Genomic DNA, 72,089 nt, shown 5'->3' with positions numbered 1-72,089 from the left:
TGATGTGGAAGCATGGTATTGGTCACGGGTCCATACATTTTGTTAAAAAACTTGAACCTTTAATCTTCACAATTTTATAATAGATGACTTTGCTTTTGGAGGGAAAGTAAAGTCTTGTAACTTTTCAACTTTTTCCAACTCAAAAAGATGAGGCTTAACTTTACTAGTTCCACAATACAGGGCTCCTTGTTGTAAGGAAAAATGGTTGTTAAATCAAGAAAGTGATGTTGGCAAGTCTTCTCACAAACAACTTTACAACTTTATCTTGCAACCTTTTTGGATCTATTTTAATCTTTATAGTGGTCAAGTTATGAGATGAGGAGAAGATCTAGATGAACTCAACAACAATACTTTAAGAACACAACCACAATTCACCAACAACAGCCCACTTTAAACTTCAAGCAACAACAACACACAACTCGGCCTACTTCAAGTTCATCATACTACCACTTCAAGTCCACAATAGCAATGTCAATATGTTAAGCTCAACTTAGCTTTATACACCTTTTGTGTTGATGAGAAAAAAATCAACACAAGAAACAAATTAGACAAACTAAATAATATCTAGATCTAAACACACAAACACCGATCTCGGCCAAGAAAACAACACAACACAATTTTCTCGGCCAAGAACAAGATGGACAGATTTCTCTTTTTTTGGAATTTTCAGATTTTAATAATTTCTTTTTTTGTATTTTTTCAACTACCAAGTTCAAGATTGATTTTGTTGTAACAAAATCAAACACAAGCTTTTATACAAAATGATGCAAAGCTAAGTGTATATCAAGAGATTTCAACCAACTCAAGAACAACAAGATGAACAACAAGTTTCTAGTGAATCGAAATAGGCCTCACACGGATTCACTAAACTTTGAGTTTGTGTTTTGAACAAGAAAATGAGATGAATAACAAGGCAACAATGCTAGTGCATCAAAATAGCCCCACACGGCTTCACTAGACTTTAGATTCAGCAACACAAAGTTAACAAGATTACAAAAGAGATAGAAACTTGACATACAACATTCAAAGATCTAAGAACCCTAACAATGAGAAAGGACTGTAAGAGTAGTGAATATCCATACAGAGTTCTTACTTGGACCAAGAGGAACTCAAGAACCCAAAGATCCTAGTTCCTAGTTTCCAGCCAAGAGACCACACTAGTATCACTCTACTAGTGAGCTTTTAAAATTGGGGCTTCTCCAATAGAAGAGAGAAGTTCCAAAATATTACAAGTGTTTTGTTGTCTTTCAAAATATGAATGAACTAACTAAAAGACTAGCCCTAATAAATGGCTTATATAGTCAATTACAAAGGAGGGACAAAAAAACAAAATACCCTTGACATTAAGTGGGTGGGTTTGGGGTGTTTTGTTGGGCCTCTTCACAATTTAATAAGTATAGGCCCTTAGATGGGCTCACAAGGGCCTCACACATGGCCAAGGATATGATCAAGGCTTGGAGTCATTGTAACTCACGTGCTTGACTTTGTGTGAAAGGTCTTGAGCTAGGAATTCCCGCATCATCCTCTACATCTTGAAGAGAATTTGTCCTCAAATTCAGATCATTGTCATCCTCTACCGTTTCCACCTATGAGAGGTCACACACGTTGAAAGTGTTGTGCACTTGATATTCCAGGGGTAGATCAATCTTGTTGGCATTGTCGTTGATTATTTATAATACTTAGAACGGTCCATCACCCTGCGACATCAACTTACCATTCCTTTTAGACAGGAATTGATCCAGGTGCAACCGCACCCAATCTCCCAGTTCAAGAATGAGCTTTCTTCTTCTTTCGTTGGTTCGCCTTGGAACTTCTTGGTTTTTATTCTCCAAGTACAACCTCACCTTCTTATTTATCTTCTTCATGGCCTCAGCTCGTTTGCTTCCATCTAAGCTTATCACTAGATCACTTGGCAAAGGGGTTAAATCCAAAAGGATGAGGGGGTTGGTATCGTATACACACTCAAAGGGTGTCTTCCCCGTGCTTGAGTGTATAACATGATTATAATCAAACTCAATCAATGGACGGTAGGATAGACCCTAAGGTCCTATTTACTACCTCTTTTTGGCCATCGATTTGTGGATAGCATGAGGTCAAAAACATTAACTTTATACCGAGCCTACCCCACTTGGACTTCTAAAAATGGCTTAGGAATTTAGAATCCCTATCACTCACTTAACAACATTATAAACAAACAAAGAGGCTACACTAGGCCCATCATCATATTTAGAACAAGGAATAAAGTGCGCCATCATGGAAAACTGATCCACCGTGACAAAAATACTATCCCGCCCCTTCTAGTTCTCGGCAATCCCAACACAACGTCCATTGATATGTTAAGCCAAGGGTGAAAAGGGTTAGACAATGGGTTGTACAACCCATGGGGTTGGAGCCGTGACTTGTCTCCTTTGCACTCAACACATTGGCCGCACATCTGGGCCATATCCTTGTGCATTCTAGGCCAATAAAATTGTTCTTTCGAAATTCCGAGGGTCTTCTCGACCTCAAAATGGCCCATTAGACCAAAATTGTATGCTTCCCTCACAAACAATTCTCTCCACAAACTTTAGGGAACACACAATTGTCTACCCTTAAATAAGTATCTATCAAAGTTGGTATAGGGATGGGAACCCCTATTCGTAACCCACCTATCCCTATCCAACTATTCACTTTCCCTATAGATAGGAGCAAAGTGACGGTCCTCGGGATATAAAAATATGAGGCTTTCAAACCCCCATCAACTTAGACGACAAAGTAGACACAAGCATATGTTTTTGGGATAAGCCATCGACTACCACATTTTCTTTACCATTCTTGTAATGAATAACATAAGGAAAAGTTTCAAGAAATTCAATGCATTTGGAACGCCACTGGTTAAGCTTGTCTTATGCTCGTAGAAGCTTCAAGGATTCATGATCCGCTCGGATCACAAATTCTTTAGGCCACAAATAATGTTGCCAAGTAGCCAAGGCTCTAATCAAGGCATACAACTCTAAATCAAATGTAGAGTAGTTTAGAGTTTCTCCTTTGAGCTTTTCGCTAAAGTAGGCAATATGCTTCAGTTCTTGCATTAAAACTGCGCCTATGCCAACTTTTCTAGCATCATATTCAACCTAAAAAGTCTTGTCAACATTTGGCAATTATAGCAAAGAGGTCGAGATGAGCATATCTTTCAAGTCCTCAAAGGTCTTAGCTTGCTCATCTCCCCACTTGAAAGATCGATTCTTTTTAATCCTTCGGTCAAGGGGCGGCAATGGTGCAAAATCCTTTGACAAAAAACTATAAAAACTAGCCAACCCATGGAAGCTTCTCACTTTATCTAAGGTTTTGGGAGCTGGCCAATTTTTAATGGCGTCAATCTTAGATTCATCGACTTAGACCCCTCTTAAGCTCACCACAAACCCAAGAAATACAACTTCATGGACACCAAAAGAACACTTTTCTAGATTAGCATATAACTTCTCCTTTCGGAGGCATCAAACACACATTGTAAATTGTTTACATGCTCATCTAAGGATTTACTATACACCAACACATCATCAAAGTAAACAACAATAAACTTTCCGATAAATGGATTCATCATATAATTCATTAGGCTCATGAAAGTACTTGGAGGATTTGTTAGGCCAAATGGCATGACCATCCATTCATAGAGACCAAATTTGGTCCTGAAGGTGGTTTACCATTCATCACACGATTGCATATAGATTTGGTGATAGCCACTCCTCAAATAAATTTTAGAAAACAAACACGAACCACTCAATTCATCAAGCATATCATCTATCCTAGGAATAGGGTGATGAAATTTTACCGTTATCTTGTTGGTGGCTCGGCAATCAACGCACATATGCAAAGTCCTATCTTTGTTGGGAACTAGTTGCACCGGAACCATACGAGGGCTCACACTCTCCTTGATGTACCCTTTGTTGAGAAGTTCCTCAACTTGGCATTGCAATTCCTTGGTATCCGTCGGGTTTCTTTTATAAGCTAGTTTGTTAGGCAATTGTGAGCCCAGCATAAAATCAATTTAGTGCTCAATGCCCCAAAGTGGAAGCAATCTTTTCAGAAATTCCTTTGGGAAGACATCCTCATAATCCTGCAAAACATGAGAAATAGGAGGAGAAATGAAAATGTTAGCGGGGTTAGTATTAAAACAATGAGCTAAGAGAAGCACTGGAGTATCCTCATCATGATTCACAAATTGTTCCTTCCTCTTAGCCAACATCACTATGCTCCCATGCCCCTTAGAATTTAGGGGCACCTCAGCTTCCCCTATCCCCTCACTCTCAGATTCTCCCCTTTTTCCCTCACTCCCGACCTTCTTTCCCTTTTCCTTCAATTCCCACATCTTTTGGTGTAATTCATTCACTTGGGAAGGCAATAATGGATGAAGAGCGACCTTTCAGTGATCCTTCTCAAGTGTATACCAATAGTGTATCATGTCACAAAGCACCTCATCATGGTAGTTGGCTACCTTAAAACTTTTCACACATTTCCTTGTGACCTTTAACTCGCTGCATTCATTCAACCATTGCAACTTGTAAGGACTAGTGTGAGGTGTAGTCGATAATTTTAAGAAGTTCACCATTGCATCACTAACCAAATTCGTACAACTTCCACTATCTATCACCATGGTGCACAAACTTCCTTTCACAAGGCATTTAGTATGGAATAGATACTCCCGTTGGCTAAGATCATCTATCGCCTTACTAATCATGGAATGCCTCACTAGAAAGGTTGGAACCACGCACTCTCCTTCTTGCAGATAAGCATCCTCACAATTATCAGCATCATCATGTGGCTCCCTCTCGGCCGTCTTTCCATATTGAGGCTTTGCCTCACTCTCATCACCCTCAATACCTACTTCTTCACCAAATAAATACAATCTACCTTCCCTTAGGATTACACTGAGATGGTTAGGGAATTCATTGGCTTTATGCCCCCAACCTTAGCACTTGAAGCATTGGAACCCTTTAGGATTATGATACTTGTGAACATCTTGCCTTAGAGGGATTTTGTGGACTGTTTTGGGCTTAGGCAGCCTAGTAGTGGCGGGTTGGTCCTTGTTCTTAAGCCAAATCAAAGATTATTGAACCATATCCTTGCCCCTCACCAACTCGAGGTTGATTGTCCCTTTGCTTTGAATGATGACCTCTCTTTAAGTTCCCTTTCAATCTCAAGAGCCGCTTTGAAAATACCTTCGATGGAATCAAACTTGTGAAGTGTCAAATAAGTGGAGATCTCTTTGTTCAACCCACAATTGAACCGAATGGTGTCATAACTAATTTGTTCTCCACGATTATCAAGTTTCAACATGAGTTGTTGAAACACATCATAATATGCCATAACACTTTGATTCCTTTGCCGCAAGTTGAACAAGATAGCAAGAAACTCATAACAATAGCTTTCGAGAAGATACCATTGCCTCATTAGGTACCTTAACCAAAACCATCGTGGTGGTTGCCCCTCTACAAACTCGTTGCCAGAACGCTTGATGTATTTCCACCAAGTGTTAGCATAGCCTTTAAAATAAGCAATAGCATAATAACTCTTCTTCTCTTCCGAGATATCATTCACTTAAAACACTTTATCACACACTGACTCCAAAGCAAGATATACCTCAGGGCCACTTTCACCCTTAAAGATAGGTAGGATCAATTTGATGGTATTAATGTCTATGTCTCTTTCTTGGTATCAGTTTCCCCTTTCTCCATACCCTAGGTATCTTCTTGGATCCATATGCCCCCCTCTCATCTCCTTCTCTTTTATATAAGCATCGTTAAAGGATCCATACCCTTCATAATCCTCTCTACCATATTCCTCAAAGTGGACGGGATGGTTTTGGATGTTTGGAAACTTGATTTGGAGGGATTGGGTTTTGTGGAGGTGGTGGTCTTTGGTTTAGTGGGGCTCAGAAGGTTGGGTTTGGATTTAGTGGAGGTATTGGACGCCCAAGTCCCTCTTATGGAACTTGAGGAGTTTAGGAATGGGTTGGGCTATTGGATTCTTGGTTTAGGGGGTTATGAGTGGTTTGGCTTGCGGCATTTAGTGGAGCTAGTGAAGGATTTGGCAATTGTGGCCATGTTTTGGGAGTAACGGTGGCGGAGAAATTTCTATCATGTCCACTTGATGAAACATGTCGAGGAGTACATGGGTGAGAGTTCGTTTGACTCTCTACTTTTTCTAACCTCCTATTAACAGTAGTCACTTCTCCCCTTATGGCTCCTACTTCCGTACTCACCCTTTTAAGAGCTCAGGTCATAGTCTTAAGAGTGACCCTCATATTCTCAATTTCATTAGAATCCACGATTTGAGACATGGTTCCCTCCATTGTCAAGGTATCACCTACACAAGCAACAAATAAGTTAGTTTAAAACCACTCTCATCACTCATACTCTCTTGGTTCACTTACACTCAAGGTCCATAAGTGTTGTAGATTGGCTAGTAACCAGTGAATCCTTAAGGTATGAATATGCTCTTGTACGAAATGGATTCTCGTTTAAAACTCAAAGAATTACCGTCGGACTAGATTCAAGGAGTTACAACATATTCAAACAACAAAAGCACACAAACAAATGATGACACGAATACTAGGCTTCAAAGGACTAATTGACAACCTAGTAGGAATGTACTAGCTTGCTAATTAGTTCTTGAGTCAATTAGAAGAAACTAAGAATTAATTATTAGAAAATAGAATATACAAATTGAGCTTAATTAATGATGTGAACAGTGATTAAGGTGACATGGCAGCATAGTATTGGTCACGAGTCCATACATTTTGTTCAACAACTTGAAGCTTTAATCTTAACAATTTTGTAATGGATTACTTCAATTTTGGAGGGAAAGTAAGTCTTGTAACTTTTCAACTTCTTCCATCTCAAAAAGATGAGGCTTGAATTTACTAGTTCCACAAGACAAGGCTCCTTGTTTTAAGGAAAAATGGTTGATAAATCAAGGAAGTGATGTTGTCAAGTCTTCTCACAAACAACTTTACAACTTTGTCTTGCAACCTTTTTGGATCTATTTTAGTCTTTATAGTGGTCAAGATATGAGATGAGGAGAAGATCAAGATTAAAACAACAACAATACTTCAAGAAAAAAACCACAATTCACCAACAACATCCCACTTTAAACGTCAAGCAACAACAATACACAACTCGTCCTACTTCAAGTTCATCATACTACCACGTTAAGTCTAAAATAGCAATGTCAATATGTTAAGCTCAACTTAGCTTTAGACACCTTTTGTGTTGATGATAAAAAAATCAACACAATAAATAAACTATACAAACAAAAGAACATCTAGATCAAAACACACAAACACCAATATCGGCCAAGACAATAACACAACATAATTTTCTCGGCCAAGAACAAGATGGACAGATTTCTTTTTTTTCTGGAATTTTTAGATTTCAATAATTTTTATTTTTTTTGTATTTTTGAACTACCAAGCCCAAGATTGATTTTGTTGGAACAAAATCAACCACAAGCTTTGATACCAAATGATACAAAGCTAAGTGTATATCAAGAGATTTCAACCAACTCAAGAACAACAAGATGAACAACAAGTTGCTAGTGAATCGAAATAGGCCTCACACAGCTTCACTAGACTTTGAGTTTGTGTTTTGAACAAGAAAATGAGATGAATAAAAAGGAAACAATGCTCGTGAATTGAAAAAGCCCCACACGGATTCACTAGACTTTAGATTCAACAACACAAAGTTAACAAGATTACAAAAGAGATATAAACTTGACATACAATATTCAAAGATCTAAGAACCCAAACAATGAGAAAGGACCGTAAGAGTAGTGAATATCCATACAGAGTTCTTACTTGGACCAAGAGGAACTCAAGAACCCAAAGATCCTAGTTCCTAGTTTCCAGCCAAGAGACCACACTAGTATCACTCTACTAGTGAGCTTTTAAAATTGGGGCTTCTCCAATAGAAGAGAGAAGTTCCAAAATATTACAAGTGTTTTGTTGTATTCCAAAATATGAATGAACTACCTAAAAGACTAGCCCTAATAAATGTCTTAATTAGTCAATTAAAAAGGAGGGACAAAAGACCAAAATGCCCTTGACATTAAGTGAGTCCGTTTGGGATGTTTTGTTGGGCCTCTTCACACTTTAATAAGTACAGGACCTTAGATGGGCTCACAAGGGCCTCACACACAGCCAAAGATGTGAACAAGGCTTAGATTCGTTGCAACTTACACGCTTGACTTCGTGTGAAAGGTCTCGAGCTAGGAATTCCCATATCAAATCTAGACACTAAAACATTTAAGGTTACTATTTTCAACATATAATACATTATTGCCTCATATTTCATGCATAATTGTGTTGTTACATCATTATCTTGGTGTTTTTGTATTTATTATAAGTTTTATGTGTAGGAAATGCATTAGATGAACACAATCAAACTAAAGTGATTTTGGCTTGTTTTGAAGCAAAAGAAAAAGAAGGATGGCTAGACTCATCTAAGGACCCTATAAAGTGTGATAGACAGAAGAGCCAAGAAACAAGAGAAAGCTTAGAGCTAACCAGGCTCGTCTGCAATCCCCGCAAAGCTTGATCTTAGATGAGTCAGAAAAAATTGATCCTGGAAATTTTAATGGGCTTATTGAATTCCCACACATCTTAGGTCATAACACGTTAGAAAACATATTGAGGAGGTTGGCCATATAAAATGAAAAAGATTCTTTGGGAGGTCTCCCCGTCGTACTATTGATCAGAATGCACAGACAGATGAGGTCCGTCCCACTCATGGGATGAGGACCCGAAATAGAGCTCAGACTCCAGAGATTGATGCTACTTCGAGAGTCCCACCTACTCAGACCAGCCCACTTAGGTTACCCAGAGCTTCTTGGGGACCAAACATACTCAGCCTTGCGAGAGAGAGGTATTTAATGTAGAATTCAGATAGTCCATTCACATGCTTTCCCAGTTGGTAGCCACATAAACTCAACGGTCAGAAGATATTGGGTCTGCATTTGTTATGTCTGAGGCTACAAAAGTAGGTCAGTTCATGAAGATGAACCCACCCAAGTTTACTGGTACCAAGGTAGAAGAGGATCCACAAGAGTTCGTGGATGAGATGGAAAAGATTTTTAAGGTGATGCATATAGATGAGGTAGAGGGGGTTGAGTTAGCGTCTTACCAGCTTATGGATGTAGCGAACCAATGGTATAATGAGTTGGAAGATTCAAAGAGTGAGCATACTGAGCCCACAGTTTGGGCCGAGTTCGTAGAAGCCTTCCTTGATCAATTCTTTCCTCTCGAGTTGAGGAAGTCCAAAGCCAAAGAGTTTATAAATCTAAAGTAGGGTAAGATGAGTGTCTAGGAGTACACTCTGAGGTTTAACCAACTAGTCCATTATGCTCCAGAGATGACTAGTAATATGACAGCCCGAATGAGGAAATTTACATCCGGCCTTTCAAATGACTTAGTTCTTAAATGTCAGGGAGCAATGTTGAACCGAGACATGGATTTTGCCAAGCTATCAGTCCACATGCAGCAATTTAAGGAAAAGAAAAAAATTACTGAATTGAGAGAGAAGGATAGATAGGCAAAGTGAGCCAAAATAGTAGACTAGAGGTACAGTCAATAGCAGAGTGGGAATTGGGGTAACAATTGGAGAAGAAGAAAAATTAGGATAATGCACAGTCTGTAGCTAATGCCTCGGTGACCAGACCCCAGCCTGACAGCATACTCAGGATTTTCAGTATAGGCAAAGGCAAAGGATGTAGGTTTCATAGTTTTAAGAAAGTGTAGCTCAGACCTCTCAGACATACCCACGCTATGAAAAATATGGGAGAAATTATCTAGAGAGATGTCAGTTTGGCGCTATGGTGTGTTATTCATACAGCCAGCCAGGCCATATCCAGAGAGAATGTCTGATAGCAAAGGGTAATATTGGTGGATTCAACTCACAGGCTAATTCTTCTGCACCACCACCGCCCATAAGGGTACCACTTCAGCTGTCGAAAATGGCCGCAACTGGTTGTACGCCTTGACCAACTGCCAAGAGATAGAGGCCTCACCGAATGTAGTTACTAGTATGTTGTAAATATTTTCCCGTGATGTTTATGTGTTACTTAATACCGGGTCTACCCTATCTTACGTGACCCCTTATGTGGCTATTGGTTTTGGGTTTGAGCCCGATGTAATTGCTAAACCTTTTTCTATTTCCACTCTGGTGGGAGACTCTGTTATGGCTAGATGGTTGTATAGAAATTATGTGGTGACTGTTTGTGGGTGGGATATTGCAGTAGACCTCGTAGACTTAGACATGGTTGATTTTGATGCTATCTCAGGGATGGATTGGATTCATTCGTGCTATGCCACACTAAATTGTAGAACCCGAAAGGTTACTTTCTCTTTTCCAAATGAACCAGCAATAGAATGGGAGGGACATTCTTTAGCACCTAGAGGGAAGTTCATCTCTTGTCTCAGAGCCCGTAAACTCATTTCTAAGGATTGCTTGTATCATCTTATTCGAGTTAAAGATTCGAATATTGAAAGCCTTTCTCTTCAGTCTGTCTCTGTGGTGAATGAGTTCCCAAAAGTTTTTCTAGATGATCTCCCAGGAATACCACCTGATAGGGAGATAGATTTTGGTATTGATTTATTGCCAGATACTTATCCCATCTCTATTTCTCCATATAGAATGGCTCCTGGAGAATTGAAAGAGTTGAAAGAGCAGCTAGCAGACATTCTAGATAAAGGTTTTTTTCGTCCTAGTATTTCTCCCTGGGGTGCACCTGTACTCTTCATGCGAATGAAAGATGGTTCCCTTCGTATGAATATAGATTACCATCAACTGAATAAGGTCACTGTTAAAAATAAATATCCACTTTCTAGAATTGATGATCTTTTTTACCAGCTTCAGGGTGCTAATTGTTTTTCAAAAATAGACCTTTATTTAGGATACCATCAGTTGAAGGTTAGAGAGTTAGATATTCCCAAAATAGCTTTTCAAACCCGATACGGTCATTATGAATTATTAGTCATATCCTTTGGGTTGACTAACGCCCCTGCAACTTTCATGGACCTTATGGATAGGGTGTTCCGTCAATTTCTAGATTTGTTTGTTATAGTTTTCATTGATGATATTTTGATTTATTCCAAGAGTGAGGAGGACCATGCCAATCACCTCTGAATCATCCTTCAAACTCTCAAAGATCATGAGTTGTATGCAAAATTTTCCAATTGTGAATTCTGGCTTAATGCTATTGCTTTCTTGGGGCATATCGTGTCTAGTGATGGGATTAAGGTTGATCCCCAGAAGATTGAGGCAGTGAGAAAATGGCCCAGACCCATGACTTCAACCAATATTCGGAGCTTCTTGGGTTTGGAAGGGTATTATAGAAGATTTGTAGAGATTTTTTCTTCCATGGCTGCACCACTTACTAAGTTAACTCAGAAAAAGGTAAAGTTTGTGTGGTCTGACTCCTGTGAGAATAGTTTTGAGAATTTAAAAGATAAGTTGATAATTGATCCTATTTTGACATTTCCAAAAGGTACGGAAGGGTTTGTTGTGTACTGTGATGCATCCCGTGTAGGACTTGGATTTGTACTTATGCAGCAAGGTAAAGTGGTGGCTTATGCATCCAGGCAGTTAAAAGTGCATAAGCGAAATTACCCCACCCATGACTTGGAGTTAGTCGTTGTGGTATTTGAGCTCAAAATCTGGTGGCATTATCTCTATGGGGTACATATTGATATATTTACTGACCACAAGAGTTTGCAGTATGTTTTCTCGTGGAAAGAATTGAACCTCAGGCAACGACATTTTTTGGAACTTTTAAAAGATTATGACATGAGCCTGAACTACCATCCGAGTAAGGAAAATATGGTAGCCGACGCCCTCAGTAGGCTATCTACAGGTAGTCTTTTGCATGTTGAAAAAGGAAAGAGGGAGATGGTGAAGGATATTCACCGACTTGCAAATCTAGGAGTGCGACTCTTGAATTCCAAAGATGGGGGAGTGGTTGTTTATGAGGTAGCTAAATCTTCCCTTTGTGCTGAAGTTAAAGAGAAGCAGGTTAACGATCCCATCTTAATGCATATCAAGAAAGATATGGGTCAACAGAAGGTGATGTCTTTTGAAATTAGTGGTGATGGAGTTTTGAGATATCAGTCAGATGTAGATGGGTTACGAAAAAGGATCCTTGATGAAGCTCACTTCGAGGTATGTTGTTCACCCAGGATCTACTAAGATCTATCATGATCTGAAAGCTATTTACTAGTGGAATAACATAAAGCGTGATATGGCTAATTTTGTTGCCAAATGTTTCAATTGTCAATAAGTGAAAGTAGAGCATATGAGACCAGGTGGTACTTCTAGGAGATAGCCTTGCCTTTGGGGAAATGGAAGATGATCAATATGGACTTCATCATGGGACTTTCGAGGTCCCGAAGCCAGTATGATTCAATTTGGGTGATTGTTGATTGACTGACCAAGTCAGCCCACTTTCTGCCCGTCAGAACTAACTATTTGGGAGATGACTATGTCAAGCTGTACATTGAGGAGATAGTCCGTTTGCATGGAGCACCTATATCCATCATATCTGACCGAGGTACGTAATTCTCTTCGCAGTTTTAAAGGTCTTTTCAGAGGGTTTTAGGTACCTAAGTGAACCTAAGTACTGCATTCCACCCTCAGACTGATGGGCAAGCTGAGCGCACCATTCAGACTCTTGAGGTTATGTTAAGGTCCTGCATAATTGACTTTAAGGGAAGTTGGGTGGATCACTTGCCATTGATAGAGTTCATATATAATAATAGTTACCGTTCTAGTATTAAGATGGCTCCTTTTAAGGAATTGTATGGAAGATGTAGGTCGCCAAAAGGATGGGATGAAGTGGGTGAGCTCAGTTGTTTGGGCCTGATCTTGTTCATCAAGCAATAGAGGATGTGAAAATTATTAGAGAATGACTTAAGATAGCCCATAGTCGATAGAAGTCCTACGCCGATGTTAGGAGAAGAGACTTAGAGTTTGAGGTTAGTGATTGGGTATTTCTCAAAGTTTCTCCTATAAAGGGAGTCATGTGTTTTGGGAAGAGAGGTAAGCTGAGTCGTCGCTATATAGGGCCATACCAGATTTTGAGAAGGATAGGGAAAGTTGCTTATGAGTTAGAGTTGCCTCCAATTTTGGGCTCTATTCATCCGGTGATCCACATATCCATGCTAAAGAAATGTATTGGAGACCATTCCGTAGTGTTTCCTATAGAGGAGATCAAGGTGACAAACTCATTAGCATATGAAGAGGAACCTATTGCAATCTTAGCTCGCCAAATTCAGAAGTTGAGGAGCAAAGGATAGTGTCGGTTAAGGTGTTGTGGAGAAATCAAAAAGTTGAGGAAGCAACTTGGGAATCAGAAAATGACATGAGAGATAGATACTTAGACTTGTTTGATCTGGTGGATGACGAAATGGAAGGTACAATCCTTGTCTTATTCTTTTATGGACTTAGCATACTTTAAATCATCCTTTTCTGTATTCCACGTCATTATTCGAGGATGAATGATCCCAAGGGGGGATAATGTAACACCCCAGAAAAATCGTCCATGCGTTAGGTCATGGTAATATGCTCTTAGAGTTAAATGACTCGAATTGTGTCAAAGAAGCTTAGTCTTATTTTTGACTTCCAAAGTGAGTAAAGTTTAAACCAAATATAATTTCCCTAAATTTGAATTTTTATCATGTGGGAAATTGAATAAGCTTTCCGTCGATATAACATTCGCCCAAATCCGATACCCGGGCAAAAAGTTATGGCTAATTTAAGTTCTAGTCGTAAAATACCATCATTTTGGTGCTTGACGCCGGAGGGGGCTTATTTAGAAATTTTGAAATTCCAGTAGCATAGTGCGATTATGGCGCATCGCGCTGAAGTTTCAGGTCCCAACCAGTGGGACAACGCGATGGCTCCGCATCGTGGTGACCTTAAGAATCCCACTCATCAATTTCCAGTGAGCTAGCGCGATTGTGGCGCGTCGCGGTGGCCCATGAAATCGGGCTCCCAGTTATATTTTTAGTCCATCTCATTAAGAGTATATTGGGTATTTTCCACCCCCTTATCAGGCTAAACACGGGATTTAATCCCAAATGACCTCATTATTGATATTTTCATCAAAAACCATCAAGAACACTCCTTAGGGTTTTAAACAAGAAAATTCAAATAACTCAACATTTAACCGTGGGTTTTCAAGATTGATTGAAGATTTAGAATTCCCAAATCATAGGCTTCAAGAATCATCCATCAAATTTCTAAATTGAGGTACGTGGGGTTTATCCTAAAAACTACATGGGCTTGTAAACACTAGAACATGATTTAAAGATTATCAGGCATGAATTTAAAAAGGGGGTTTTGAAATACATGATTTATTATGCATTATGAATGTTTAATTGTATTGTTGATTTGGTCTTTAGGCCTTTCCCCCTTAAGTTTATTTACATGTATATGTATATGTATGAAAATTTAGATTTAAGATTTTTTGAGAGCACAACTTATGAAATCCCTCTCTTGTGATGACTTTAAGTTTATGATCTTAATGTGAAGGATTTGAAATGCATGATTTATGGATTGAAATTTGTTTACTCAAATACCATAGTATTTTGAGCATGATTTCGAGATTTAAGAGAGGGAGTTTCTTGATGTAAATATATTTTGTTAAAAGAGAAAGATTTGCATGAGATTAAGAGATTTGACATGACCACCTTGCATCATTGAAAGTTTGACAAGGAGAGTTGTATACATGTGTTTACATGAGTTTTACAGAAAGAGTTCTTTGAAATGATTTATTGATATGGTGGTCCCTAATTTATGTTTTGAAAATAGAGATTATAATATGCTAATAATGGCTCAGAGATGGGACTTGCAAGTCAATGGTATGACGATACCATAAGTATGTATGTCATAACAGAGTATGTTTTCAGAGTTTGCTTTTAGAGAATGCATATTTTAAAGAGTTAAAACTGAATTTAAAGAGGGTTAGGTGGTTATCCGAAGAAGGTTTGAGTTTAAGTAACTATTAGCCTAAAACCATGATTTGCCGATCCGGGTATATTATTTTTACGCTGGCGATGGCCGTGTGGTGTAGCAGAGTCAGAGACTCCAACCCTTGCAGCACACTTGGTTTGGAGGCTTCCCCGCTGAGCCAATGGCAGATTTCATATAGCCTGTGGAATTTCAGAGTTGTAGGGTATACCACATAGCGCAAAAGTAAAACAAAGAATGTCTTAGAGTTCAGATAATTTCCTTTCAGAGTCTTTCAGAAATGCCCATGAGATTTCTTACTATATGATATGTTTATGAACTGTTTTAAATTGATCTCATATATGTTGAATATAAATTATTATTTTGGATTTGCTCTGCGTACCAGTACATCTGTATTGACCCCCTACCTCCCAGGTTCGGAGGCTCAGTCTAAGGGTCTAGAGTATTTCAGAGAGAAGTAATTCATGCAGTGGTGAGACTTCTTTGTTCCGGAAGGCCTATTATTTCAAATTATGTTATTCCATTGTTTTGGTCTACTGGGGCCTTGTCTCAGTTTTCAAAACAGTTTTGAGATGTAGTAGAGATTTCGCAGACTGAGTCAGATCTTATTCAGATTTTTGAATTGCAGTTTTCTTTTTTATGTCTTGAAACCCAGAGTTAATGACTATGTTTCCGTATCAGATTATATTTCCGCATTTTCTTTTATGATACGAATGTTGTGCATGATTACCAGATCAGATAGAGTAGGACGTCCGAGCTTTCATGGTTCTAGATGTCCATCACGGCCAGGCCCTAGTTCGGATCGTGACAATTAGTTCACTATTGAATTAGACTCCATTCTTAAAATCAAATTGTATTTACAACTATGACTTGACCTTTTCAGGACGAGGTTTTGGCGTAATTAATATACAACAAATATCCCCCCCCCCCCCCGAAAAAAAAAATAGTTGACTTTTGACCATGTTTCATTGTGGAAAATAGAAAAAAATAGTTTTTATTTTCAAAGTGAACCATGATATTTAAAAATTAAAGTTGTGCTTGGCAATGGAATAAAATTGAGTCGTTTTTAAATTTTTGGGGGTAATTTGGAGTAAAAAAGTGACAACTTCTTTGTTGTTTTTGGAATTTTGAAAATTCTCGCAAAAATAAAAATAGAATTTTCAAAATTTTATGACCAAATATGTTTTCTAAAGTTCAATTCAGGAAAACGAGAAAAAATATTATGATGAAACGGGTCCTTAAATGATATTTATATTTTTTATTAATTACACTAATAAATGACTTATGCAGTAGAATACTCCTTATTAATGTAATCTGATTTTGGTTAATTTCTCTTTTGCAAAACTGTGCTTACCTGTCTATACTCTATATTTTTCAAAGAAACAACACTACTGAAGTATCAACAGCAAAGTTGAATAAAGCAACAAAGCAAGAAGCCAAAACACCAACCTGTTCTCTCTTTCACTCAACAAAAATGGTATCGCCAAAATGACCGACCTCATCGTTGTCTGATGATGTACCTCCATTTTCGAAGCATTCAGAGGTTCACATAAATTTTCACTTCATTCATTTTTTTTGTTTTAGTTTTTGTGGAATGTAAGTTTAATGACGTAAGGCGAGAGAATGAGGTAGTGGTGAGGCTAGAAGCGCAGGAGGTAAAGAAAAGGGATAAGTTCAAGTACCTCGGGTCCGTGATCCAGAGTAACGGTGAGATTGACGAGGATGTCTCGCACCGTATCGGGGCGGGATGGATGAAGTGGAAACTTGCATCGGGGGTGCTGTGTGATAAGAAGGTGCCGCCCAAGCTTAAAGGTAAATTCTATAGGGTGGTAGTCCGTCCGGCCTTGCTGTATGGAGCGGAGTGTTGGCCAGTTAAGAACTCCCACACCCAAAGAATGAAGGTGGCAGAAATGCGGATGTTGCGCTGGATGTGTGGACTGACCCGAGGGGATAGAGTTCGGAATGAGACTATCCGGGAGAAGGTTGGTGTGACTTCAGTGGAGTGCAAGATGCGGGAAGCACGATTGAGATGGTTCGGACACGTGAAGAGGAGGGGCATGGATGCCCCGGTCCGTAGGTGTGAGAGGCTAGCGTTGGATGGTTTTAGACGGGGTAGGGGTAGACCGAAGAAGTACTGGGGTGAGGTGATTAGGCGGGACATGGAACAGTTACAGCTTACCGAGGACATGACCCTAGATAGGAAGGTCTGGAAGACGCGAATTACGGCAGAGGATTAGGGCCTGTTCGGGTCGCTAATGTAGGGAGGTAATTGGTGGGGGTGTATTCCTGGTATGATTCCGTATTCAATGTTCTGTTCCGTGTTCCGTGTTCTATGTTTGTTACGAATCTGTGTGCTTTCCTCTGCTTTATATTCCTGCATTCCTGCTTTACTCTGTTTTATATTCCTTATGGCTGCAGTATCTATGTTATGTCATCTGCTTCTGTGCTGTACTATGTGTTTGTTTGATATCTCGTAACTTGAGCCGGGGGTCTTTCGGAAACAGCCTTTCTACTTCATCAGAGGTAGAGGTATGGACTGCGTACATCTTACCCCCCCCAGACCCCACAAAGTGGGAATACACTGGGTTTGTTGTTGTTGTTGTTGTTGTTGTTGTTTTTGGTTAAACATTCATGAGTGAACTGATTCTTTTTTTTTCTTCCTTGATTGTATCAAATTCATTTTTTTAGGTGGATGATGCACCTCCTTCTGTGAAACGTCCACAGGTGACTCAAATTTCTACTTCATTCATTTTTTGTTTTTTGTTAAGCGTTTGGTTAGTAAATTAATTTTTTTAGGTAGATGATATACCTCATTTACTGAAGCGTCAAAAGGTTCACTCAAAGTTATACTTTATCTTTCTTTCTTTTTTCTTTTTAATTTTTTTGTTAAGCGTCGGGTGAGTAAATTGATTCTTTTTGGTTCTTTTTGATTGGTGTGAATTGATTTATTAGAGAGATGGCAATGGGGATGCTTTGGACAAAAAATTGGTGCCGTCATTGGAAAATCCAAAGGAGTTATGCTCAACTGATCAACCAGAATTTGGAGTTGGCAGCATGGCTGACCAAAAAGTTAACGACACTGCTGACAAAAATGTTGAGGCTGCAGCTGATGGAAAAGTTGATGCTGTGGTGGACGGAAAAGGTGACACTACGGTGGAGGGTGAAGTTATCATACCTGTCCCAGTAAGCAAGTGTTTTTTTTTGTTTTTTACTTAGTCCATCCACTTTAGTCACACCATACAGAAGGCAATGTATACTAAAAATATAACGTCAACTTTTTACTATGTAGTTATTGAATTTATTAATTTCAAAAAGGTGATATACTAAAATTGTCTTTGATGTCAAGTCAATAATGGACAAGTAAAAAATGAACGTAGGAAATGCTTTATTATTTATCTTTTCTATTTTCTTAGGAAGTTCTTTTCTTTTTTGCTACTGTTCTTGTCTTTGATCATATTCAATGGGTGTCATTCAAGTTTTTTATCGGACAAGCCTTGGTGCCGACTCATATCAGAGTATCCGGAGGTTTTATTTTGGTAGTATTTGTTTTTCTTTAACTATTTTTCTGTTGAATTTTGGTTTATAGATTTGATATCTAATAAAATGTATATACTGCAGAACCCAACAGTAGAGGTTAATAAGAGTTTTTTGGCAGTTGGTGCAAACAAAGAAGCTCCTGCTGCTGCGATGATGTGCTTTATAAGGCTTGTAAATGTAGTGCTCTAAGTTTGGACTGCCTTGACTTTCCCCTTTGTTCAACAGTTTAAGTCTGTTTACCATAATGTAAAAATATGTTGTCTACTAGTGATAATTTTAGTATGAAGATGCTACTCGAAACAAAAGAAATCACACATATTTTCTCGATTGGAAATATCTGTGGTATCTTCAAGAATTCTCTTTGACCACAGCTATATTCCTTGGAATCTCTTCAGGCAGTTGGAGCAAACTATCTTTCGGTACTCTTCTTCCTGAGAGATTGCCATATAATTTAAATATGAACATGTCGCATATCGAAGGACTACATTAGTTGACATTTGTTTGACTATTTTCTAAGGTTGTGAACTTCATAATGTATATAGATTACTCATTGTTTGTGGACATGATCAGCATCAAGGCAAGTGGGTGGCTTTGCTTGATAGAAAAGGAAGCAGCCATGTGCAAGTCAATGGAAAGACCAGAAAATATTCTTTTTGCTTTCTCAATTCAGGCGATGAAGTTATCTTAAGTCAAGCAGAAAATAATGCTTACGTATCCTCTACATGTTGCTGTAGGAGCTATTGTGATTCCATTTTTATTTGCTCAATCCTTACGGTTTTTGTGATTCTTTACTATTTCTCATCTATATGATTGAATATCCTTGACATTGTTCTATATAGATTGTTCAGTTACTATTGGAGTCACCTTCAGATGTTGGGACCAGTGCCGGAAAAGGAAAACTGTTGAATATCAAAAACCAGGTAGAAGATGCTTTAGCTATTTCTCGTGCTTTTGATTTGTCAGTATTTTCAAACCCATGTCGAGATTTATTTTCTTTGAAATCGACATCTCAGGTAAGTGGTAAAAAACACTCAAGAAATGAGCTGCATGCCTCCTTCCCTTGTTATTCATGATATTCTGATTTTGAATTATCCATTCGTACAAGCTTGATGGCCTTGAATTAGATTCAGCTGCAAATATCGGCAGCAATAATGCTGCTGATTTTGAATTATCCATTGGTACATGCAATGCTTAGTCATTAGCTAAACCATTTATTTTGGCCTTCTTGATATGAGCTCGCAGACTAATCCATGCATAACTAAAAAATGTATTTATTAACAGATGTTGGAGGAAAGACGGGGGATTATAGAATCAATGCCTGCTTCAACTTCAGAGATGTCTTTAAAATCTGCTGCAGTTATGGAAAAACTTTATGCTGCAATCATTGACGGACAAAATATAGAAGTGTCATTTGAAGACTTTCCATATTACTTAAGGTGGGAAATTAGTCAATAAGATCACATAGCATAATCCAGTTACCATTGTATATCTGAAGTTCTACTTAGTTTCCTTTAATGTTTTTAGTCATTTTTTGCTCTTGAGTTCTTTGGTCTTTTAGGCATTTCCTGGCATTTCTTATATTCTAGCTAAGAAATAAGAAATATTTTCTTTTCATCATAAAAATATTTTCACAATATGTTCTTTTGGCGATGGGTTTTAATTTTGTTTATGTTAATTTATCAGTGAATTAATTAATTTTACAAAAAATAAAAGTTGGTATGCAATATTTGTGTTAGAAAAAAATTTGAAACCTTTGAGCTGATGCAGATCAATTTAAATAGTGACTTCGTAAAAAGGAAAAGATTATCTAAGCCAATCTTGATTACTTCTATCTTTTGTGAATGTGGAAAGGTCTCTAATCCTGGCCCATTGATTACTTCTATGTTTTTATCTAAGCCAATCTTGGTTCTTGTTTCTGTATGATATGTGTAATTCGCAAAAAAGCAAAGAGATTGGTTTTTAGGGTATTACTTTCTTTCTATACTTAGGTAGACTTGTTTTTAGGGTATTACGTACTTCCTTTCTATACTTAGATCACATATTTGAGCCTCGTGCCATGCGGACTAAGCCACATATTGGTATTTACATAGAGAAGGGTAGAGACATGGACCCATTATTCTTAAATTTCAAAGCTACGATCAGTTTCAGGATTGGCCCTAGATGAATTTCTCGGTCATTAAAAAAATAACTAATTGTTGGTTAAAAACCGTTAAAGGGAATAACGCAGGAATTCAATTCAAAAGTTAGCCGCTAAAACAGAGATATATGGAGTTTGAATAAGAGAATATGCAAAGAGACAAATTATTTTCTTGTTAAAAGGCCGTCTTTAATTGATCATCAACTTAGCAACTTAAATAGTTGCTATTACAACTAAAAATAGGATAAAGAAACAACCTATTTCTATCAAAATTAAAATAACTAATTAGTTTCCTACCAAAATAGGACTCTTAATTTAACTAGGATTGTACGTAAAAAAAAATTGGAGAGAAAAAACTAAATAAAGACGTGCATTCCTAAAGCAACTCTCAACACTCCTCCTTGCTTTATGAAATGCAAACTCCAATTTGCTATCTGAGAAGCTCGAATTTGTTGACAGGTAAAGGCTTAGTGAATATATCAACCCATTGTTCTTCCATCTTGCAGTAGACAAGAATCACATCTCCATCTTTTTAAACTTCTCTCAGGAAGACAAACTTGATATTAAAGTGCTTAGATTTTTCATGAAACACAGGATTATGAGAATAGCTATTGCTGCTTGGTTGTCCACGAACACTTCAATGCTTCCTGTTGGTTCCATATGCAAATCAATCAGAATTTTCTTCAGCCACAATGCTTGATTTACCGCTATTGTAGCTGCCACAAACTCAGCTCCGATAGTAGATTGAACCACAATGTCCTATTTCTTACAACTCCATGAAAAAAATCCCAGAACCAAGACTAAAATAGTGCCCTGAAGTACTCTTCGAGTCCCAATCATTATCAAAGTACCCAAAAAGCTTCACAGGTTGACTCCTTCGAAACATGACTCTATAGGTGACAGTTTCTTTGATGTATCGTACAATTCTCTGGGTGGCCTTCAGATGTACTTCACTCGGACAATGCATGAACCTTGATAGAATACTTACAGCATACAATATATCAAGTTTTGTTGCTGTAAGATACATTAAACACCCAATGAAACTTCTAAAGTATGTTTCCTCCACCTTTTCATTTCCATCATCTTTGCTTAGTTTCTTTTTTGGGTTCATGGGAGTATTTATCTCTTTGCAATTTTCCATTTTGAATTTCTTGAGAATTTCCTTCGCGTACTTCTTCTGGCAAATGAAAAACTCATCTTTTCCCTGTGTAATCTCCATTCCAAGGAAATAAGTCATCAGACAAAGATTAGACATTTCAAAAGCTTGCATCATAGCCTGCTTGAACTCAACAATGAGCTTTGCGCTGCTTCCTGTAATCAAAAGGTCATCGACATAAAGAGAAACAACAATAATCCCACTGTTATTGCGTTTAACATATAGTGTGAATTATGAAACACTTTTCTCAAAATTGAGGCTAAGCAAATAATCATCTATTCGACTATACCAAGCTCTTGGTGGAGTTTTAGGCCATAAAGAGCTTTATGTAGTCGGTAGACTTTCTTTTCTTTTCCATTTGCAAAAAAACCTTCATATTGCTCGATATAGATTTCTTCTTCAAGAACTCCATTAATAAACGCGGATTTGACATCCATCTGGTGCACTTTCCAGCCACGTTATGCAGCAACAGTAAGAAGCAACCTGATTGTGTTGAGCCTAGCACCTGGAGCAAACGTGTCAGAATAATCAACACCAAAAATCTGTGCATACCCCTTAACTACAAGTCTTGCCTTGAGCTTGTTAACAGAACCATCAGCATTCAATTTTATGCGGTAAACCCACTTCACACAGATGATCTTTCTATCTTGAGGCTTTTCCACAAGCTGCCAGGTCTTGTTCTTCTCAATTATTGCAAGATCGTCCTCCATTGCAGCTTTTCACTTAGCATCTAAGATAGCCTCTTCAAATCCAGAAGGCTCTAAAATTGCCACATTGCATCTCTGGTATATCTCAGAGAGCAACCTTGTTCCTCTCACATGTTGATCATCAATGTTTTCATCAAAATTTGGTAGATTGCTTGTGATCTACTTCTGTTTAACTTTTTCCCAGTCCCATCGCTCACTCTCCATAAAAAATACATCTCTACTTACCATAATTTTTTCAGTATGAGGCTGAAAAATTTTGTAAGCTTTAGAGATTGTACTACAACCAATAAAGACTCCAGGTTCAGCTTTCTTGTCTAACTTGTCCATCTTAACCTGTGGAATATGAGAGAAACACAAACAACCAAAGATTTTTAAGTTTTTTAAGGACGGATTATGGTCGTGCCATGCCTCAAAAGATGTCTTGTCATCAATTGCTTTGGTAGGCAATCTGTTCAGCAAAAAAACAACAGTGTTTGCTGCTTTTGCCCATAAATATTTTGGTAGGCCTTTCTCATATAACAAACACCTCGACATCTCCATTATCATCCTATTCTTCCTTTCACTAACTCTATTCTGTTGTGGAGTATACGGGGCAGTGATTTGATGCTCAATACCTGCATTTTTGCAAAACTTCTCAAATCGATCAGATGTGTACTCAGTACCATTATCTAATCTAAGTATTTGTATCCTGCAACCACTTTGATTTTCTATCAAAGCTTTGAATTTCCAGAACACTTTAGGTACTTCAGATTTGAACCTGAGAAAATAAATCCAACACATTCTTGTCATATCATCAATAAATGCTATAAAATATTTACTTCCGTTAAGAGAAGAAGTTTTATGTGTTCCACACAAATCATTATGGACCAACTGAAGCTTCTCTGATGCTTTCCAGGTTGCCTAGGTAAAAGGCATCCTGCTTTGCTTTCCAAATTGACATGTGTTGCAGCTTGTGTGTTTGTCCTCCATGGATGGTAGTCCTAGAACCATATCTTTCTTCACCATGTACAAGAGTGCCTTATGATGATAATTCCTGAGTCTCTTATGCCATACATCTGCTGTTATCTCTTGGCTCGGATAGGCAGCCGACTTTCCCTCCATTGGATCAAACGAAAATCATTTCTCCTCTCATCTTAACTTAGCATATTTCTTGACCCTTTGGATCAAATATCACACACTTCTTGTCCCCAAAATTAATCTTAAAACCCTTCTCCAAAAGTTGTCCTACGCTCAACAAATTTTGATCAAGTTCTGGAACAAAAAGTACATCTGAAATTAACTTTGTACCTGAGCGGCTTTCAATAGCTATTGTTCCTTTTCCTTTGGCAAAAAGATAATCACCATTACCAATTCTGACTTTAGAGATTTTGTACTTGTCTAAATATTTGAAAATCTTCTCATCATGAGTCATATGATTTGTAAAACCACTATTAATTAGCCAGGACTCATTTGAGATACTGCTTGTAAAACACAATGCGACAAAAAGTTCATCTTCTTTCTGTTCATTAACAACTTGAGCCTCTGCATCTTGCTACTGAGTTTTGTTCTTAAAAATGATCGCTTCATACCCAAGCTGATTGCACTTAGTGCACTTAGCATCAGGCCTCTTCCAACACTTGAAAGGTGCATGTCCGAGCATGCCGCAATGCTTACAAGGAGAATAGTTTCCTTTGAAGCCACCTATTTTGTTTTTGTTATTGTGTGCTGCACCTTCTCCATCAGTTGGTTGGTACTTCTTATTCTTCTTCTTCTTCTTAGAATGTCCATCATCATGATGCTTGGCTGGTAAGGCACCTTCAACAACTCCTTCTTATCTCATAACACACCATTGCTCTTGCTCTTGCTCTTGAAAAGCACGTAAGAGCTCTACAAGTGTGATCTTGGACAAGTCCTTAGTATTTTCTAAGGTTGATATGGTAGCGTCAAATCTTTCAGGTGCCGTTACTAGGATTTTTTCAACGATCCTAGAATCATTAAAAGTGAAACCCAACAATCTAATGTGATTTGCTAAATTAAGAAGTCTGTCAGAGTTCTCCTTTATGGTTTCACCTTTTTTCATCCTTTGCAGCTCAAACTCACGTACCAGATTCAACACTTCCATCCCTCAAATCCTTTCATCTCCTTTATACTCAATCTTGAGATAATCCCATACCTCTTTCGCTGATTTCAGAGACATGATACGAGTGAAGATATTAGATGAAACTGTAGTAAATAAGCATGTCATTACCTTTGATTTCCTAGTATTCCTCTCCTTGTGAGTTTTAATCTGCACCACCATGGGATTGTCTGGAAAGGGAGCTATCTCGTATTCATCTTCAATAGCTTCCCAGAGACCCAAAGCTTGCAGATATATTTACATTCTAACTTCCTAGATTTGATAACTTTCTCCATCAAAAGTTGGTGGTGCCATTGAAGAAAAATTTGCTTCTCCTTCATGGTATCCACCGGATTAGATTGATGCACACACTCACAGGTCCCATAAGATTAAAGCTCTGATACCAATTATTGGTTAAAACCGTTAAAGGAAATAACGCAGGAATTCAATTCAAAAGCTAGCCCCTAAAACAGAGATGGAGTTTGAAGAAGAGAATATGCAAAGAGACAGATTATTTTCTTGTTAAAAGGTGTCTTTAATTGATCATTAACTTAGAAACTTAAATAGTTGCTATTACAACTAAAAATAGGACAAAGAAACAACTTATTTCTACTAAAATTAAAATAACTAATTAGCTTCCTATCAAAGATAGGACTCCTAATTTAACTAGGATTGTATGTAAAAAAAACTGGAGAGAAAAAAACAAAGAAAGATGTGCATTCCTAAAGCAACTCTCAACATTAATCAATTAATTAAAAGTGTGTTCACTTTAGCAATTTAAGCTTTCAGATAAGATTGATTACACATTTCAACTTAGTATCGAAGCCATGCTTGTTCTCGTTCTTGATTTAACCAATGCAAGGGCCACATGTTATAGTGTCCATGCACTAGATATCCAATTTTAGACGTACAATAGGGTATTGAATAGATCATATTGGTTCATACAATGGACAAGCTATCATTTTTCTACAATGGACATTGCTCTTTAATTAGATGTTGTTGTTTACCCAGGGTTTGCTATGCCTCGTCTTATTTTGATGGTTGTAGCTTAATAAAATCCCTAGAGCCCTGGAGATGTTGGACCAAGTTCGTTGATGTGGTTCTTAAAGGGATGGACAAGCTTTATTGATTGAAAATAATCTAGTTCTCATTACAATGTTAGTGATGCAATTGCTACTTATAGAGAAAAATAACCGACTCCACTAACATCCAGTTCCACTAACTTGACAGCTGTACACCAGCTATACACCACTATCTTTTCTAACAAACTATAACAACCTAATTGACTAGTCTCTTTACTCCCTCTCAAGATGGTGACCGAAAAACATCAAGGACACTCAGCTTGGAAAGAAGAAACTGATGTTGAGCTGCTGGAAGTCCTTTACTTATAAGATCATCTAGTTGCATGTTGGAGGGGACATAAACTGGTTGCAGCAAACCTGATTTGATTCTTTCTCTGACAAAATAACAATCGATTTCTATGTGCTTAGTTCTCTCATGAAAAATAGGATTAGCAGCAATTTGTAGTGCAACCTTATTATCACAAAACAACTTCACAGGCATGGTTAAGGTCACTCCAAGCTCTGCCAATAAACCAGCCAGCCATATTACTTCCGTAGTTGCACCTGCCATGCTCCTATACTCAGCTTCTGCTGAGCTTCTACTCATTGTATGTTGTTTCTTAGATTTCCAAGAAACCAAAGAATCACCCATTATGATTATATACCCTAAAACTGACCTTCTAGTGTTGGTACAAGATGCCCAATCAGAATCATAGAAGGCAGTCATAGATGTGATCTCATCTGCTTTAAGTAGAATTCCAAGTCAGGATTACCCTTCAGATACCTCACCACCCTTAGTGCACCATCCATGTGAGATTGTTTAGGTCTCTACATAAATTGTCTTAATGTTTGTACTGCAAAGCAAATGTAAGGACTTGTAATAATGAGATAAAGTAATTTGCCAACCAGCTTTTGATAACCAAGTATGTCATCTATTTCTGGATCTTGGAGGTCATACTCTACAGAAGTTAATTTTTAATTGACCTTTAATGGTGTTGGAGATGGTTTGCACCCACTCAGGCCAATTTGTGAGATCAGTTCCAGCACATAGATCCTTTGGTTAAGCAAGAAACCTTTTTCATACCTGAGTACTTCAATTCACAAGAAGAGTCTTAACTGTCCCAAGTCTTTCACCTTGAATGCCTTTTTCAGTGTGTCTTTTGCATTTTGAATTAGAGTAGAGTTACTCCCTGTGATAAGAAGATCATTAACATAAACCAAGACCACTACAATATTATGTCCTGATCTCTGAATAAATAGTGAGTGATCATAACTACTTTGTGTATAGCCACCAGCAATTAATACATTTGTGAGCTTAATATTCCACTATCTTAAAGCCTATTTGAGTCCATATAATGATTTTTTAGTTTGCATGCCAGTTTACTTCCTTGTCTCTGAAAGCCTTAAGGAAATTTCATGTATTCATCTTCATAAAAATCTCCTTATAGGAAAGCATTATTTACATCCATTTGGAAGATGTCCCACTTCTTGGAGGCTGCCTGGCTTATCACAACTCTAACTGTCACCATTTAGCAATGGGTGAGAAGGTATCATGATAATATAAACCTTCCTGCTGATTGTATCCCTTTGCAACTAATCTAGCCTTGTATCTTTCAATGCTCCCATCAGCCTTATATTTAATCTTGTATACCCATTTAGAACGTATAGCATGTTTCTTTGATGGTAGAGGGATCAGGTCTCAAGTCTGATTTTCCTCCAAGGCTTGAATTCATGCTGTATAGCCTTAATCCAGTGTTCATCTATTGCGGCTTATTTAAAATTTTGTGGTTCAATTTGAACTGAAAAGGCTTCCAGATAGGCTTGATATTCTGGTGAGAGATTATCATAAGACAACATACCTGAGATAGAATAAAGGGTCATACTTCTAGACTTACCACCAGATTTAGTGGTTACATAATCCTTTAACCATATTGGCATATTGGCACTCCTTGTTGTCCTTCTCAAGTCTGTTAGTTGTGGAATAGGTGGAAATGAATGTTCCACTAGTGGCACTTCATCAGCTTCAACTGTGGAATGTTGCATATTATCTGCAATTTCTGGTATACCAGAAAAGCTAGCAGGATCATCATATACAGGGGCATGTGATGCAGGCATGGGTATTGGAGTAGGGTCAGAATGATGATGGTCATTGACAGAGTGTGGAACATCAAAAATAGTGGTACCTTCATATGTGATTCCCTTGAAAGGAAAGATGTCTTCTCTGAATACCACATCTCTACTGACCCAACATGTGTTCTACTAAAGATCAAATAACTTGTATCCCTTTTGAGTTTCAGAATAACCAATAAAAACTGCTCTTTTGGCTCTTGGTTAAAACTTATCTCCTTTAGGTAAAGTAGATGCAAAACATAAGCAACCAAAGACCCTTAAGTGATCATATACTACAGGTTTCTTATATAAAATTGTATAAGGAGACTTTCCTTGCAAAATTGGTGTAGGCAGTTTATTTATAAGATATGTTGCAGCCATAACATAGTCTCCCCAGAACTTGTTAGGGATGGAACTCTGAAATTTAAGAGCTCTAGCTACTTCAAGAATGTGTCTATGTTTTCTCTCCACCACCCCATTTTGTTGGGGTGTGTATGGACAAGAGCTTTGATGAATAATGCCCAAAGATGAAAGTAAATCAGAACACTGAGAATTGAAAAACTCTCTACCATTGACTGATCTTAATGTCTTTACAGTAGTACCAAACTGATTCTTTACTTTCAACAAAAAATCTTTCAAAACAACAATCACTTCAGACTTATACTGAACCAAACATGTCCACGTATATCTACTATAGTCATCAACAATGGTAACAAAGTAATGTTTTCTGTCATAAGTAGGAACCTTAAAAGGACCTCATACATCAACATGTATCAACTGAAAAATGCTATTAGAATGTGAGTTACTAACAGGAAACTGTAACCTTGTCTTCTTGGATAATGGGCATATCTCACATATTTTGTGTGCTATTCTTCCATTCTAAACAATGGGAATGCAACTTGGAATACTGATGGATGGATGGCCTAATCTCATATGCCACATTGCACTATCAACTTCTTTATGAATTGTTGAGCCTACTACAGGATGTTTTGATGCATCATCCTTCAACAGGTATAAACCATTGTTTTATCTACCAATCCCCAAGACCTTGCCAGAGTAAAGGTCCTGGAAAACATAAGAATCTGGGTAAAAGCAAACTGAGCAACAAAGATCTTTTGTCATCTTTGACACTGACAACAAGTTGTACTTGAAATCAGGAACATATAGAACATTCTTAAGCCTATGATCTCAGTATGACAGTGGTTCCTTTGTGTGTAACTTCACATCTACCACCTATAGGTACTTGAACATATAGACCTTGTTTCTCTCACAACCCTCAAATTTTAATGGATTAAACAAGCACTCTTTATATGGTGTGATATGGTGAGATACACCAGAATTAATTATCCACTCATGTGAAAAAATACTGGATAAATGCCTGTCACATTAGCCTAAAAATCACTTGAGGCATTGTTAGTGTTGTTAGTGTTGTTGCTGCCTGAGGTGTTACTGGAACTTGCTATGATGAATTGTTGATATTGTTCCTTAGATATGTACCTCCCTTCTCCTGAAGAAACAAGTCCAATTTCTGTATCCACAGTATTACCTCGGGCATAGGCTTTAGTGGAACTATATTGGCCCTTCTTTTTGCTTTTGAAATCAGGTGGATATCCTACCACTCTATAGAAATCCTCTGTTAAATAGTTTATTGTAACCACAGTGAGCACAACCTGTAGGAAAAAGTGGCTTCTTATAGGTGGTCTGATTTGAAGTAGAAGCAGGTTTAGACGGCTTAAATGTTGATCCCTTGTGTCTGTGGCCACCTCCAGCCATTAAGGTGATGGAATCCATTTGTTTGCTACCAGAACCCATGCCTATTTGCCTTTCTTCTTGCACTACTATTGCATATTCCTGATTAACCGTCAAGATAGGGGTGCGCAATAAAATATCACTTCGAACATGATTGAAACTCTCATTTAGCCCCATCAAAAATTGCAACAACCTTTGATTTCTTAGCATTTCAGTGAAAGCCTTAGATCCTTCACAGCTACTGCCTACCCCTGGTACTAAGGCATCTATCTCATCCTAATAATCTCATATTTTAGAATAGTAAGCAGTGACTGAGTCCGTACCTTGAGTTAGAGTAGCTATATCCTTCCAGAGCTGATATATTCTAGTGAGATTTGATTTATCAAACCTTTCCTTGAATTCGTCCCAAACCTTTTTTGAATCAGACACATACACTATGCTAGAAACCAAATCTGGCAAAACAGTAGCTCCAATCTAACTCAAAACAATCGCATTACATCGTTCCCAGAGTTTCCCCAAATCACTACTGTACTGAGCTTTTGTACAACTGTCATCCACGAAACCTAGCTTGTTTTTCCCTAGCAAGGCCAATAACATCGATTTGCTCCACAATGTATAATTCCCACGTCCTGTTAACTTGATGCCAATTAACACCAATCCAGGTGTATCGGAATTTTGCAGATATTGAGGATGATGGAAATCAATTTGCGCTGCCATTCTTGCTGGGTTCTGCGAATTGAGTGGAGAGGTGGTATTGTCCTCCATTGTTGACGATACTCCGGTGCGTAGCTGCAGTAGCTCGTGGATCACTGCTCTGATACGATGATAAAATCCCTAGAGCCCTAGAGCTGTTGGACTAAGTTTGTTGATGTGGTTCTTAGAGGAATGGACAAGCTTTATTGATTGAAAATGATCTAATTCTCATTACAAAGTTAGTGATGCAATTGTTACTTATAGAGAAAAATAACCGAATCCACTAACATCCAACTCCACTAACTTGACAGCTATACACCAGATGTACACCACTCTCTTTTCTAACAAACTATAACAACTTAACTGACTAGTCTCTTTATAGCTATCTCATATAGTATGTAGCTATGTGCTTTAAATAAACCTTGGTTTTGTTGAAGATGTTTGTATCTGTGCATTTGCAGCGAGAACTCAAAAAATGTGTTGATTGCCACTTCATATTTACACCTAAAGCACAAGGAGCAAGTTAAATATTTCAACGAGCTTCGTGCGGTGAACTCAAGAATTTTACTTTCTGGTCCTGCAGGTTTATTACTTTCACAGTAATTAGTTAACTTATTTTGTATTTGTTATTATTTAATTTTTCTCACTGGAATGCATGGAAGATATTACTCTATGGGTACTGACCAGTCCTGCTTTTATTTTCCAGGATCAGAAATATATCAGGAGATGCTGGTGAAGGCAGTTGCACATTATTATGGAGCCAAATTGCTCAATTTTGATAGCGAAGCTTTTGTAAGATCAAATACTCATATTCTTTTGAGGGACATTACAAAATTAACTGTTTTTCTTTTTTTTGTTGTTCTTGACCCCCCTTGAAGTACTACTAGAGTACTAGTAGCATTTAAGACATACTTCTGTATAAGTTCTCTATATATTATAGTTATTAAACATTCTAACATTGCAATTTGCTATGTCTTTTCAAGTTATAAAGGGAAAGACCTATAAAGGGGCTATAGACATATTGAGGGGATGCAAGGACAGTAGATGCAACTTATGAAAGCTTCTTTTCTTCTTTCCTGGGGGTTGATTTTGCATGTCATCAATCTTATTTCTACGAGTTAGAGCTCTTTTCAATTAAATCTAGAGTCATTGGCCTATTAAAATTTTTCATGTCAGTTTCTAGACTTTGTTACTTCCTTGGCCGCCACTCTTGCTTTTTTACTGAGGTTGTTAGATGCAAATCATGGATATGTTTTCATATCATTCAGAGGCTTTCTGTGAGGGATGCCCAGACAATGAAAGGCACTGAACCATCATCTAGCCAAGCTGCTAATGACAACATAACCTCTTTATCCGGGCCATCAAGAAACACCATCTTTATGACAGGTATTGACTGCCCTTTAGTTAGTCCCTGGTTTTTGAACATTAAGGAGTTAAATTTTTTTCTTCAGCTTTTTATGTTTTCTAAGATTAAAAATATAGAAAAAAGAACTGGGGGTCTATCTAAAACAACCACTCAGGTAGTGGTGTGGACTGCGTACACTTTACCCTCCGCAGACCCCACTTTGTGGGAGTATACTAGGTATGTTGTTGTTTCTCTTTTTACTGATAACTGATGTTGAAGATGTTTAGGTGATAGAGTCAGATTTATTGGCTCTACTTCTGGTGCACATGACTCGACTCCCATCAGGTAAATTCTAATTTTCCTAGAAACCTCAACACCAACTCTTTTGTGCTATAAAATGATCTATTTTTTCTTACATTTCAAATTTCTGACGTTATTTTGTGACGGTCTGTTTGTCATCTTTCCGGTTTATCAAAAACGAAAATAATCATTATTGATGCATATTTCTTAATGTCATCAATGAAACTGCTTTATCCAGGAAACAAAAAGAATCACTCTTGATACATTTGGTAGTAACTATATGTCCTTTTAGTCATCCCAAAAAGAATGACATATTTCTAGATTTAGTTCTCCCTCTTGTTTCAATTTGTTTGCTTTACTATCTTTTTTAGCGTGTTTAAAAAAAAATGCGTCTTTCCTAATTTGGCAACTCTTTAATTTCAGCATCTCACATGACGTGTGTTAATACCACAAGATTAAAGGACATTCCAAATCAATTATACATATCTTTAGATTAAGATTACTAGCTTAAACTTCATGTCAAGTCAAACTATGACAAACTAATTGAAACTGGGAGTAATAATTTACTATTAAACTTTCCATTTTACCGTTGATGAGATAGTTTATAGCCACATAATATCTATGATTTGTTTTAGACCACAAGTTTCAAAAGTCTTCCTTTCATTTTTAAACTACTGTGCCAGTCAAACACCTTCACATTAATTGGGATAGAAGAAGTATCTGTTACTTCCTGTTTTATTTGTTTAGTTTATTAAGTTAAGACATAATCTTTATTTTTCTGCATTTGTAGGCAGTGAATTGTTCTTTATCTCCTGTACCACATCTTGTTCTGCAACCACCCATTCATATGTTTTAGTACAATCCGATGCTGTTATTTTCAACCTTCTCTGTCTTGTTCCATTGTTCCAGGGGCCCAACATTTGGAGCTATAGGGAAGATTGTATTGTCTTTCAAAAATAGTCTATCAGCAAAGGTTGGCGTCCAATTTGATAAACCCATCCCACGTGGCGTCAACTTAGGTGGTCTTTGTGAAGATGCTCATGGATTCTTCTGAAAAGGTACTTTTGGAATGCCATTTAACTATTTTCCTTTAGTTTATTTAGTAAATGTCATTCTTAAGTGCGCAGTCTTTGTTCTACTTCCAATTCATTTTACCATCTCTTCCTCTCAGTCGATGAACTGCGATTAGAAGGCACTGGACTGGATGATCTGGAAAATTTACTTGTTAAAACATTGTTTGAGGTGTGATTTCTTTCATTGAGTATAAATAGTGCTATGTGGGATTTCTGTTCCTTTCTTTTTCTATTTTGTTGTAAACTTATAGTCTTTACATTTCATTCCACTTTTTCAGGTTGTATCCAGAGAAAGCAGAAATTCCCCAGTCATATTGTTCATGAAAGATGCTGAGAAGATGATGGCAGGAAACTCAGTGTCATATTCAACGTACAAAAGTCGGCTTGAGAAGATTCCAGATAATATAGTGATCATTGGGTCTCACACTCATACGGATGACCATGAGGAGGTACTATTTTGAGATCAAAATGCCCAAGAATAAATACCTTTGATTAGATCTTTTCGTGTTATAATGTGTATACAGTGGCCTGTTATGGAAATTTCTTATGGATTAAATTTCTTGGCTTTAGTAGCTATCGGTGCCAAAACTTTGTGAGACTGATGCTTGATCGGGAGGATGAGAGGTGACTCTTATTATACCAAAAAGTTCAAAAGATCAACTTCGAATCACAAAAGAGACATTAGTTTAGCTATATATATCAATGCATGCATGCACACGCAGCATACACAGACACAGACACAAACACACAAATCATTTTCACACACACACATATATATGCACACTACATAGTGTGGCATACACTCACACTCACAACGACAACAACAAGAAGGACATACCCAATGTAATCCCACAAGTGAAGTATGGGAGGGTAGTATGTGCCCAGACCTTACCCCTACAAGGTAGAGAGACTAGTTCTGATAGATCCCGGCTCAAGTAAAAGATTACAAAGCAAAACAATTTGAAAGAATTGTTATTTCCACAATATATTCGGGTATGCAGAATCTGTATAGAAGAACAACTACTTCAACTAGTTCAAGTTTATAAACAAGAACACAATGAAGTATATCAAATATCCTCAACACAAGATCAAAATGACCTTTCCAAGAGGTGTGTTTTATTTTTCAAAAAAATAGATGAAACAGAAATGAATAAGTCTAAGTCGTCCAAATTCACGAAGTTTCCTTAAGGAAATAATTCCCCTCACTGTACCGAGGTTATGAAATTTTTTCTCCCAGGATAAAATGGCCTTCAATTCGACTATAGCAGTACCTCAAATAGTCAGATTCTTCAAACGCACTCAACAGGATTGATTACAAAGAGTATTTTGAAGACAAAAAGAGTTGCGTAATCCGAAAATTTCTATCTCAAAACTTGTGGATAAAACCAGGTTTATATAGCCACAAGATGCCTCTTCAGAAAGGTGGCATTGGTTCAATTTAAAGGTGTGTAAATTTTTTGAAAATGCATGTCTATTTACTTAAAACAGTGAATCATTTTGCTGAAACAGTACATACCAGTCTGTGTGAAATATTGTGTCATTTCATTGAAATATTGCATCAGTTAGCTGAAACAGTGCATCAGTTCACTAGAACGGTGCATCTGTTTACTGTAACAGTGCATCTATTCACTTGAACAGTGCATCTGTTCATCAGAACAGGGCATCTTTTTGCAGAAACAATTCATCAGTTCAGTTCAGCACTGCACTATTTCAAAAAACTGCATGCATGTATAAATGGAGAATCAAAACACATTTCTGTGTTTTACTGTTTGGTAAATTTGGATCATCAAATAAAATTTGTCCAAAAAGATAGATATCATCGATCAATCATTTGCCAAATCCAAATCCAAATCCGGAGCCAAAGCTGAGCTAAGCGAGCGACGACTACGACGGCGCGAGGCATCTCTATTTTTTGCCTCACTTATCATGTGGAGTAAGTGTTCATTAATATAAACACTACAAAGTTCCCTTCTCCCACCAATGTGAGAGAATTAGTGGACTTTCCAATTTGGGAGTATACCTTCTAAATTGGTATCTCCTTTCTTCCACCATTTTTCTCTCCATTTATTTTATTCACACTTAATTCATATACTATGAACCCAACAATCCCCCACATGAATGGGGAATGGATATTTTTTTCGTAAAACTTTTATGGACAAGTATGTGATCATCAAGCAAAGACTGATTGCATCTGGATAAGTGAGTTTCCCTTTGAACTTTCCGTAATGAACATGCATCGAATGCACTAGGTCAATCGGTAGATTTGATATCTTTGAACCGTCGAGATTTAATGTACACCTAGACAACACATTCACACAACCAGCCTTTTACCATTTATGGTTCTTACGATTTTGTTCTTTTCAGCCATGAACACGTCCCGATTTTCAAGAAATCTTAGAGAATAAGCCTTTACTAACACTCTCTTTGAAGCGGCTTCCACTTCGCCCTCGCATAGGTGATTTCTAAATGTTCAATCCTATAGATTAAACTATTTGGTCAAATCTGCCAAATTTAAATAATCATTAAAAGACTTTTCACCTTAAGTCTTATTCTAGTTTACTATACATTGTCTACATCATGAGAATGGGTTGGGTAATTGACAATGTTGAACCTGTCAAACACAACTTTGTTTGATCTCCATGAACCTAGCTCTTGGGATCTCCAGTCTGCTAGGTAGAGTGACCGCCATGCTGACTTGTTGTAGGCCTTAAACCCATTCCCTTGGATGTCCTTTGTACTCCTTCTCTATATAGGCCTTTTGTAAGTGGATCCGACACATTATCCCTTGACTTTACATAGTTTATAGTGATAATTCCACTAGATAGAAGTTCTCTAACGGTATTATGTCTTCGTCTTATATGACGAGATTTACCGTTATACACCATGCTCCCTGCCCTACCTATTGCCGCTTGGCTATCACAGTGTATACATACTGGTGCCACTGGCTTGGGCCAATATGAAATATCTCCAAGATATTTCAGAGCCTTTCTTCTTCTTCACCGGCTTTATCTAATACGATAAATTAAAATTTCATTGTAGAGCGAGCAATACACGTCTATTTGGATGATTTTCAAGAGACTGCTCCTCCACCGATAGTAAATACATATCCACTTCTGGATTTTACTTTATTCGATCCGGTGATCCAATTTTCATCACTATATCCTTCAAGTACCGCAGGATATTTATTATAATGCAAAGCATAATTTTGAGTGTATTTAAGATACCCTAAAACTCTTTTCATTGCCATCCAGAGAGTTTTGTTGGGATTACTCGTGTACCGACTCAATTTATTGATAGCGCATGTTATGTCTGGTTGTGTACAGTTCATTATATACATTAAACATCCCAATACTCTTGTGTACTCCAATTGCGAGTCACTTTCACCTTCAATCTTTCGAAGTGCAAAGCTCACATTCAATGGAGTCTAGGTAATACCGAATTCCATATACTTGAACTTGTCAAGTACCTTTTTGATAAAATGAGACTATAACAATGCCAACCCTTATGGAGGTCGATGGATTCTTATACCTAAGATCACATTTGCAACTCCAAGGTCCTTCATATCAAACTTGCTCTCGAGCATTCTTTTTGTTGTATTTATGTCAGAAATGTCTCTACTGATGATCAACATATCATCCACATATAAGCATACAATGACTTGGTGATTTGAAGTGTCTTTAATATAAACACATTTATCACATTCATTTATTTTGAATCCGTTTGCCAACATGGTTTGGTCAAACTTTGCATGCCATTATTTTGGTGCTTGCTTTAGTCCATATAATGACTGGACAAGTTTACACACCTTGTTTTCCTTTCCTGGAACCACAAAACCCTCAGGTTGTTACATGTAAATTTCTTCTTCCAAATCTCCATTTAGGAATGCGATTTTTACATCCATTTGATGGATTTGAAGATTATATACTGCCGCCAAGGTAATTAACATTTGAATCGAGGTTATCCTTGTTACTGGAGAGTATGTATCAAAGTAATCAAGGTTTTCCTTCTGTTTGAAGCCTTTCACTACAAGTATTGCCTTGTATTTGTTAATAGTACCATCTACCTCTATTTTCCTTTTGAAGATCCATTTAGAACCTAAGAGTTTATTTTTGGGAGGAAGGTCAACCAATTCCTATGTATGGTTGCTTAAGATTGAATCTATCTCACTATTGACTGCCTTTTTCCAAAAGGATGAGTCTGATAATGACATCGCTTCTTTAAATGTTTGTGGCTCATTTTCTAAGAGAAATGTTATAAAATCCGATCCAAACGAAGTTGACGTTCTTTGACGTGTACTACGTCTTGGATTTTCTTCATTATGTACATTCTCACTTGGTTCATCTCAAGGTCATTTAAATCCTCCACTAGACTGTTCATGTCTAATTTTATACAGATAAATGTTTTCAATGAATTCAGCATTGTCTGATTCAATTATCGTATTTTCACTAATATCCGGATGTTCAAATTTATGAACCAAAAATCGACATGCTTTACTACTTTTAGCATATTCTATGAACATGCAGTCCACCATTTTAGGTCCTATCTTAACCCTTTTAGGTATAGGAACTTGAACTTTCACTAGACACCCCCACACTTTGAAATATTTCAAGTTGGGTTTCCTTCCTTTTTATTTTTCATAAGGAATTGATTATGTCTTACTATGGGGAACTCTGTTGAGTATACAATTGGCCGTAAGGATAGCTTCCCCCCATAAATTTTGCGGTAAACCAGAACTTATAAGTAAGGTATTCATCATTTCCTTCAAAGTTCAGTTTTTTCTTTCCGCAATTCCATTAGATTGAGGTGAATACGGGGATGTAGTTTGATGAATTATTCCATTCTCTACACATATTTGTGCAAAGGGAGATTCATAATCTCTGCCCCTATCACTTCTTATCATTTTGATCTTTTTGTTTAACTGATTTTCAATGTCAATTTTATATTGCCTAAACGCATCTATTGCTTCATCCTTACTACTTAGCAAGTAGACATAACAATATCTAGTACAATCGTCAATAAAAGTTATGAAATACTTTTTCCCACCACGTGGCGGTGTTGACTTCATCTCACAAATGTCAGCGTGTATTAAGTCTAAGGGATTGAAATTCCTTTCAACGGACTTATAAGGATGTTTCACATACTTCAATTCCACACACGTGTGACACTTAGATTTATTGCACTCAAAGTTTGGCAAAACTTCTAAGTTAATCAGTTTTCGTAATATTTTGTAATTAACATGGTCTAAAATTTCATGCCATAAATCATAAGACTTAAACAAATAAGAAGAATATGAACTTTTATTTATTTCAACAGTCATTACATTCATCTTATAAAGGCATTCTGTTAGATAGCCATTTCCTACATACATTTCTTCTTTGCTAATTATAATTTTTCTAGAAACAGTTAAACATTTGAATCCATTCTTATCTAGAAGTGAAACAGATATTAAGTTCTTACGTAATTCGGGAACATACAAGACATTGTTAAGTGTCAAGACCTAGCCCAAAGTCATTTTCAAGCATATTTTCCCTGTTCCTTCCACCTTAGTGGTAGCGGAGTTAGCCATGTTGATCATTTCTTCTACTTGAGCTGGAGCAAATGACGAAAACAACTCTCTGTTGGCACAAACATGGAGGGTGGCACCAAAATCTATCCACCATTCACGAGGATTTCCCGTTAAGTTGCATTGTAAGAACATAGCACACAAATCATTACATTCTTTGCTGGATTCAATTATATTTGCTTGATCCTTTTTCTTGCCTTTCTTCGGGGCTCGACAATCTGTGAACTTGTGGACAATTTTTCAATAATTAAAGCATTTTCCCTTGAAGTTTTTCTTGGGTTGATTGCTTCCATGTTCAAATTTCTTTCTTTTCTTCGAATTGTTTTGGTCATCTTCTACAATATGTGCTCTATTAATTGTAGAATTTCCCTTTGACCTTCTTTCGGCAGCTTTATTATCCTCTTCAATACGAAGTCGTACAATAAGATCTTCAACGGTCATCTCCTTTCTTTTATGCTTTAAGTAGTTTTTGAAGTCTTTCCACAAAGGTGGTAACTTCTCAACTATCGCTGCTACTTGGAAAGCATCATTCACAATTAAACGTACAAAATAGTTTATGTGAGTATTAAGAACAATTTTAATTTGTTGAACTAAGGTATTTTTCAAAGATATATCTTCTACTAGGATATCATGATGACTTGCAACTCCTGTACTTGAGAGACAACAGATTTGCTATCTATCATTTTGAAGTCCAGGAATCGTGCAATAAGGAATTTCTTAATTCCCGCATCCTCCGTCTTATATTTCCGTTCAAGTGCCCCCCACAGTTCCTTTGATGTCTTGGTCCAACTATAAACATTATAGAGGTCATCTTGGAGACCACTCAGAATATAATTACTTCAAAGGAAGTCTGAATATTTTCAAGACTCTACAATTATGAAACGCTCTTTGTCCGAGGTTCCCTCGGGTACCTCAGGAGCGTCTTCGCTAGTGAACCGTTGCAGACATAAAGTGGTGAGGTAAAATAACATCTTTTGCTGCCACCGCTTGAAGCCAATGCCCAAAAATTTTTTGGGCTTCTCCGCCGGTGCTATTGTTGGCAGAGCATTTGTGCGACTTGATGTGGCAATATTAGTTGCTCCTACAGACGTTGTCGCATCCATCATTTGACTTTCAGTTGTCATTTTTCCTGTCACCACAAGACAAAAAACTTAGTATTTTTTCAGAATACTATTTATATAGTTAAATAACTTAAAACTCTTCTTCTTGTTTCTAGTTAACGATGAAGTTTTTATTACTTTGAATCATCAACTGAGTGAACCTTAACTTGTGATGAATATTTTATGTCTTCTAATCACTAGTTAAATTCAAGCAGAGTAGAAAGCTTAAGCTTTAATCTCCTCAAACAAGCAATAAGATTCTGTAAAGTTTTATTTCCTTAAGATTGTTATTTCCATAATATATTCGGGTATGCAGAATCTGTATAGCAGAACAACAACTTCAACTAGTTCAAGTTAATAAATAAGAACACAATGAAGTATATCAAATACCCTCAACACAAGATCAAAATGACCTTTCCAAGAGGTGTATTTTATTTTTCAGAAAAATAGATGAAGCATAAATAAATAAGGCCAAGTCTTCCAAATTCACGGAGTTTCTTTAAGGAAATAATTTCCCTCATTGTACCCGAGGTTGTGGAATTTTTTTCTCCTAGGATAAAATGGCCTTCAATTTGACTATAGCGGTACCTCAAACTGTCGGATTCTTCAAACGCACTCAACAGTTTGATTGATCACAAAGAGTATTTTGAAGACAAGAAGAGTTGTGTAATCTGAAAATTTTTATCTCAAAACCTGTGGATGAAACCAGGTTTATATAGCCACAAGATGCCTCTTCAGAAAGGTGGCATTGGTTCAATTTAAAGGTGTGTGACTTTTATGAAAATGTATGTCTGTTTACTTAAAACAATGCATCATTTCGCTGAAACAGTACATACCAGATCTTGTGAAACATTGTGTCATTTTATCGAAACATTGCATCAGTTTGCTGAAACTGTGCATTAGTTCACTGGAACGGTTCATCTGTTAAAATAGATTACTGCGTTTTACTGTTTGGTAAATTCAGATCATCAAATAAAATTTGTCCAAAAAGATAGATCTCATTTGTCGAATCCCGAATCCCGATCCTGATCCCGAGGCCGAGCAAGCGACGACGACGACGGCGTGAGGTACCTCTATTTTCTTGCTTCACTTATCATGTGGAGTAAGTTTTCATTAATATAAACACTACAAAGTTCCATTCTCCCACAAATGCGGGAGAATTAGTGGACTTTCCAATTTGGGAGTATACCTTCTAAATTGGTATCTCCTTTCTTCCACCATTTTTCTCTCCATTTTTTCCATTCACACTTCATTCATATACTATGAACCCAACAAGAATTACCAACGTTATTAAAAGCGAGAAGCACAAAAAATCTCTAAGGTTCGTAGGGGGTGCTACAATCCCACATTAGTTGGGTATTGGAGTGGCGGTTTGTTTATATGGACTTGGGTAAATACTAGCTAGCCCTTGGGGTCGAGTTATGCCCAATGCCATATTTTTATACATATATATCTCTCTCTACTCGAAGAGAAAGGTGGGGGAGAGGAAGAGTGTGCATTAACTCTTCGCTAAAGTTTAAGTCATCCTTTCAATTGCTTGACAAAATAAGGCCTAAACATGCTTTTCCATTTTACTCTTTGCAGTCACAGCCTGGAGGATCGCTCTTCACCAAATTGGGCAGCATTTTACATGAGCTCGCCTTCCCGGTATAAGCTCTTCAATTTTTTTAATAATTTTCAATTAGTGCTAAAAATATCTCGTAAATGAGGATGTCGAATTATAAATAATGGGAAAAGAACCTTGTTTTACATGTAGCCTGTAGGCCTGTGTTCTTTTTCGTCTTTTCTTCTTTTTTTTTTCGTTTTTGGGGGTCCTGTTGAGCATTTTTGGGGGTTTACTTTTGGAAGCACGTTATGTCTTTTATATTAAACTAAGGCATTTGGATACGAATTACTACCTTGTTTGTCTGGAAACTAGGCTTATTTTGTAAAACAATCTAAAAGGATTTTCAGAAATTAAACCATCAAAATGATCTTGTTTTCTAAAAGCAGCTACTTCTTTGATAATTGTCTCAACCAATATTTTATAAAACCTAACCACAAAATTATTCTAATTCTAACTAAGTTCCTCTTGCTTATGGCCGTGAATTAGGCCTTTATTGTCCTCATATTCTTTTAAATAATTTTTCTAATTCTTTGTTGTCTTTCGGTTCCTTTCCTCTTCATTTTAGGCGCTTTTTCCGCTTCACCAACTTTAGTGTTTCTTACATTTTTTAAAAGAAATTTATCTTATCCAAAAAAGTGTCATTTACATTGGAAAAACCCTGGATATGAGCTCTGATCCTGCACAGTTCCCTTTCCTCCAGCTGAATTTGCCCTTGTGTTGAATAAACACTGCCATATGACAACTTAATTGTCTTTTAAAACACTGAATCTTGATGTGTTCAGGATAGTTTTGGGAAGATGCAAGACAAGGGGAAACAGATTGCAAGGACAAATAAATTTCTGACCAAACTTTTCCCAAATAAAGTGGTTATCCACATGCCACAGGTCTGTTTTTTAAATTCTATAGAATTTTAAATTCTTTAGCAAATCACTGAGTGGCTTTGAGTATTGCAGGATGAAGCACTTCTGTCGACTTGGAAACAACAATTGGATCAAGATGCTGAAACCCTCAGAGTGAAAGAAAATTTTAATAGCTTGCAAAGAGTAAGGCTTTCTGACCTTTAACGTTATGAATGATCAATTTTTCACCTCACATTTGTGACTCCCCTCAGAAAGTACGATATGTTTCCAACTTAAAATGGAGACTTGACTTCCCAAATATGTTTCCAAGGCCAGTTTGACCCCTGTGTAAAAACAATAAGTTGACCTTACTGTAAAGATCGTCATACTGTAGCCTTCTGAAACTAAAATTCCACCCTTGTTGACTCAACACATCTGCTATATATTTCTGATTTCCATAAAAATGCTGTCAATGTATTATTTCCAGCATTCTGAGACTAGGTTACTGCTCTCTGATATTCTTTTTTGTTTAAATTGTGTGAACCAGTTGAATGATTGATTTCAATAGATTAATGACATGACTTCTATCTTTAACTACTTATTTCTATATGATGGCCGCTCTTATATAGGCTCTGAATCGGATTGGATTAGAATGCAACGGACTTGAGACATTGTGCATCAAAGACCAAAATTTCTCTGTTAAAAGTAAGATGCTGCATGGGATACTTTATATTCTCACTATTATATCGTCACTATGTCTTTTAGATCCCTCTAAATCACTACGACATCCATGTTAATCCGACACGATTTGGGTGTGGTTGTAGGATCTATACAGTATTTGGTCGGGCTAACTTATGTTCTTTGATTATAGTAATGGCTAAGAACTATAGGTTGATTGGATATTAAGTATTACCAAAGAATTAAACAATTCTAATTTTAATTAATAACTTATATTAATTGTCAAAAGTTTACTTATATACAAGTCGCAATATATATTTATTGGTTGTATCTTAATACTCGTACCCATACTCCTATCAGTGTCCTCGAATCATAAGATTTAGGTGTTGATGAAAATCTGAATTCTAGATGCATTACATCAATGTAAATATCGTTTACATCCTTCATTTCCAAAAAAAGAAAAAAAAAAAAAAGACAATTATGTAATCCAGGTGCTTTTATGCAAGAAGAGCTGAAGTTAATACTGTTTTTGGGTGCTTGAAGGCGCAGAGAAAGTTGTTGGATGGGTGTTGAGCCATCATTTGATGCGGAACCCTCAAGCAGATGTTGACATGAGGCTTGTCTTATCTCCCGTTAGGTAATAGAAATAGCAGCATCTGACATTCTCCTATCCATGATTTTCTTTCACTGTAATAATTGTTTATTTGAACAATTGTGGAAATCTTTTGCGATTTAACAGCATTCAGTATGGGTTGGAATTCTTACAAGCTAACAAAAATGATACCAAGAGCTTGAAGAATTCACTTAAGGTGATTATAATATTCCTTATCTGATGCTTTGCGGAATTTGTATAAAAAGCTACTTGATTTGACATGGCAGATACCGACTTAGGAACTAGTTTTTGTCCAATGCAGGATGTTGAAACAGAAAATGAGTTTGAGAAGGCACTTCTGGCTGATGTCATTCCCTCCAGTGATATTGGGGTGACATTTGATGATATCGATGCACTTGAAAGTGTCAAGGATACATTAAAAGAGCTGATCATGCTTCCATACAAAGACCAGAACTTTTCTCCAAGAGTAAACTAACCAAGGTCTACTCCAGCTTTGATTTTATCCATTTGTTTTACCCACTAAAACAAGACTATTACCTAATAATATTGGTTTAAGTTTGACCACATTACTTCCACAGTAAACTTGAAGATAAAGACAGTTACCTATATTTCTTATTACTCTTTGGTTTGCTTCTTGCTTATAATTTTTCTCAACTTCATCTGAGCGATTTGACTGGAAGTTTGTGCTTGATGAAAAATGTTACTCCAACTGTTGTTTCTCCTTTTGGGACTTGAATTTTCAAGCACTATCTAGATATTTGTAATTATTTAAGAAAATATTTCTCTTCAATTTTGTTCGCAGCCCTGCAAAGGAATACTTTTGTTTGGTCCTCCTGGAACTGGGAAAACCATGCTGGCAAAAGCCGTTGCCACTGAAGCGGGAGCAAATTTTATTAATATTTCAATGTCAAGTATCTATTCAAAGGTTTGTTTGCTTGGAGCTTATTTGTGTTCTATTTAGTATAGGTGATGTTGTTCATAGTAGTTTCTTCGCATTAGAACAACCTTAATCTTTTTCTTTTCCAATGCTGCAGTGGTATGGTCAGAGTGAGAAATGCATAAAAGCTGTCTTCTTGCTGGCTAGTAAAATTGCTCCGAGCGTTATTTTTGTAGATGAAGTAAGACATTAGCATATTTCTTTGATCTTTCCTGCTTTAAAATTCTATACTTTTTCTGATCCCTTTTGTCTCCTGTTTGTTTTTGCGGCTTTCTAAAGGTTGATAGTATGCTGGGAAGAAGGGAAAATCCAGAAGAACATCAGGCAATGCGCAGATTGAAAAATGAATTCATGCTGAATTGGGATGGGTTGAGCACAAAGGATACTGAACGAGTTCTGGTACTTGCAGCAACAAACAGGCCATTTGACCTTGACGAAGCTGTTATAAGGCAACTGCCACGCAGGTAAAAGAGGAACGACTAATTTGCAGATATTATTGAAGAAATTATTTTTGACACTTGCTTAATGCCGTTTTCATGTCTTTTCTGTACAGGTTGATGGTCAATTTACCAGGTGCTCCAAACAGAGCAAAAATTCTAAAAGTGATACTCGCAAAAGAAGACTTGGATCAGGATGTTGATCTGGAATCAGTTGCAAGTATGACAGATGGATAATCCGGAAGTGACCTTAAGGTTTCTTTGCTATTCATGTTTGCTTGGATAAATGACTAGTCCTTGTTTCATCTTTCTGATGTTTGAATTTGCTGTGTTTTTCTAATTTAACTCCTTTATCATGTAGAATCTGTGTGCAACCGTTGCATATCGACCAATTAGAGATATCCTAGAAGAGGAAAAAAATGTACTACTTTTCTTTTGTTGATGTGTGTTCACTGACACATGCACGAGTGATTGATTTCACAGCTCTGGATAAACATAATTTTGAGGGCCAGCTCACTTGGTGAGCTCCCCTATTGTAATAAAATGTTTTAAAAAATATCTAACAACCTAAAAGGAAGGCGCAATATAGATTCCACACTGATTAATTTGGCTATTCTGTTCATTTGATTTGAATTGTACTTGCAAGTATAATATAAAGGCAATTCCGGAAGCCCTTGAGTGTATATATATGTGTGCATGTGCGCGTGACTCCTTTGTATACCTGCTAAAACAGGCATCTAATGCTTACATTTGATTATAGGAACAGGCTGCAGCTAGTGCTGATGGTGGACCACCTCCAGCACTAAGCAGCAGTGCAGACTTACGGCCACTGAATATGGACGACTTCAGATATTCTCATCAGCAGGTGAGTTGAAAAATTCTGATGGTTTCTTTAAACTTTCTAATTATTTAACTGCATAAGGGTGTTGACGATTGGAGTACTGTGATCGGCTGTTCTTGTAGGTTTGCCCAAGTGTTTCATCTGAATCCGCAAATATGACCAAGCTTCTTCAGTGGAATGATCTGTATGGAGAAGAGGGATCTAGAAAGAAACAGTCCTTCAATTATATCATGTAAAGGGGGCTTTTGGGTTCATTTGTACAATGAGTTTATAGGTCTCTTAGACAATAAATTTTGACATGTTACAATGATGGAGCAGGCTTTCACATACAGTTACTTTATGTGCTTTGACCTTTTGCTAGCTACTTGCAGAGGATGTTCAGTCCTGTCAGAAAATTGACAGAGCTTCTAAGATTCCCCAAAATATTTTTTAGCTTAGATGTCTACCTTATCCAAATATTTTAACAAGAGTAGATGTCTATGTTAATTATTTGATACCTTGTAAATAATAAGTACGTTAACGATGTGTACATTGATTTGAACCTGAAAAATCCATTTTGTTGCAAGTCAATGATGTGTTGGAGTTGCATGCAGAGTATTGCAGCTCTGATACCATGAAGAATTAAGTGATCTTAATGTTGTTTCGTTTATACTTCGGGTACACAGAATCTGTATATTACAACACCAACTTCAACTTGAGTTCAAGTATAAACAAGAATACAATGAAATATATCAAATACCCTCAACACAAGATCAAAATGACCTTTCTAAGAGGTGTATTTTATTTTGCTGAAATTAAGATGAACCTGAAAATAGCCAAGTCGTCCGAATTCACGGATTTTTCTTAAGGAAATAATCCCCCTCACTGTACCCGAGGTTGTGGAATTTTTCCTCCCAGGATAAAATGGCTAACAGACCAACAGTAGCGGTACCTCAAACGGTTGGAATATTCGAACTCACAGAACATTTTAAGTGATCACACAAAATATTTTTGAGACAAGAAGAGAGTTTTTAATCTGAAAATTTCGTACTAAACCTATGGAAGAAATCAGATTTATATAGCCACAACATACTTCTTCTGAAAAGAGGCAATGGTTCACTCAAAGGTTACACCTTTGTTGTAAGTTCATGTCTGTTCATCAAAGATTACAGTCATCTCATTTCATGAATCAGTGTGTCACTTTATTGAAGGATTACATCCTTCTAAAGCACCATTTCAAACCATTGCAACTTTCTATAGCCTCAGTTCAGAACAATGTATCATTTCTGAAGCATTAGTTCGAAAACAATGCATCAGTTCACTTGAAACAGTGCAGTATATATAAATGGAGGTCCAAAACTGCAGAAAAATTTTTACTGCATTTTTCCTTCGCATTCTTCGAAATTCAAATAAAGTTTGTCCAAAAATATAGATCTCATAGATCGATCATTTGCCAAATCCAAATTCAAATCCAAAGCCGAAGCTGAGCCGAGCAAGCAAGCGACGACGATGGTGCGAGGCATCAATTATTTCTTGCCTCACTTGTCATGTGGAGTAAGTGTTCTTGATTATAAATACTTTCAAGTTCTCTTCTTTCATCAATGTGGGAGAAAGAGTAAACTTTCTAATTTGGGAGTACACTTTCCATTTTAGTGTCTCCTTCCTCTCCACCATTTTATTCTCCATTTTTTCAATCACACTTCTTTTATATACTATGAACCGAACAATCCCCCACATGAATAGGGAATGGCTATTTTTCGTAAAATTTTTACGGACAAGTATGTGATCATCAAGTAAAGACTGATTGCATCTGGATAAGTGGGTATCCCTTTGAAATTTTCGTAGTGAACATGCATCGGATGCACTCAGTCAATTGGTAGATTTGATATCTTTGAACCGTCGAGTTTTAATGTACACCTAGACAATACATGTCACACAACCAGCCTTTTAACGTTTATGGTTCTCATGGTTGTGTTTTTTTCATCCATGAACACGTCCCAATTTTAATGAGAGCTTAGGGAATAGGCCTTTACTAACATTTTCTTTGAAGCGTCTTCCACTTCGCCCTCACATAGGTGATTTTTAAATGTTCAATCCTGTAGATTAAACTGTTTGGTCAAATTTGCCAAATTTAGATAATCATTAAAAGACATTTTACCTTAAGTCTTGTCCTAGTTTACTATACATTGTCTACATCATGAGAATGCATAGGGTAATTGACAATGTTGAACCTGTCAGATACAACTTTGTTTGATCTCCTTAAACCTAGCTCTTGGGATCTCCAGTCTTCTAGGTAGAGTTACCGCCATGCTGACTCATCTTAGGCCTTAAACCCATTCCCTTGGATGTTCTTTCCACTCCTTCTCTAGATAGGCCTTTAGTAAGTGGATCTGACACATTATCCTTTGACTTTACATAGTCAATAGTGATAATTCCACTAGAGAAAAGTTCCCTAACGGTATTATGTCTCCGTCATATTTGACGAGATTTACCATTGTACATCATGCCCCCTTCCCTACCTATTGCCGTTTGGCTGTCACAGTGTATACATACAGGTGCCACTGGCTCGGGCCAATACGGAATATCTTTCAAGAAATTTCGGAGCCATTCTGCTTCTTCACCAGCTTTATCTAATGCGATAAATTCAGATTTCATTGTAGAGCGAGCGATACAAGTCTGTTTGGATGATTTTCAAGAAACTGTTTCTCCACCGATAGTAAATACATATCCACTTGTGGATTTTACATCATTCGATCCGGTGATCCAATTTGCATCACTATATCCTTCAAGTACCGCAGGATATTTATTATAATGCAAAGCATAGTTTTGAGTGTGTTTAAGATATCCCAAAACTCTTTTCATTTCCATCCAATGAGTTTTGTTGGGATTACTCGTATACCAACTCAATTTACTAATTGCACATTCTATGTCTGGTCATGTACAGTTCATTATATACATTAAATATTCCAATCCTCTTGCGTACTCCAATTGTGAATCACTTTCACCTTCATTCTTTCGAAGTGCAAAGTTCACATCCAATGGAGTTTTGTCAATACCGAATTCCATATCCTTGAACTTGTCAAGTACTTTTTTGATATAATGAGATTGTGATAATGCTAACCCTTATGGAGTTCGATGGATTCTTATACCTAAAATCACATCTGCAACTCCAAGGTCTTTCATATCAAACTTGCTCTCAAGCATTCGTTTGGTTGTATTTATGTCACAAATATCTCTGCAGATGATCAACATATCATCCACATATAAACAAACAATGACTTGGTGATTTGGTGTGTCTTTAATAAATACACATTTGTCAGATTCATTTATCTTGAATCTGTTTGCAACATGGTTTGGTCAAACTTTTGCATGCTATTGCTTAGGTGCTTGTTTTAGTCCATAAAGTGACTTAACAAGTTTACACACTTTATTTTTTTCGGAAAACCAAAAAACCCTCAGGTTGTTCCATATATATTTCTTCCTCCAAATCTCCATTTATGAATGTGGTCTTCACATCCATTTGATAGATTTGAAGATCATATACGTCCGCCAAGGCAATTAACATTTGAATCGAGGTTATCCTTGTTACTGGTAAGTATCTATCAAAGTAATCAAGGCCTTCCTTCTGTTTGAAGCCTTTTACTACAAGTCTTGCCTTATATTTGTCAATAGTACCATCCGTCTTCATTTTCCTTTTGAAGATCCATTTAGAACCTAATGGTTTATTTTTGGGAGGAAGGTCAACCAATTCCCATGTATGGTTGCTTAAGATTGAATCTATCTCACTATTGACTGTCTTTTTCAAAAAGGATGAGTCTGACGATGACATCGCTTCTTCAAATGTTTGAGGCTCATTTTCTAAGAGAAATGTTACAAAATCCGATCCAAACGAAGTTGACGTTCTTTGACGTGTACTACATCTTGGATTTTCTTCATTATGTACATTTTCACTTGGTTCATCTCGAGGTCGTTTAGATCCTCCACTAGACTGTTCATGTCTAATTTTATACGGGTAAATATTTTCAAAGAATTTAGCATTGTTTGATTCAATTACCATATTTTCATTAATATCCGGATGTTTAGATTTTTGAACCAAAAATCGACATGCTTTACTACTTTTACCATATCCTATGAACACGCAGTCTACTGTTTCAGGTCCTATCTTAACCCTTTTATTTATAGGAACTTGAACCTTCGTTAGACACCCCCACACTTTGAAATATTTCAAGTTGGATTTTCTTCCTTTCCATTTTTCATAAGGAATTGATTGTGTCTTACTATAGGGAACTCTGTTGAGTATACGATTGGTTGTAAGGATAGCCTCCCCCAATAAGTTTTGCGGTAAACCAGAACTTATAAGTAAGGCATTCAGTTTGGTTTTTCCTTGCCGCAATTCCATTAGATTGAGGTAAATATAGGGTTGTAGTTTGATGGATTATTCCATTATCTACACATATTTGCGCAAAGGGAGATTCATATTCTCCGCCCCTATCACTTCTTATCATTTTGATCTTTTTGTCTAACTGATTTTCAACTTCAGTTTTATATTGCCTAAGTGCATCTATTATTTCATCCTTACTATTTAGAAAGTAGACATAACAATATCTAGTGCAATCGTCAATAAAAGTTATGAAATACTTTTTCCCACCACGTGATGGTGTTGACTTCATATCACAAATGTCAGTGTGTATTAAGTCTAAGGGATTGGAATTTCTTTCAACGAACTTATAAGGATGCTTTGCATACTTCAATTCCACACACGTTTGACACTTAGATTTATTGCACTCAAAGTTTGGCAAAACTTCTAAGTTAATCAGTTTTTGTAACGTTTTGTAATTAACATGGCCTAAACGTCCATGCCATAAATCATAAGACTCAAGCAAATAAGAAGAATTCGAACTTTTATTTATTTCAACAGTCATTACATTCATCTTATAAAGACCTTCGGTCAGATAGCCTTTTCCTACATACATTTCTCCTTTGCTAATTACAATTTTTCCAAAAAAAGTTACACATTTGAATCCATTCTTATCTAGGAGTAAAACAGAAATTAATTTCCTACGTAACTCCGGAACATATAACACATTTTTCAGTGTCAAGACCTTGTCGGAAGTCATCTTTAAGCAAATTTTTTCTGTTTCCTCCACCTTAGCAGTAGCGGAGTTAGCCATGTAGATCATTTCTTCTGCTTGAGCCGGAGGAAATGACGAAAACAACTCCTTGTTGGCACATACATGGTGGGTGGCACTAGAATCCATCCACCATTCGTGAGGATTCCCCGTCAAGTTGCATTCTGATAACATAGCACACAGATCATCGCATTCTTTGTTGGATTCAATCATATTTGCTTGATCCTTCTTCTTGCCTTTCTTTAGGGCACGACAATCTGTGAACTTGTGGCCAATCTTGCCATAGTTGAAGCATTTTTCCTTGAACTTTTTCTTACGTTGATTGCTTCCTTGTTCATCTTTCTTCCTTTTCTTGGAATTGTTTTGGTCATCTTCTACAATATGTGCTCCATTAATTATAGAATTCCCCTTTGACTGTCTTTCGGCAGCTTTATTATCCTCTTCAATACAAAGTCGGACAATAAGATCTTCAATAGTCATCTCCTTGTATTTATGTTTTAAGTAGTTTTTAAAGTCTTTCCACAAAGGTGGTAGCTTCTCAACTATCGCTTCTACTTGAAAAGCATCATTCACAATTAAACCTACAAAACAGTTTATGTGAGTATTAAGAACATTTTTAATTTGTTCAAGTAAGGTATTTTTCAAAGATATACCTTCTTCTAAGAGATCATGTATGGTGACTTGCAACTCTTGTACTTGAGAGACAACAAATTTGCTATATATCATTTTGAAGTCCAGGAACCGTGCAATAAGAAATTTCTTAATTCCCGCATCCTCCATCTTATATTTTCATTCAAGTGCCCCCCACAGTTCCTTTGATGTCTTGGTTCCACTATAAACATTATAGAGGTTGTCTTGGAGACCACTCAGAATATAATTCCTACAAAAGAAGTCTGAATATTTCCAAGCTTCTACAATAACAAAGCGGTCTTTGTCCGAGGTTTCCTCGGGTACCTCAGGATCGTTTTCGCTAGTGAACCATTGCAGACATAATGTGGTGAGGTAAAAGAACATCTTTTGTTGCCACCGGTTGAAGTCAATGCCTAAAAATTTTTTGGGCATCTCCGCCGATGCCATTGTTGGCGGAGCATTTCTGTGACTTGATGTGTCAATATTAGTTGCCCCCACAGACGTTGTCACATCCATCATTTGACTTTCAGTTGCCATTTTTCTGTCACCACTAGACAAAAAATACTTAGTATTTTTAGAATACTACTTATAAAAATTTTAAAAAAATTCCTTTGTTTCTAGTTAACAATGAAATTTTTATGACTTCCAATTGTCAACCGAATGATCTTTAACTTGTGATGAAGTTTTTATGACTTCAAATCACTAGTTAAGTTTAGGTGGAGTAGAAAGTTAAAACTTTAATCTCCAAAAACAAGCAGTACAGATTCTGTAATAGTAATTATTTCCTTAAGATTGTTATTTCGTTTATACTTTGGGTACACAGAATTTGTATATTACAATACCAACTTCAACTTGAGTTCAAGTATAAATAAGAACACAATGAAGTATATCAAATACCCCCAACACAAGATCAAAATGACCTTTCCAAGAGGTGTATTTTATTTTACAAAAATTAAGATGAAACAGAAAGTAGCCAAGTCGTCCGAATTCATGGATTTTTCTTATGGAAATAATCCCTCTCACTGTACCCGAGGTTGTGGAATTTTTCCTCCCAGGATAAAACGGATAATAAACCAACAGTAGTGGTACCTCAAATGATTGAAATATCTTCGAACTCACAGAACGTTTTGAGTGATCACATAGAATATTTTTGAGACAAGAAGAGAGTTTTAATCTGAAAATTTGGTACTAAACCTGTGGAATAAACCAGGTTTGTATAGCCACAACATGCCTCTTCTGAAAAGAGGCAATGGTTCACTCCAGAGGCTATACATTTGTCATAAGTTCATGTATGTTCATCAAAGATTGCATCTTTTCATGAATATTCATCTCATTTCATGAATCAATGTGTCACTTCATTGAAGGATTACATCCTTCTAAAGCATCATTTCAAACCATTGCAACTTTCTGTAGCCTCAGTTTAGAATAATGTATCATTTCTGAAGCACTAGTTCGAAAATAATGCATCAGTTCACTTAAAACAGTGCAATTGTTACTGCATGTATATATAAATGGAGGTCCAAAACTGTAGAAAAAATTTTACTATATTTTTCCTTGGCATTCTTTGAAATTCAAACAACGTTTGTCCAAAAAGATAGATCTCATCGATCGATCATTTGCCAAATCCAAATCCAAAGCCGAAGCCGAGCCGAGCGACCGACGATGATGGAGTAAGGCATCTATTATTTCCTGCCTCACTTGCCATGTGGAGTAAGTGTTCTTGATTATAAACACTTTGAAGTTCTCTTCTTCCACCAATTTGGGAGAAAGAGTAAACTTTCTAAGTTGGGAGTACACTTTCCATTTTAGTGTTTCCTTCCCCTCCATTATTTTATTCTCCATTTTTCCATTCATACTTCTTTCATATACTATGAACCCAACACTTAATACGAATCACCATGAACAACTAAGCAAGGAAGCAAGAAAGTAAGGAAGAGAGGAAGATAAGAGAGACCAAAGAAGATCATAGAGTATTAACCAAGAATGTAATTTTGCTATTCAAGTTGTTATCCAATAGTACATGATACATGTGTATATATATTATATATACACTATATATACAGTTAGTGAGCTAAGACTACTAGTAGGTTAGTTGGTTGGTTAGTGGTGAGCTAGAGGTTAGTTATAACTAACTTCACTGAGTCGTTGCAGTAGTAATTTGACATAGTTGGAACACCTTTAACTACCTGCTTCAATAGTTTGGTTTGGTGTATAAAGGATAGTTTTGTATTTGAGAAATGGTTGTGCTCGTTAGTTATATACTCCCTCTGTTTCAAAAAGAATGACCTACTTTTCTTTTTAGTCCGTTTCAAAATGAATGACCTCTTTCCTTTTTTGACAATACTTTAATTTCAACTTTCCACATGGCATATTTAGGACCACAAGATTAAAGGGCATTTTGGTACATTTGACACAACTTTAATTTAAGACCACAAGATTCAAAAGTCTTCTTTATTTTCTTAAACTTTGTGTCAAGTGAAAGTAGGCCATTTTTTTTTGAAACGGAGGGAGTACCTTCTATATTTTCTGATGACAAATTTTGGGTTAATATTACTGTAACAACCCGTATTTCAGGCTAGAATATAAACTGTCGTTTCTATGCATAATAGTTTCAAAAGCCAATAAATCCTATGCAAAATTAGTATGTTAATCAATTATGTGGTGTGGGAATCTAGTAGAGCGTTAATTGAGATCATAGGTGTCCCTTAACTCAAAGAGGAGTTGAAAACTTTCCTATCGTTTGAGATTTAATGAGCGTCTAAACTTTGGGTCAACTTCCATCAACCATAACTTCTCATATATATCGAATTAGAGGTCCTACTATATATCAAATGAAAGGTCTTTGAGTCCTCTTTCCAACGATATCAATTTATCCTAAATCTCATAACCAAGTGAAAAGTTATAGCATTTTTAGTGTGAGGCAGTGGGCTACCGCGATTGCACCGCTGGGTGGTGCAATAGCGGTGAAGCCAATACCGCTCAGCGGAAAACCTTTAAATCGGAGTCGTCCTAAGGCAGTAGGTCACCTCTATTAGCCCTATCAGTGGTGCTATAGCAGTGGGACCAATACCACTCAGCGGTAAGTCTCAAAATCGGGATTTTTCTGCAACTTTTAAGTCTAAGGGCAATCTCGTCTTTTCTCTTAAATTCCTAATCATATTAACTAATGATTAAAGAATTTTTAGTGCATAATATGCCCACTTTTAATTAAATTTATCAAGAACAAAAATCCTAACCTCCCTCCCAAAGATCAAGAGTCCATACTCTTAAGTTCAAGAATTCAAGAAAAGTGTCAAGATTGGAGTTTCAATTTTCAAATTAAACTACTTAAGGTACGTGGGGTTGTCCTAATCTCATGGGCAAGTGTTTTCTACGAAATTTTTAACAAAGTTTCAAATTTTATAAGTATATATATACATGTGGTGAGTTTGGAAATTTATTTTAAAAGCATGTATTGTGACCATAGTTTGATAAAGGTATCTAATAGTCATGGGAGTTCTTTTCATAACCTTGATTTAAATATGTGCTTTGAACTTGAAGGATGGTTTTGAATATGAATTGTGAATCCTTTAAATTCATGATGATATTTATGTACTTGTATTGTATTGAATTGTACACTATTGAGATCATGGTTTAAGAACCCTTTTGGAATAATAGACTTATGCTAAATCAACGTTGAAGGATAATTTTTAAACAAATGATGGTTTACTTAATTTTTAAGGTTTTGATAATCAATATGTTTGTGTTGAATATTAATATGCGAAATGCTGTGAAATGGTGGGCTATAAATGACTTGCAAGTTGGGGGTATGACAATACCCCATCGAGAAATTGTCCTTGAAAGAAAAAGAAAAGGAAGGTTGTGAACATGATGCATGTTTTTTTGTAATGAGCTAAAACTAGACTAATGTGAGCCGGATGGTTACCCGAAGAAAGCACGAGTCAGGAGACTCTATGCTGAAAACCGTGATTTGCCGACATGGGACTTTGGTACCCTGCTATGTGATCTTGTGTACCTTGTATTAAGTCGTCCCAATTCGAAACTATGGTTAGGAGCCAGGCTTTGTGATCTTGTGCCCAACCACGACATATTGAATTGACTGGGGAATTTGACACCCTTCTTTGTGATCTTGCGTGTTCTCCCCTCACTAGAACTCCAAGCCTGGAGGCAAATCGAGATTTGGTGGTCTGTGTAAACATGAATTTGTAGGGTGTACTATCTAGCACAATAATGCTAAAGTAAAGTGTGATACAAAGGAAAGAAATGTGTTTGGAAACTCATCCTAATATGTCCATGTGCTTTCATATTATTTTGTGACACTATTTGCATAAAAGCTCTCACCTATATTGTGTAAAAGTTGTATTTTGTTTTCAGATTACTCTGCGTACCAGTACATATGTATTGACCCCTTTATCTCAGGATATGAGGCACAGTCCCGGGGTTTCGTCCAGAAATAGGCTTGAGTGCGTCAGAAGTTGCAGTTGGTGAGCCTTCTCTATTCCGGAAGGCCTGATTTTTCAGATTTTGTTGTTTCCTTCTATTTATGGTCTATTGGGAGCCTTGTCCCAGTTTTAGACAAGACATTGGTTCCTATGTATTAGAGATTTTGCACACTATTGTTAGATGTTGTTAGAAGTTAAGGAATTCTATCTTGAATTGTTCCTTTGAATTATATTATTTGACCATGATTCCGTATCGATATGTATTTCTGCATTGTCTTTTATAGTATGTGAACATGTGTACGATGTCCAGAAAGTGAAGGACACTCGGGCCTTCATGGTTCGGAATGGTCGTCGCAGCCAGGGTCTCAACTCGGGTCGTGACAATTACACTAGTATGCCACTATGACAGTTCACTGTCAATTTTTATTGGTACTAGAACACTAGTATGGGGATTTTTTCTTGAGGACACATCACATTTCATCTTATTGACGTTCATAAAATTAGTGTATGTACAATGCATGTACACATATTAGACATGTCTGAATGTGAAATAAAGGCAAAGAAGTACGACCAATTAGCACATAGAGGGTTGTTTGGATCGTCTTAAAATCCGGTCAAACCTGCTTCCAAGCTCCTTTTAACTCTTGAGTGTGTGGCAAATCAAATAGATGCTTAAAAAAAATTAATTGACATTTTTTTATTGCTTTATTATTTATAAGTGAGGTAGTTTAAAATAAAAATCATAATCTAAAAAATCAAATAATTGTTCGAACATATATTCTTAAGGATATTGAATAACTGTAGATGAACCTTATTTATTTGTAATATTCGATTGCTTTCTTAAAAACTGAATTATATTTTTAGTGATTGCTTATTTTTTTAGGACGAGTTTTGAGCCTAATCAATACGCAATACAATCACCCACAAAAAAAACTAACTATAATATTTATTTTTTTTCTTAAAATAACTAACTTCATCTCTGACTTCATCTATATTTGTAATAGGATATGCCTTATTACTGTAATCAAATTGAAATTTCAAAAAGTCAAATTTTTTTTTGGTTGCTACCTATTTTCTCCCATCCTTACCCGTCTACTACCCCTTTCAAAAAAACCCAAGCTATTCCTAAAAAAAATTGTAAAGCCAAATGGACGAACTAGTTCTCTACCGCCCTCCGGAAACAAGAGGTCATCATCATCGTCCAACGATTGTCCAGAGGTTTGCAAAACTTTCCACTTCGATCAGTCATTCTTTTCTTTTGTTTTTTTGTTAACGTTTTGTGAGTGAATTGATTTTGATAGATGTGAATTGATTTTTTTAGGTATATGGTACACCTCTGTTTCTGAAGAGACCAAAGATACACTCAACTTTTCATATTATTCATTCATTCATATTTTAAAAAACTTTTGTTTAAGCATTTGAAGAGTAAATTGATTCTTTTTGATTGGTGTGAATTGATTTTTTTGGTAGATGACAATGTGAATGCATTGCTGCCACTGGAGAAGCCAAGAAGTTATGTCGACTGGTGAACCAGAATTTGGCGTTGGCGGTGCGACTGATGGAAAAGTTGATGATGCGTCTGATGGAAAAGTTGTAACACCTGTCACAAAAGGCAAGCCTGTAAAGCAGCGTCTAAACTAATTGGACATGGAACATAAATCATCGAATAAGACGAACATCCTCATGTAAACAATATGGAATAAAATTTGATTATATTTATGGAGATTTCATAACTATTCCCAAACTGAAAAGTTTGACACAATCAATTAATTATTCTCTTTTGTGGAAACTGAAAGCATGTAGTTACACATGGGACAACTAGTTAGTATAGTATCTTTCATGGGCTACTAAAATAACCATTTGGCATAGGCTTAAAACAACTACTGCTGGACAAAGAACGAGAAGAGCGGTGTTTATTCATAGGCTAATGGAGAATATATAGGTGCTAATACAACACCGAGTCCTAAAGTAATACAACAGCTAATTATAATCCTAAAGTGATACAATAACTAATTACAGTTGTACAAGCAGATAACTATGATGCAATTAAAAGTTATTCTCGTATATCTCTTTTACACCCCCACAAGTTGGTGTTGACGTCTACAATACCCAACTTGTCAAACACACGGCTGAAAGAAGCACGTGGAAGTGGCTTGGTTAGGATATCAGCAACCTGATCAGTAGCATGTAAGTGCTTGACTTCAACCTCTTTGCATTGCACCTGGTCATGGACCAAGTAGAAATCGATGGCAATATGCTTATTCTCGCAGATGTAGGTAGTTCCAATATTATCACAGAGTATGTGCAGAATGCAAGCAAGAGAAAACTGATGCTCGCGCAGTAGGTTGGTGATCCAGTTGTTTCTGCAAGAGCAGCAGCTACAGCTCGGTATTCAGCTTTGGTGGATGACCGAGAGACGGATCGCTGCTTCTTGGAGGACCACGAGACTGGCATACTTCCAAGATATATGACATAGCGAGTTGTTGAAGTTCTGTCTGTAGGGTCACCAGCCCAATCAGAGTCAGAGTACACCATAAGTCGATTATTAGTCTCACGGGTTATTTGAAGCCCAAAAGAGGAGGACTGTTTGAGATATCGAAGCAATCTCTTAACAGCTTTCCAATGATTAGCTTGAGGACAATGCATAAACTGGGAGAGTTTATTTACTGTAAATGCAATGTCAGGTCTAGTGAAGGACAAATATTGCATCTTGCCAACAATTTTTTGAAAGAAAGAGCCTTCAACAATAGGATCAACTTGATTTACACTAAGAACAGTAGAGACGTACATAGAGTGGGAACTCCATTCCTTTCTTGCATATTGGCTTCCCGGAGAAGGTCTTCTATATACTTTTGTTGGGACAACAGTAGGCCACCTTGATACAGCAGAACATCAACACCCAAAAAGTAGTTTAAGTGGACAAGGTTCTTGATACAGAAACGTTGAGCGAGGGCATTGATAATTTGTCGAATACCATGTTCTTGATTTCCAATAACTATAATGTCATCCACATATACAAGGATATAAACAGTGAATCCTGAATGATGTAAAATGAACAAGGACGAGTCAGATAGTGATTTGAAAAAACCTTGTGTTTGTCAATTTTTTGCTGAATGCCTCTCAATATTGAGAGTATTGCCATTAAATAGAAAATATTCAATGATTACATCCCTAAAGATCCGTCTTCCTATCCCTAAAGATCATCTTTTCTATCCCTCTAAATCCGTTATTCTATCCCACCAAATCTGCTCTACTAAAGCCACTATTATTCTCTTTAACTACTAACTCCAATCTATGTACTTACACTAATATACAACAATATATGGTTACATTTATATATACAATATTTACATCATGCTAACATCCCCCCTCAAATTGATGCTGGTAGATCAAGAAGCACCAATTTGCCGACTAGAAATCGATGTCGTCGTCGTGCCATTGATTTTGTAAATGCATCAGCTATTTGAAGATCACTGGACACGTGCGGAAGAGTAATGACACCTTTATCTACAGCTTTTCGTATATAATGACAGTATACTTCGATGTTTTTAGTCCGCTCATGATAACCCGGATTAGTAGCAATCTGAATAGCACTTGTATTGTTAGCATGGAGAGGATTAGGATTAGATTGAGGAAATCTAATCTTAGACAGTAATCCACGAAGCCACACAATCAAGGAGCAAGCAGTAGACATTGCTCGATATTCAACCTCTGTTGAAGATTTTAACACGTGGTCTTGCTTCTTACTCTTCCAAGATATCAAAGACTCTCCAAGAAACATGCACCAACCAGTAACCGAACGACGAGTGCCAGAACGTCCTGCCCAATCAGAATCACTAAAAGCATTAAGACGAATAGGCAAACCACTAGGAAAGAATAATCCACGATTAGATGTTCCTCAGAGATATCGAATGATGCGATGAACAGTCACCAAACGAAGATGACGGGGAGCTTGCATGAACTGACTAACTTGTTGAACTGCAAAAGAGATATCATGCCTGGTAATAGTAAGGTAATTTAAGCTCCCAACTAATTGCCGAAATATAGTTGGATTAGGAAGAAGGTCTCCTTCCCCCAGTTATATTTTACATTCAATTCTAATGGAGTATCTACAGAGGAGGAATCCTGAAGAACTACCAAAGAAATCAAATCTTGGTTATATTTGTGTTGATTTAGAAACACACCGGATGAATCATGATGAACTTCCAAACCCAAGAAATATGTAAGAGTACCAAGATCTTTCACATGAAAAAAATCCTTAAGTTGCTGTTGCAGACTAGTGATTAGTGAAGAATCAGTTCCTGTAATAATAATGTCATCTACATATACCAAAAGAAGAACACAACCTCTGGATGTTTTCCGAAGAAAAAAAGATGAGTCATATTTGCTCTGCTCAAAAGAGAATTGTAGCAAAGTAGACCGAAATTTGACAAACCAAGATCTAGGAGCTTGTTTTAATCCATACAAAGACTGCTTCAACTTGCATACATCTGATGTAGGCAATAAGAACAAACCTGGTGGACGTTTCATATAAATATCCTTTTTGAGATCACCATGAAGAAAAATATTCTTGACATCCATTTGATGAAGAGTCCAGTTTTGTGAAGCAACTATGGCAATAATAGTTCGCACCGTCGCCATTTTTGCTACCGGTGCAAAACTCTCTTCATAGTTCACACCATACTCCTGCTTGTTACCAAGAACAACCAACTGAGCTTTGTATCGATCAAGAGTTCCATCAAAATGAATTATATTTGAATAAATCCATTTACATCCAATTGAATGGACATTTGAATGACATGAAATAATATCCCATGTGTCATTTTTTTAAGAGCCAAAAGTTCTTCTCCATTGCCTTCTGCCAATATTCATGCTTAGAAGCTTGTGAGTAACAATTTGGAATAGAAATGGTGGATAAAGTAGATAAAAAGCCATACCAATTAGGAGTATGAGATACTCTCATAGATCACCGAGTGGGCTCAAGAGAAGCAGGCCTTGAAGAATTCTCAGATTCTAGATGTGGAGTAGTTTCAGGTGGCGGATCAATATAAGGAGGGGTAAAGTTGGCCGTCGATGTTCGTACACAAATCCAGGTTTGAACCTCTTAGAAGAAGATGACAAATCATCAAAAATAGGAAGAAGAAGAGAAGCAGGAGATGACTCAACATGAGTAGGGAAAAAATACTGATTCTTAAAGAAAACAACATTCCTAGAAACATGAAATTTATTAGAACATGGATCATAGCAGAGAAAACCTTTCTGTGAAGTACTATAACCCATAAAAACACATTTAGTAGACTGAATAGAAAGTTTATCATGCTGAGAAGAAGGAAGATACATAAAACAAATACAACCAAATGTATGAAAATTATCATAAGTTAGATTTTTGTGATAAAGACGAAAATATGGAGATTCAAGATTTAGGACTTTAGATGGTAGCATATTAATTAAATAAACAGCAGTAGACAAAGCTTTCACCCAATACTTAGATGAAACAGAGGACTCAATCAATAAATACGAGTGACATCTTAAAGATGATGATTTTTACGTTCAACAACCCCATTTTGTTGTGGTGTATATGGATAGGAGGGTTGTGAGACAATTCCTTTTTCAAGTAAAAAAATTTTGAACTCATAAGACATATATTCTCCACCAAAATCAGATCTTAATAATTTGATGCAAGTAGAAAATTGAGTCTCAATATAGTCCAAAAATGTCTTGAATATGAAAAATACCTCAGATATGGAATGAAGAAAATATACCCATGTAAATCGACTATAATCATCTATAGATGTCACAAAGTACTTGAAATGAGCATGAGTAACAATTGGTGAAATACCCCAAACATCACTATGAATGACATCAAAACACTTTGTAGCATGACTACCAAAATTAGGAAAATGAAGAATTTTACTCTTGCCTAATTTACAAGTAGAACAATCAAAGGAAGTAGTGGAAAATTAATTTTTGTTCCCTAATAAACCCAAGTTTGATAAATGAGATAACACAATAGAATTTGGATGTCCTAAGCCCTTATGTTGTACCTCAGTCTTACTAGGTGTAGAAGTACAAGCAAATAATAGAACACGAGGAATGGAAAAGTGTATAGGAAACAGTCGTCCAACTTTAGGCCCCTTCGTAATTATCATCCCCGACACCAGATCCTGCACAAGACAACCATTACTAGAAAAATTCACATCACAATTATTATCTACCAATTGTCTAACTAATATAAGACTAGTGGAGAGCTTTGGTGACACAAAAACATTGTTGAAAGTTTAAGTAGTATCCCCAACCTTGGTTATGGGTAAATTACTACCATTGGCAACTTGAATTTGTGATGGACCATGATACTTACAAATATTTTTTAGCTTACTAGATGAGTTGGTCATATGATTGGAAACTCCAGAATCAACATGTCAAAAAATAGATGCAAGATCATTACCTTGTAGCCCTAAAGCTGAAAAGGCTGATATGATCATTTGTCTTACCATTTTCGGAGTAAGAACTTGTCCTGAAGATGAGTTCTTAGTAGTGAAACCATTTTTTCCAGCTTGAATAGCATTAACCTTATGGTTTTGAGGGTGTGTGAGACACTCTATGATAATGTGTCCTTGTTGTTTGCAATAATTACAAAACTTCCTACCATAATAGCTAGCAATATGACCATATCCCTTGCAACTGTAGCATTGAGTTCTAGTCATATCCCTACCCTTTCCTTTACCTTGGGCAGCAAATGCAACAACAATATCATCAACTTGCTTGAAAGCATTTTTTGTGACAAAAGCTGCTCTTCACGGAGTAATTCCCTAAAACAAACATCCAAGGAGGGAGACAAGTCATGATTCATCAAGTGGGAGTGAACACTCTCAAACTTAGAGCGTAACTTCATCAAAAATTGATCTCGCTTGCTTTGATCATGAACTTGTTGAATTACAGAGAGACAGATTCGGCAGGTATTTTGGCATAAACAATATCTGTAAATTCAGTCCATAAGTTCTGAAATCTAAAAAAATAATCTTGAACAGAAAAACTTCCTGAAGAGTAACTAGCAATTTCATACTCAAAGTGAAAGCGTCGAGCACTATTATCTTTGTTGTAAACCCTTTGTAAATAATTCCACATGGCTTTAACTATTTTGTAAGGCCTGATATTAAGAACAATAAGAGGGTCAACTGACTTTAAAAGCCATTTCATCACCCGATCATCTTTAATCTTCCATTCACCTAATTTTGTAGGATCAGTAGGAGCAGGATCCGCTCTATCAATATAGCCTCATAGTTCTTTCCAGTGACAAACAACTGAAACTGAAACTCCCATGATGAAAAATTCTTTCCAATGAAATGAACACTGAATGATTCAAAGAGATATGAATTCATATTTATGAAAATTAGAAATACTGACTCAAAAAGAATAACCAAAATGACCAAGATCAAAGTCCAAGGTGTTAATTGCCGAGGAACAATCAACCAAAAACAAAAATTTTCCAAAAAGACTAAAAGGAACCACAAATGAACTCTATGAAACAAGACAGCCAAGAAAAGGCTCTGATACCATGTCAAGAATGTACCTTGGGCCTAACTCATCCCCAAAAGCTAGCTCGAGAGGTGAGGATTACCCAAGTCCACATAAGCAAACTACCAGTCCATTTCCAAATAATGTGGGACTTTTTACCCACTCTAACACCACCACCACCCCACGTCGAGGGCCCAATTGGCACCTGGCACATGGACCGGGAGCCCAAAATGGGAATGGACCTGGCTCTAATACCATGTCAATTTTCTACTGAATGCCTCTTAATATTGAGAGTCTTGACATTAAATAGAAAATATTCAATGATTACATCCCTACAAATCCGTCTTCCTTTCCATAAATATCAGCTTTTGTGTCCCTCTAAATTTGTTATTCTATCCCACCAAATCTGTTCTACTAAAGCCGTTATTATTCTCTTTAACTACTAAATTAAATCTATGTAATTACACTAATATACAACAATATGTAGTTACATTAATATATACAATATTTACATCATGCTAACAGTGTTTCCAGAAAGTTCTTGAGCTCGTTTTAGATCTAGGTGTCTATTTGAGACCAAAGATAGCTCTGTTAAATTTGTTGATGTGATTGGACAAAGTTGGATGCTCAAAGTCAGGAGTTTGTCTAATATAAATGTGTTCCTCTAAATGACCTTGCAAGAATGCATTATTTACATCAATTTAATGCAGGCGCTAATTATACTGAATAGCGATGGTGAGAACTAGGCGAACAGTTGTAGACTTGACTACCGGACTGAAGGTGGAATAGTAGTCAAGTACAGGCTACTAAGTGAAGCCTTTGGCCACTAATCGATCTTTATACCTGTCACTAGAACAATAGAACCTGCATTAGGATGATGCTTAATGCAAAATAGCTACTTATAGTCTACTACATTCTTCGAAGGATCATTGGGAACTAAAGTCCATGTTTGGTTTCTCATAAGGGCATTAAATTCAGCTTGCATAGCAGCATTCCAGTGGGGTTCACACTAAGCTTTCTAGTAGGAAAAGGGTATTTTTGGACTTGGAATGTGAACAAAAAGGCTAGTTTCATGTTTGAGCTTAAGAATGTTATTTTTGAAATGGGTAATCATCGGGTGACTCGGCATTGTGGTGGAAGGTGTGGCTGAAGTTATTTGTCTGGTTGAGTGTTTAGGGTGTGATAATAACCGACAAATTAGGAGTACAAGGATCTACAATAGAGGAAGGTACTGAAGGAGGAAAATAGATGGTTTTACTGGATGAAGGCAACGACTTAGAAGATAAAGGTGGATTCTGTCATTTATAAGTTAAAGGGGGTGGATTGTTTGTTTGAAGATGAGTGGTTTGGTTGTTTGAAGAAGGTGCAGAAGGGTGGCTGCGTAGAATTTGGAGAGGAAATCATAACTTCATCAGATAAAGAATTCTCAGGAGAGTCGAAGATCATACCTGAACCGGGAGATTGCCCTCTAGTTGTGGCGATTGTAATGGGAGAACTTTGTGGGCAAGATGCACACGCAACAGGAAGAGGAAGTCCCATGTTTAACTTTTGCACTTCGCAGGTGATTTGATTGTTTTTCTTTTCAACTGTTTCCATGATTTAATTTGAAAATTTGATAAATGAGAGAAAATATTTTGAAAAGGAAAATTATTCTCAAAAAATAGAATATCTCTCAATAAAAATATTTTTGATGAGATTGAATCGAAGCACTAATGACAGTAATATTTGTTGGAATAACCCATGTATACACATGGAGTTGAACGAGGCTCAGGCTTACTTTTGGTGTATGATCGCAACCAAGGATAGCATAAACACCCGAAAGTTCTTATGGGATCAAATTTTGGGGTGTCTTGAAAAAGTATTTCATGAGAACAGTTATATTCTAGGGTAGATGAGGGTAACCTATTGATAAGATAACCTACTTAATGACAAGCAAAACTCCAAGAGTTTGAGAGAAGGGAGGCTTGATGAATTAAGGTTTTGGTTGTTTCAACAACATGTCTGTGGCATCGTTCAACTAAAGATACACGTTGAGGTGTATAAGGAGCTGAAACAAGATGTTCAATACCATGTATTTTTAAGTAGGGAGATAATCCTTTAAATTCACTACCACCATCAATGTAAAATGAGAGAATTTTTGTGTTAAAGCGACGTTCGAGTAAAGGATGCGGACTTTTAAAAACATCCTTAAAAGTCACTTTTATTTTTCAGAATATATATCCACATATATTTTGAAAAGTGATCAACAAATATTGCATAGTAATGCTTTTGATCAATTGACAACACCGGGGAAGGTCCCCATAAATCATTGTAAATAATTTGCAATGGTCGTTTAATTTGCAGAGTATTTTCAGAAAAAAGATAATCTGTGCATTTTATTTGAATTGAAAGAATTACAAACTAAAGGAGTTTTTGAATCACAAAATGGAATTGAAAACTTCCTTAACAACTTATGTAGACTTTGACGATTTGGGTGCCCCAATCATCGATGCCATATGTCAATAGAAGACAGCTAACTACCAAATTTGATTGAGGTTCGAAAATGCGTGTTTTCTCTTGCAACCACTCGTACATCCCATGTTTATCCTGCCCGCACACCAGAGGTGCCCCCATAGTCAGATCCTTCATAAGAAAATTAAATAGAAAAAATTCAATGGATGTTTTGTTATTATGACAAAATCTAGAGACTGTGAGAAGATTTCAGGCACAGAGGGTATCATATAGTTTGAAGCTTTTATTTGATGTACATAAGTGAGTGTTACCGATGTGAGAAATTTAAATGGTATTACCATTTCCCATTGAGATCTCGTCAGGTCTGTTGTAGTCCTAAGAAGTGGCTAAACTACGAGCATCGATTGTGATGTGATGGTTATCCCCGAAGTCAACAATCCATGGATCTTGTTGTTGTGGAAACTGAGTAGCATAATTAGCACGAGCCTAAGAAAAGTGGTTGTCAGACTTGGATCTACACACTTTGGCAGAGTGATCGGGGCAATCACAGAGTTGACAGCAAAGAAAACTATCAGTATTTTGGGGCTGCTGATTTCGACAAGAGCGCTATTATTGGGTATTTGATGAGTCTCAAGCTTTCTGGGAACACCGTGGTTGGCTATCTTGTGAGTTATTACCTTCTTTCTTTTGATTTTTATTGTTTCTTGAAGGAGCTTGGGTGTTTCATTGAGAAATTGCATCGGTGATTGATGGTGTCCATTTGTCTTCTTCCTGCTTAAGAAAGATCTCATGATCAAGAAGTTTCTCATATAGTTCTTCATAGGTGATCATTGTTTCACGTGACTAGATGGTTGCAGAAATAGCGTTGTACTCGGGACCAAGGCCTTGGAAGATTCATACAGTAAGTTGAACATTTGTGATTGGCCCTACACCGATTGCAAATTCATCAGCAATAGAACATAAAGCTTGGGAAATATGAGTTAATTGATCTTGGAGACTGGTAATTCTAGTATGTGATTTGTTAGCAAAGGCAATGTGCAGGGATGCCCATGATTTGTTAGCCATTTTGGCTATTGATAACAGTAGATGCAAGTGTAGGTTCCACCGATGCCAAGATGGCGTTCTGAACAAGATGAACTTGGGAAAACCAATTAATATAAGTTGGATTAGGAGTGCTTTCACTATTTTCTATAAGTGTGTTCGGAGGAGCAGTGGTTATGCCATCAAGGTGCCCGAAAAGGTTATGTCCGTGCATAAGCATTGACACTTGTGTCTTCCAGGTAGTGAAGTACTGGCTGCCTGCAAGTTTGATGGGTAGTTGAGATGCAGTATTAAACTGCACGATGGTAGTGTTTCTGGCAGTGCTATCTGTATTAACAATAGTGGCTTTGGTGGCCATGTTTTTTCTTGCGTGAGGCAGTAGATAGGGTTGGAGAAAAAATATTAGGATCGTACTCGTGTGAGCTTTTAGAGCCCTAATACCATAAACAACTACTACTAGACAGAGAAAGAGAAGAGTGATGTTTATTCATATGCTAATGGAAAATATATAGGCGCTAATACAACACTGAGTTCTAAAGTAATACAACAGCTAATTACAATCCCAAAGTTATACAATAACTAATTATAGTTGTACAAGCAGATAACTATGATATAATTATAAGTTATTCTCGTATATCTCTTTTATGGCAAATTGCTACAATACATATGTTTTATTAATAAATAACTGATTTCAACATGCATAGACACTCATAAATAGTGTCATTCTAGCTTTCAACACTTTGTGAACCATCCAAAAAGCCTATTGAGTATTGCAGATATTTCATGAAATTACTCGAGGTGTGCGAAAATTGATACTGACATCATGATTATTAAAAAAGCCTATTGCGTATTAACCTCGCTAAATTGTTTTCCTTTTATGGAATATTATTCATGAATTATGTTTATCCATAATATATTATCACGACCCGAACCGGGGTCCTGGCCGCGACGAGCATCCCGAACCATGAAGGCCCGAGCGCCCTTCTTTATCTAGCAATCATTCACACCATTCATATACTATAAGGAAATACAGAGAAGATAATAAAGACGGAAACATGGCCAATCAATTAGTTCAACTGAACAGTACGAAATTTAAGTTCTTAACATTCAATAATATACGACACTAGTCTGCGAAATCTCTAACAATATGAAAATCAACATTTGTCTAAAGACTGAGACAAGGCCCCCAATCGGACCACAAAATAAAATAAAGTAATACAGTCTTTCAACCAGGCCTTCCGAAATAGAGAAGGCTCACCAACTGTAACTTCTGACTCACAGGTCTACTGATTAACGGGACCCAGTGACTGTGTCTCAGATCCTGAAATATAAGGGGTCAATACGATTGTACTGGTATGTGAAACAATCCAAAATAGAATCTTGTTATTACCCAAAATGGACGAGAGCATTTCGTAAAATATTACATATAAGATAAGTAAAACACAGGGGCATAATTTAGAATTTCCAAATGCTTTCTTGAAAACAGGACTCACACTTTATCTTACTCCTGAGATAGATGGTACACCCTACATTTCTACAATCCCACGGGCTATATGAAATCCACCCTTGACTCAGCAGCCAAGCCCCCAATCCAAGTATGCCACAAGGATTGGAGTCCTAATTACTATTCTACTATACCTGTGTCTCAAGGACAAGTATACATTGGCATTAGCCAAATCATATTACCCGAATCGGTAAACTCGATTTCCAATGATGAGCCCTTACACTCAAATGCTTTCTTTGAGTAATCATCTACCTCTCTTTAGGCCCAATTTTATTTCTTTAAACAACATGCTTCATATGCAAAGTCATTCAATGCTTAAAATCTGAAGGGCATGTCATCACCGGGTATAGTCATACCCAGACTTGCAAGTCGTTCATATCGTACCAATGTTACAGCTCATCTCATTCAAATCATGCACTTGACCACCAAAGAATCATAATATCACAAGAGAATCATCATTTTGAAATCTCAAGAAAACTTATGGAAATAACCTATTTTGTCAGACTTAAAACTCGCGATGGTCATGTCAATTTACTCAATCACATACAACTATTCTTTTTAATGCAAGAGTATAGTCATAGCAAAGAACTCCCTTTCATCATATCATAAACCATGCCAAACACTATGACATTGAGAAACTCACTTTAAAATCATAATTCATGCTTCCAAAGCTCACTCACAATACAAGTATACACTTTATTTTGCAACAAGAGAGGAAAATTCATTATTCATGCTCTCAATTAAACATTTCAAATTATATATGTATATACATAAAGGGTCAAGATTTGATTACCACAAAAAGGGTTCAATACAATACGCATATTCTCATCAAAACGATTTAATAACATGCTTTTCGAAACAATATTCAAAAACCCCTTTCTTACAATATGATTATAGATTCTTAAACTTGATAAACCATAAAATCCATGCCCAAGTAGTTTTAGGACAGTCCCACATACCTTAGGTCTTTTAGTTCAAAGAATAGCCTTGACTTTTTTTCTTGATAATCTTGACTTAGAAGATGAATCCTTGATCTTTGGGAGGAAAGTTAGGGTTTTGTTTTGAAGGAATTTGAGAAACCTTTGGCATACTATGACTTAATCATGACTAAATTTTGTGTTATGGCTGAGTTATGATGAGGGGAAAAGACTAAAATACCCTCCTAGACTGGAGAAAAATAATAAAATGAACTGGACACCCGACGCATTGAGCGTCGCACTGTGTCGGTCCTACTGATGCGATGCGATGATATCGCATTGGACTTCTATTTTCTCCTCCAAACATGTCTCAAACGCCGTCTGAAAAATCCAAAACTTCCCTGAGACACTCGTTTTACACCCCTGAACATGAATCAACTTAAAAATCTACGTCTCGAGATTGGAAAGATTGATTTTGAAATCATTGAAGTTTAGGAACTCAAAGTATGATTAAGTCCTTGTTAACACATAGACAATTTTCAGGTTATTAGCTCCCTAAGTATGCTATTAATGGTGGTACTAAGTCGGGAATGCTATGGGGTGTTACATTATCCCCCCTTGGGATCATTCGTCCCCGAATGATGGCTCGAAACATAGACAAGCATGACTTCAAGCACACTAAGGAAAAGATAAAGAGAGTAGTATATGATTTGTACCTTCTATGTCGTCATACATGGTCTCAAAGAGGTTTAGGTATCTAGTTCGTATATCATCGTCTGACTACCAAATAGCTTCCTCAGCTTTTTGATTCTTCCACAATACCTCAATCGAAACTATTTCCTTACTCCTTAGCTTCCGAACTTAGCGATCCAAAATGGCAAAGGGTTCTTCTTCATATGACAAGGAGTCTTTCACATTGATCTCTTCAATAGGCAACACAAGAGAGTGATATCCAATAAACTTTTTCAGCATTAACACATGTTACACTGGATGCACGAAAGCCAGACTCGCAGGCAAGTCTAATTCATAAGAAACCCAACCTATCCTCCTCATAATCTGATATGGTCATATATAATGAGGACTGGGCTTCCCTTTCTTCCTAAACAGCATGACTCCCTTCATAGAGGAGACCTTTAGGAATACCCAATCATCAACTTCGAATTTTAAATCTCTCCTTCTAACATCAGCATAAGACTTTTGAAGAATCTAAGCAGTCTTAAGTCGCTCCCTAATGAGCTTCACCTTTTCCATTGCCTGGTGAACAAGGTCAGGTCCAATTAATCGAGTTTCACCCACTTTATACCATCCGATTGGTGACCTATACTTTCTCCTATAAAGTGCCTCAAAAGGGGCCATCTGAATATTGGAAAGGTAACTATTGTTGTAGGCGAATTCTATAAATGGAAAATGGTCCACTGAACTACCTTTGAAGTCAATCACGCAGGCCCTCAACATATCCTCAAGGTTCAGAATAGTGCGTTCAGCCTGCCCACCAGTTTGAGGGTGGAACGCAGTACTTAGGTTCACTTGGGTGCCTAAACCCCTCTAAAAGGATCTTCATAAATGCAAAGAAAATTGTGTACCTTGGTCAGATATAATAGACATCGGAGCCCCATGCAACCGAACTATCTCACGAATGTACAACTTAGCATAGTCATTCCCCAAATAATTTGTCTGCACATGAATAAAATGAGCGAACTTAGTCATTCGGTCTACAATCACGCAAATGGAATCATATTAGTTTTGAGACTTTGGACGCCCCAAAATAAAGTCCATATTAATCATCTCCAACTTCCACACAAGTAAAGCTATCTCTTGAGAATTGCCATCAGGTCTCAAATGCTTTACCTTGACTTGTTGGCAATTCAAACACTTAGAAACAAAATTAGCAACATCATGTTTCATATTGTTCCACCAATAAATAGCCTTAAGGTCATGGTAGGTTTTTGTAGAGCCTGGACGAACAACATACCTCGAAGTGTGAGCTTTATCATGTTCGGCACACAAAGCCTACCTGATACCTCAAAATTCCATAACCTCTGATTTTAAATACTGTTACCTTCTATTGACCAACATCTCTCTTAATCTGCACCAAGATGGGATCATTAGCCTGTTTCTCCTTAACTTCAGCACATAAGGTGGATTTAGCTATTTCATGAACAATTACTCCTCCATCTTCAGAATCCAGAATTCAAACTCCCAGATTTGCAATCCTATAAATATCTTTCACCATCTCCCTCTTCCCTTTCTCAACATAATAAAGACTTCCCATTGACAACCTGCTAAGAGCGTCGGCAACCATATTGGCCTTGCCCGGATGATAGTGCAGGGTCATGTCATAATTCTTTAACAATTCTAACTAACACGTCTGCTTAAGATTCAGCTCTTTCTGTGACAAAACATACTACAAACTTTTATGATCGGAAAATATATCTACATGCAACTCATACAGATAATACCTCCAGATCTAAAGTGCAAACACCAGAGCTGCTAACTCTAAGTCATGAATGGCATAATTCTTTTCGTGCACCTTCAACTGCCTAGATGCATAAGCCATCACTTTACCATGTTGCATAAGCACACACCCAAGTGCCACCCGAAATGCATCACAGTACACAACAAAACCTTCTGTACCATCAAGAAGAGTCAAAACTGGCACGATAGTCAACTTATCTTTCAATTTCTCAAAACTATTTTCACATGAGTCCAACCATAAGAATTTTGCCTTTTTCTGAGTCAATTTGGTAAGGGGAGTAGCTATGGAGGAAAAACTCTCTACAAATCTTCTGTAATACCCTGCCAAACCCAAGAAGCTCTGGATATCAATTGGAGTCATAGGTTTGGGCCATTTTCTCACCGCCTCAACCTTTTGGGGATCAGCCTTAATTCCCTCGCTAGAAATAATA

General features: G+C 36.9%; 1 protein-coding gene across 1 annotated transcript; it reads left to right on the top strand.

The window, feature by feature from the left end:
* The first annotated feature begins 18,429 nt into the window (after window positions 1-18,429).
* LOC107873902 (peroxisomal biogenesis factor 6-like) lies at window positions 18,430-46,039 on the top strand. The gene is given in 25 exon segments (XM_047414565.1): window positions 18,430-19,247; window positions 19,376-19,456; window positions 19,818-19,972; window positions 30,705-30,826; window positions 30,950-31,035; window positions 31,512-31,629; window positions 31,876-31,933; window positions 32,798-32,946; window positions 33,060-33,130; window positions 33,240-33,410; window positions 41,209-41,271; window positions 42,013-42,114; window positions 42,184-42,273; window positions 42,699-42,774; window positions 43,291-43,384; window positions 43,487-43,556; window positions 43,662-43,797; window positions 43,800-43,840; window positions 44,163-44,285; window positions 44,395-44,478; window positions 44,577-44,761; window positions 44,851-44,989; window positions 45,096-45,155; window positions 45,495-45,599; window positions 45,698-46,039. Coding segments are annotated over 23 exon segments (2,412 nt in total). The 5' UTR covers window positions 18,430-19,247; window positions 19,376-19,456; the 3' UTR covers window positions 45,812-46,039.
* The last annotated feature ends 26,050 nt before the right edge of the window (window positions 46,040-72,089 follow it).

This window comes from Capsicum annuum, chromosome 6, assembly GCF_002878395.1.
Source record: "Capsicum annuum cultivar UCD-10X-F1 chromosome 6, UCD10Xv1.1, whole genome shotgun sequence".
NCBI lineage: Eukaryota > Viridiplantae > Streptophyta > Magnoliopsida > Solanales > Solanaceae > Capsicum > Capsicum annuum.
This window is presented reverse-complemented; position numbering and strand designations above follow the sequence as displayed.